We start from the raw sequence: 71,800 nt of genomic DNA, 5'->3' as shown, positions 1-71,800 counted from the left end.
TAGGGTGTTAATTACCTTCGTTTCAGCATAAAAAATAATTATTTGTGATAAATTCTTGGTAGAGATGGTAGGAACTGAGTTAAAAGCTCAAGGGGAAGGTGTTTTGGGGGCTAGAAACATGACTGAAAATTCCTTTTAGATTACCACAATGAAATTTGATGGATCAAATTACTTGAAGTGGGCCCAATTAGCTATGATGGTTATTGGAGGTAGAGGGAAATTAGGCTATTTGCTGGGAAGTGTAAAGAAATTGCCAAGGAAGACCCATTATATGCCAAATGGGTTCAAAAGAACTATTTGGTCATGACTTGGCTGTGCAATCCCATGTAGCCTCATATTAGTCAAAATTACTTGTGGGCTAAAAATTTCAAGGAAATTTGGGACATCATGAGAGAGACCTATTCTCACCAACTTAATATTGCTAAGGCCTATGAACTGAAATGTGAAGTCAATAATCTCAAGTAGGGAGAGAAATCGGTTTCAGTTTACTTTTCTATTTTGAAGTCTTTGTGGCATGAAATTGATCACCTAGAAGCAATTGAGTGGGAAAGTCAAAAGGATGAATAGACATATAGAAAACATGTTGAAACCATAGAGTTTTTGAATTCATAGCTGGTCTAAATCCAAAATATGAAATTGTAAGGCAGCAACTTCTCACCAGGGAAAGTGTGACCTTGCCTCATGCATATTTCTTAGTGCATAGTGAAGTAAGTAGGAGAAAGGTTATGCTATAGTATCAACCTATGGAATCAGTCCTAGGAACAACAAAACTAGAGTTTGGGAGTGACAAGGAAAGGGATATGAAGAAAGAGGACAAGCGGAAGTGAGTTTGTGATCATTGCAAGAAATCAAAGCATACCAAGGACACATGTTGGAAGTTTTATCCACATTTAATTCCAACAAAGCTTAGAAACAAAAAGGGGAATGCCAATGTGACAATTATTATTGATGGTGTTTCATCCTCTAGCATAAGAAACACATCCTTAGACACCTTAGGTGTTGTCCAAGCTACCCTAACTTAGTTGGAAAGCAAAGTTGGCACTTCAACACCCTCATCTTAGCCATTGGCTACATCGGTTACTCTCACTTCTGCATTTTCTCATTCAGGTACAAAGGCTTCAACATATCATGCTTCATCCTCAGTTTGACCAATTTATCTCCATTGTTTAATACTTATTGCTTATCTTATGGTAGAGGCAAAGTGTCCATTGTTGATGGCTTCCTTGTTCTCATTTCTGGCAAATTAGAATGTCTGATGCCATCATCTCTTTGTCCTTAGTTTTGTATGTTCTTAAACTTAGTACTAACTTGCTTTTAGTTAATAGTACCACTAAAAATAAAAAATGTTTAGTGACTTTCTATACTGATCGATGTGTTTTTTAGGGTTTGGAGACAAAGAAGGTGATTGGGATTGGTTGTGAGACAAATGGAACTTACCAACTTAGAGAACATTCACATGGAGAACATAGAGAAGTGGAGAGGTCATTAGTTTCTCAGTCTATAAGCCAGGTTATGCTTTGGAATAATCAGTTAGGTCATTTGTATTTTAGGTATTTGAAGAGTTTATTTCCCAGTTTGTTTGAGTTACTTGAAATGCTTGGTTTAAAATGTGAAAGTTATGAACTAGCAAAGCACTGTAGAGCAACTTATTCTTCGAGCTATAAAAGAAGTAGTATTCCTTTTGAAATTGTGCATACTGATGTTTAGGGGCCATATCACATCACTGTTATGGGGGGATACAAATATTTTTTGTTGTTTGTTGATGATTACACTCATTGCTCATGGGTTTATCTTATGCGCTCTCGAGATGAGGTCCCTACCCTAACTCAGATTTTTCATTAGATGGTTTTTTCCCAATTTAGGGTCAAAATCAAAGCTTTTAAGGTTTGAAAATGCTAAATAGTACTTTGTGAAACCATTATCTTCATATCTCCATGACCATGGGGTTATCTATCAAAGCACTTGTCCCCATACACCTCAACAAAATGGGGTTGCTGAGAGGAAAAATAGGCATATAGTGGAGGTGGCTAGAAGTATTATGCTGACTTCCAATGTTCCCATACATTTTTGGGAAGATGCTATCCACATTGTTGTGTACCTCATCAATTGAGTTCCTTCACGGGTCCTTGATATGAGAACTCCATTTTACCTATTATATCCCAATAAGGACTTGTTTACCATTCCTCTTAAGACCTTTGGATGCATTTGTTTTGTTCAGATTCTTAAACCTCATCGCTCTAAATTTGATTCTAAAGCTTTAAAATGTATATTTCTTGGTTATGTACAAAATAAAAAAAGATATTACTACGATGAGCCTGTTTTTAGGAAATAGTTTGTTTCTATGAATGCCACATTTTTTTGAGGATGTACCCTATTATCATAGAGTTCCTTCTCAATGAGAAAATAGTGAGATGAGATCTCATTCATTAGAAATTCCATTACCTATTCCAACCACTAAAGGGGAGTGTAATGAGGAGGATTATCAAAGATGTCAAGAGTTGATGGTGTATCACATGCCAACTCCAATTCCCTATGTGGCTCTAGATTCAGGTACCATAGTTCATTTATCCCTCACTACAAATGAAATACCTTTCATGCCTCCCATTGTTGAGTCTTTTCCTCATTTGGATGATCTTCATCTTCCAATTGCAGTTTGTAAAGGGAAGCACCATTGTACCTCATCTACAACCCATTGTATTTCTTAGTTTTTGTCTTATATGATCATTTATCTCAATCATCTAAGTCTTTTTTTGGCATCTATTGCTGTTATTACCATTCCTAGTATAGTGTAGGAAACCTTGTCAGTACTTGAGTGGATGCAATTGATTGGATGTAAATGGGTGTTTGTAGTGAAACATAATGTTGATGGATCTATTGAAAAATATAAGGCCACATTAGTTGCAAAGGGGTTTACACTAGCATATGGAATAGACTATTAAAGAGACTTTTTGCACCAATATCCAAGATGAACATTATCACAGTTTTACTATCATTGCAGCAAATTTCTTATAGCAATTGTTTTAGATGGATTCCAAAAATGCCTTCCTCAATGGCGATTTGCAAGAGGAGGTGTATAGAGAGTTACCTCCTGGATTCTATAACATAAAAGCATGGAAGAAGGTATGTCAGATGAATAAAGCCTTATATGGATTGAAATAATCTCTTAAAGCATGGTTTGATAAATTTGGTATCATCCTTGAAAAATTCGGCTATGTATAGTCCTAGTTAGATCATACCCTTTTCATTAAGAAGATGGATTCCTCTTTGACCCTACTTGCTGTTTATGTGAATGATATTGTTGTGATAGGGAATGATACCCATGAGATTGGCTCTCTTAAGCAATCGTTTCACCAAGAGTTTGAAGTCAAAGATTTGAGAGCACTACAATATTTCTTGGGAATTGAAGTAGCACGGCCCAAACATAGGATTTTTGTCTCCCAAAGGAAGTATGTTCTCAATCTCTTAGAAGAAACTGAGAAGCTAGGTGTTAAACCTGTTGACACACCTATTGAACAAAATCATAGGATAAGTGCAGAAGGTGGAGAGCCCTTTGAAGACAAAGTTATGTTTCATTGATTGGTTGGGAAATTCTTTTATGTTTGCCTCACACAAATGAACATTTCTTATGCGGTTAGTGTTGTTAGTCAGTACATGCATTCCCCCAGAACCAATCACTTTCTTGTAGCTGAGAAGATTCTTGTTTATTTGAAGAAATGTCCAAGTAGATGCATACTCTTCAAAGATAATGGTCACATGAAAATAGAAATCTACACAGATGTTGATTGTGCTAGGTGTGTTATTGACAAGAGATCCACCTCTGAGTATTGTGCCTTATACGAGGAAATCTCGTTTCTTGGAGAAGTAAAAAATAGAATATTGTTGCTCATTCTAGTACTGAAGCTGAATTCAGATCTATGACTAGTGGTGTGGCTGAAGTCTTATGGTTAAGATCTCTATTTGAAGAACTAGGCATTGCTTATGAGAAGCCCCTAGTGCTGTACTGTGATACTCAGGCCGCTATTAATATTTCTCATAACCCCAGTTCAATATGACATAACTAAGCATATCGAAGTGGATCAACATTTTATTAGAGAGAAGGAGTTGCTTTTCAAGAAGACAGCTTGTTGATCTCTTCATTAAGGTAGTTTCAAAGACCAAGTTGGAGATAGATTTACACAAGTTGTGAATGATTGATATCTACTCCCAACTTGAGAGGGAGTGTAGAGTTATAGGGCAATAATATCTTTATTTATGCCAATATTAGCATACCATTTATGTAGCTGTTATCATGTTAGTAGTGTCAGTAAGTTGGTTATTTCTATTATTCTTTAGTTGCTGATAAGTTATGTTAGTAGGGGCAATATTGTAAGTTTTCTATGTTTTAAATCTTTAATATAACTAGCTTAGTGGGGCAGCAATGTGAAAGTCAACCCACACTCTTTGGTTCCAATTCCCATCTGTCATGGACTCTTGCTTAGTTTGAAAGGAGTATAGGATGCAAATAAGTAGAGAGCAAGCAAAAACCTTGTATTATGTATTATTTTAATATATTTATATTTGGATTCTTTCCAAACGGAGCCCTAATATTTTTCTTTTGTTTTTTTTAACAGATAGGTTGTGCCAAACGTTGTTTGATAAGCGACTTAATAAATAAATAAAATTTCAGGCTCGAACAGGGAAATGCTAATTCATTATTCGGAAATATTCTAATGTATCCATATCGAAGCTACATTTCTTAAAAATCGCCACTTCAGTAGTTGCTAATTTCCACGTGGGACTATACTTTGGAGGATTTGACAATATTGTTTAGACAAGTGGAGCATCACTGATCTCCCACGTCAACTGTCAGGGTCGTCAAACTCCAAACTTGCTTTGCCACGTCAACTGAGCTGGTGCTCGTTTATTTACGAGGAAGAGAGCAAAAATGTGAAACACAGACAAATGTTCTACTCTCTCGCCTTTCAAAGGTTCTCTCTCATGGCGCCCAAACCCCGTCGCCTCCATCCCCGTAACCTCTCTCTCTCTCTCTCTCTCTCTCTGCATCCATTTTGAGTATTCATGCCGAATAATGCACGCGTACTTGTTCATTCTCTTCAAATTTCGCCCATAATAGGTAGATCTAAGTCTCTCTTTCTCTGTGATTAGTTGCAGAGGCATCGTTACTAAACTCCGCCAAGAAGCCCAGGAAAATGTCGACGAGCTCTGCCATGAAGGAAGGTTTCGTGAAGTATGCGCAATATCTCAATGAATTTGTATGCTTCTTCATCTACTGTTATTACTACTCTTTTTTCTTTTAATTATGCTTTGCTTAGTATTTTGTTGGAAAACAAATATATTTTTACTTCTTTGGCTTAAATTTACAATTGATTAAATTAAGATATAATTTTATAAGAATTAGGGTTTATAAGCTGCTTTTTAGTCCTGCTGATAAAAATAAAAATGCTTCTTTTTGGTCCTGTCACCTTTAATCTCTTCGAAATTGGGATTCTATCATGCATTATTACATTCTTCAATTAAAGGGTAGCGTATAAAGACAAAGCAAAAACATCCACCAGTACTCAAAATATTAGCACCGCTCTCTGTGAAATTGAAAAAGACATGCAATGAGCAAACCATGTTCTTCTCCAACTGATTTCGCCCTATTTATGCAAGTGATATGCATTTTTGTACTCTACCAGAATTAGGATATAACTTCCAATAAGCGGAGCATATATTATTATGTGTCAAAGTATTGGCACAAGTAGAATTCCGTTTCTGAGTTTCTTCGTAGCTGTGGCCGTTAAGATTGCATTTGGTTTGATAGAAAATGAGAGAGAAACAGAAAGTTGAAGGAAAGTTATTTAAGTCTCAGTTTGGGAAGAGGGCGAATACGAATATGTTCAGTGCAAAACCTTGTATACTATATTTCTAAACCTTTGTATTCTCATCGTATAAATTTGTATTTGCACTCTTCCTAAACTAAGCCCAAGTATTTTTAGCTTCAGGGAAAACTGTAACACTAATCCCATTGCTGAACATGTATTGGTCTTAAGTCTTAAGCCCCTTGTGAATGCAAATGGGTCTTGTATCAAATATCATCCAGTTGAAGGAGATCATTCCCCTTGTGTCACTTAATTACTGATTGTCGCATATAATGATCCCTTTCCCCCAAGTAGAGGGGTTCTTAGTTAACTTTGTCTTTCCTTAGACCAGAAACATGGACAAATGCAATTTTAAGTCTCCTTGCATGTGAACTAACCAATTTCTAACACTTTGGATGGTTAAAGAACATATGCCACACACCTACTCATTGATATGCTGGCTATGGAGCCTTACTTTTTCTAGTCAGAATTATATGATCAATGGTTGTAAATCAATCAATTAGGTGACATTTACAGTTATCCAAATGATGTAGTTTTCTTTAAAAGTTAACAGCCCTAATGCCTTAACGTCTAGATATGTAAATCAGAGGAATTAAGCATAAATTCCTGATTAGTACTTTGTGAACCATCCAAAACTTCTTTGGAGAACTAAAATTGCTCTTGATGATGTGAAGTTTGTGTTTTACGGATATGACTGAATTTTTGACGGCTCAACATGCTGCCATGTTGTTTTGTTGGTGCCTTGAATTCCAATTGCAATCTCGGAGAAACCTGAAGGTAAATTTTTATAGTGGTCTGTGGTGGAAGCGGAGACAAGTGGAGAATATAGAGATTGTTAGTATCCAGACTCACAACATATTTGGATCTTGCAAGTATATTAGATCTCACAGCATAGCCAATGTTATGACTCATCTTGATCTCGCAGGACTTTGGACTCACTAGTCCTTCGGACTCGCAGAAGCCTGGTCTTGCAGGCTGATCTCACGGTAGCCTGATCTTGACAGTTTGTGGAGATCATTTTGATTTGTTTTTTTTTTTTTTCCATATAAATAGCCTTGTAACTTGCACAGAAAGTTACCTTGTATCTTGGGGTCCAAGAAAGAGAACAAGAGAGTGTGTGAGAAACAGGGGGGAGTGAACTTTGGTGTATTGGGAACTAGGGCTTTAGTGAGAGGTTATAAACACTGTAACTATAAATCTCCATTGCTGATTGGATTTCGTCTCCTTTGATGCATGTGGACATAGGCTATAAGCCGAACCACATAAATCTGTGTGTGCCTTGTGTGCTCTGTTTTGCGTTTTCTTTTTGTATTCTTTACTTGCCAAATGTTATCTTATTCTTGTGTTTGTTAGAACCCCAACACATGTCTAGCACATGGGTTGACTGAATTTGGTAGGACATGTTAAGGATAAAATTCCTTTGGCTTGATTTATGTTAATTTCTTATTTAGTGATATTGATGCCTATAGAACAAGGTTCAAAATTTCATCACGTATTGGCCTGTATCAGCCGATATGTATTGTTACACAAAATAGAGGTGTTTTGGGATTTTGAATTAGGGCAGACAGGCCTAAGACCTACCCTTACATGTTTTTTTTTTTTTTTAAATATAAAAGAGATGAAACTAAAATAGAGGTGGCACAAGGTTCAAAGTACTGATACACCCCTTGCACCATCTTGGGATGCATCGATATTGATACTTTGAAACTTGCTCTAGAGATTGCTAAGATAATGCAAAATGTACAAACTATTAATGGTTTTTGTTGGAGTTGGATGATAACTCTTCTAAAATATATGTCATTCAGGCTTTATCTGGATTGAACTCAGAAGTTGCATATATATATATATATATATATCTTTTGATTTTGTTGTTTATGTTTTAAGATACTGTTTTTGATCATATATGTTGCAGAATGACAAGAGGGAGAGAGTGGTGAAAGCAAGTCGTGACATCACCATTAACAGTAAAAAAGTTATTTTTCAGGTGCACAGGTAACTGAATGTTCTTCATTGCCTACAATATACTATGCTGTTAGTTAGATGTCACCATGATCCTTTGTATATCACTTTATTTATTTATTTGTCTGTCAGATGTCACCATGCCCAGATTACCATTAACTTGGTTATTTTTTATTTTCTTATTTGTATATCACTTTATTTATTTTTTTTCTATCATGCCCAGGCTACCATTAAATTGGTTGTTTTTTATTTTCTTATTTTTTCACTGTTATTCCATGCATCTTGCTACCACCTTGTTTATCTGGCACCCATTCTGTACTTCAAAATCCCTTTCTGTTGCCTCTCCTAGTTCCAGAAATCCAAAACTGTGTTTCTTCTCACAACTACTGCTTTGTTGTTTCCATTGAATCCATCTTGCTCCTCAAATACCTCTGCTTATTTGCACTATTTATGTTTTTTTTTGGATTGTCCTATAACAGGATCAGTAAAGATAATAAAGAAGAAGTTCTGGAAAAGGCAGAAAAGGATCTAGCTGCTGTTACTGATCAATATATGTCCCGGCTAGTAAAAGAATTGCAAGGAACTGATTTTTGGAAGCTCAGACGAGCATACTCTCCTGGGGTTGTATTTATGGATCCCTCTTAACTGTTAATCTAGAAGGGATACTTTCAAAGTCTCATATGCATTCTCTTGTATGATCATTGCAGGTACAGGAATATGTTGAAGCTGCAACTCTTTGTAAATTCTGCAAGACTGGGAAACTCTTGAATCTTGCTGAGATAAATGCTAATTTGCTACCACTGAGTGATCCATCTCAAGAGCCCTTGCAGATTAATGTCCTTGACTATCTGTTGGGGGTAATCTCCTGTCTTATTTGTTTACTTGTTTATCTTGCAAAATTTATTTACTTATTCAGTTTCCTTCTTTTTTTGGCTTATCACATGAGGAAACTCAAGATGCCAACTTGGTGGCCTGGATATGACTAGAAAAACTACACTAGGGATGTAAATGTTGTGTATGCAATTCAATGTTTTTTGATGCTTTCCATAGTGGAATTTTTTGTTGAGTAATAATGCTTTCCATAAAGATATACTACATTGTAGAAAACTACCATCTTATATTCCATTCTTATGCTCCAAAACCAATGAAACATTAACTTTTATTAATTTTTTATGATTGGAATTGAATTGATTTTTGTCCAAGACAACTCCTTTCTGGGGTTCATTGAATTTTTAGCACCATCTCTGCATCTGCAACCTCTGTTGTTGGTATACTATCTTCTTGCTCCACCAAATGGGGCTAGATTTGTTCTTCATGAATGAAATCCTCTTTTTGTAACTAAGAGTTGGACTGTTTCCATGTAAAAGATTCTCAAATCTTGTGGTTTAGCTTGCTGATTTGACAGGAGAGCTGATGAGACTAGCCATTGGTCGAATATCAGACGGTGAACTTGATTATGCAGAGAAGATATGCTCATTTGTTCGTGAGATCTACAGGGAGCTAACTCTGCTTGTCCCGAATATGGATGACAATGCTGAGATGAAGAAGAAAATGGAGACTATGCTTCAAAGTGTAGTGAAGATAGAAAATGGTATGGTACTGCTGTTTTCCTGTTCCAAAGTCGCTAAGACAAATGTATGTGATGTTTTCCTGTTTTCCTGGTCCAATGCAATTGATTACTTGTAAATATGGATAGAATTTATGTGCTTTTTTACTCAATGATGGATAGAAGACAAATATATATGCTTTTTTTACTCGGCGATATATGAATTGAGTTTACCTCAATTCTTGAGAAGTGGTAATCCACAACTTAGATTGCAAGTGTAGTATTTTGGAAGAAAGGAGCACAACTGAAATGCAAGGGATTAATGAAGTGTGATGTGCAAGAAGGCAAGGCACATGCTTGAATGAAATGTGGTGTCAATCTTGGGAAAAACTAACCACTTATTATTAAGAATATTTTATCCAAATTTGAAAAATGTTTTTAAAAGCTTATTAGCTGGTAGATTTATTACCATGGATGTTGTAATGTTGTAACACAAGTTAAACTGTTTAAACTCTATAAATTAGAGATAGAACCTAAAATATAGTAAATTAGCTAATGTCAACTTCAAGGTTAACTTATCAAAACATAATAGTGCTAGGTAAGGTGCACCCAAGAAAATGAGTCTTAGGCTCTTAGCTTGTGAACCCAGATGCACCTTTTAAAACATCAAGCAAGCACAGAGAGGAGAGTTTTCTATTATAGATCCCAATGGGTTGTCTAATTTTTTTCTTTTCACCATATGGCTCAGGTCTTAGCCTCTGAACCCTGTCTAATGTTTTTTTTTTTTTTTCACCCAAAAAAAGGTTGTCTAATGAGGTGGGACCAGGGGCATTCCCAGAACCAATTTGGTGCTTAGGGTGGGAGTTAGATTATGGGTGTGGCTTGGTGAATGTTCCAAGGATGCTTTGCCACTGTTGGGGAGTGAAACTCTTGGCAATCTAGGTTGGGGCTTTACATACTCTATGGTTGGCGTTACTGGTGGTCAGGTTTAAGAGGTATAGATGTCTCCAAGGTTGGCCATGGGTTTTAGTTTGGTTGGATGGCTCATTTTGCTTATGGTAGTGCATTAAGCCATATCTTTCAAGGGATGGGTAGACTTTACTCATCCATTTCAAGGGATGTCTCTGCTGGTGGTCAACGGATAGGGAGATTCTGAGCCATATAAGTTATTGGGGGTGATGCTATGAGGGAAGAGGAAGCTACAGGTTGAGAAGACACACATGGTTTGGTCCTAAGGTGGCATTTGTTACAAGTGAACTCTATCTCTGGGAAAGCAAGAAATTCTGGCTCTAGACTCCAAATATCCAAATTTGCTTTTTTTTTTTTTTGCTTTTGTACCCTCTAAATGCAGTTTGTTGAATATTTGAATCTTATAATATCTGAAAAGTGATTGTTTTACATATTTAACCCTATGAATTTATGAGTTATTTTTCTTGGCTGAAGAGAAAAAGAAGGAAAAATTGGGTAGAAAATTGTTTACTAGTAGCATTGGCTCCACTAAAAAATGAGAACCACAAGATAAATGGTGGTGTAAGAGAGAGGTAGGGTTTGGAGATAGATGGCGCAAATGGATTATGGGTTGTGTTAGGAATTGTCACAACTCTGTGCTGGTAAATGGAACAATGGTGGATATTTTTTCAAATTTAACAGGGACAAGACAAGGAGACCCACTCTCCTCCTTGTTTACCTTGATTGCTGATGTTTTAGGGAGATTGATTCATAGAGCAGATTCAAGGAACCTAGTAAGAGGTTGGAGACTAGGAGGGACGAGATACCACTTACCCACCTACAATTTGTGGATGACACAATCTTATTCTGTGAAGGGGGAATTTGGATTAGATAAGGAACTTGAAGATGGTGATACAACTCTTTGAGAAGATGCCCAAACTTAAGGTGAACTCTGAGAAGAGCTGTATAGTGAGTGAACTTTGAAGGGAGGGACCAAGGGAGTTGGGGGAGTGTGTAGATATTTTAGGATGTGCAGCGTCAAGCTGGCCTTTGACCTACTTAGGGCTACTCCTATGAGATGACCCCAAGAAAGGGAGTTTCTAGAATTTTGTGGTGGAAAGATTTGAGAAAAGACATGCCTCATGGAAGAAGAACTATCTTTCTCTTGGGGGGAGGATCACACTGATTAGGGCAACCCTAACCAACTTACCCATCTATTTTTTGTCAGTGTTCAAGGTTCTTGCAAAAGTTTCTAGTAGATTAGAAAAATTGATGAGGGACTTTCTGTGGGAGCTAAGAGAGGAGAAGAGGGACCATAGAATGGGTTGGGAGATAGTGACTAGAAGAAGCTAGGAGGGCTTGGAATTGGAAAAATTAGGAAAAGGAACATGGCTTTGTTGGGGAAGTGGTTGTGGAGGTTCTCTCGAGAGAAGGATATGCTGTGGGCCAAAGTAGTGGCTAAGCATTCATGGACTAGAAGACATTGGATGGGATCCTAGAATTTTGGCAAGGAATAGAAGTGCATCTCTGTGGAAAGCCATTCATGATTTGTTACCAAATTTCTCCCTTTGGATCAGGTATGATTTGAATTCAAGCAATCTTATAAAATTTTGGGAACAAACTTGGGTGGGGAATTCCCCCTTAAAGACCCAGTTTCCTTCTTTGTGTGTTCTCTCTGATTTGAAAAATGAGTCAATTTCATCCTTCCTAGTTCCTTCAAACTCGACTTCTGGTTTTGTGTGAAATCTAGGTCTAGGGCTATAAAGGATACAGAGCTAGATTTTTTTCTTTTTTTTGGAAATGGCAAGGTATTTTATTAAATCAAGAACCAGTACAAAGGAGCCTAGGCCATTAGAGGCTGCCTAGAGCCACCACAAATTACAGATACATCCAGTTCTGAGATCTAAACAACATACTCAAATTCTGATTTTTAAACACCTCCGTTGCCGACACCCAGGACAGAAGTTTACCCACAACTTTCTGCACCATTTCCTCGAGAGATTTAGCTTTGCCCTGAAAAATTCTGTTATTTCTTTCAATCCAGATAGTCCAAAGCACAGCAGCTGGGATAGTCTTCCAAACCAAGATACCTTTCTTGCCGAGACCCTCAATCTGCCAACACAACAGCAGATCCTTCACAGAATTTGGCATTGCCCAGCTGATTTCCAAAGCTTAAAGAAAATGCCTCCAAATATAATTCGAGACTGGGCAATGTAAGGACAGATGTTCAGTAGTTTATACTGCCCCACCACACAAGCTACATGACATGTCCGAAATCTGTATGCCACATTTCACTAGATTAACTTTGGATAGACATTTATTTAAAGCCATTGTCCAGAGCAAAAGCTTCACTTTAGAAGGACTGATTGAGTTCCAAATCTGCCTAGCTGGAAAGTTTCCCTGACCTGAACTTATCAACTTACTGAACATAGACTTTACAGAGAACGTGCCATCAGCTTCCCATTTCCATCTCCAAGCATCCTCCATGTTTGGGTCAATCCTCTGGTTATGGAGCAGGCCCAACAGATTTGCATACTCCTCAATTTCCCAGTCAAAGAGACGCCTCCTACAAGCTAGGTTCCAACTGAAAGAGTTACCATCCACATTGAAATTCTCAGCCACCAAAGAATCCTGATTTATAGAAATTTGATACAAGAGACGAAAGGCATCTTTCAGACACACTTTAGAACACCAAGAGTCTTTCCAAAATTTAATTCTTCCCCATTTCCCAAGTTGTAACCGATTCCCTTCCTCAAATAAATTAGAGTTCTTCATTATACCTGTCCAAATGGAGCTTATCCCTCTTGAAATAGGAGAACTGGATCTCCAATCACCCCAATCCACTCCATATTTGTCCACAATCAGCTCCACCAAGCATTTCTTTCATTTGCAAATCTCCAAAGCCATTTACACAGAAGGGCAGAATTGAATTTCTTCAATTTTCTTATTCCCAACCCTCTAACTTCCTTAGGAAGGCACACTTGATCCCAGTTTACAACATGAGCCTTCTTCTCCTCCTCCCAACTTCTCCAGAGAAAATTTTTCTGTAGTTGCTCCAATCTGTTAGCCACTTTGGAAGAAATAAAAGAGGGAGAGGAAGTAAGTAGGTAGATTAGAAAGAGTACTCTTAATCAAAATCACTCTCCCTCCGAAAGAAAGGTATTTAGCTTTCCAGGAAGCCTATTTTTCTCCATTCTTTCAACCACTGGATTCCAAATTTGAGAGGAAGGATATTTAGCTCCAAGAGGGAGCCCCAAGTACTTGACCGGAAGATGGGCAGTCTGACAAGCCATTAACTTCTGCACAAACTTCTAGATTTGTAACAAGACCTACAGGGATAATCTGAGATTTACTCAAATTAACCTTGAGGCCAGACACCACCTGAAACCAACTCAAAATTCCAAGCACCACCTCTAGTTGATTTGGAGAAGCATCAACAAAGCATAAGGTGTCATCAGAAAATTGAAGAATATTAACTTTTTCTTTTCCCAGAGCAATTGCAAAGCCCTCCCAAAGCCCATTCTCAGCAGCCTTCTTGCTAAAGAGAGATAAAATTTCCATGACGCAAATGAAGAGTAGGGGAGAGAGAGGGCACCTTGCCCATTAACTAAGATGGAGAACTTACGAGTCTTAACACAAACTCTGATCCAGTTTCTCCAAAGCTGCCCAAAATTCACTTTCTCCAAAACCAGATCCAAGCAGTGCCAGTTAACATGATCATAAGTATTTTCAATATCCAGTTTGCACAGAACACCTGGGGTCCCCTCTCTTCTTCTGGACTCCAGCAGTTCATTGGTTCTGCAATAAGAATTCAATGCTCTATCGGTTCTGCTCCCTCCTACCTTCTCTCCTACCCCTCACAATCCAGCTAGAACCTCATCCTCCTCCCCCTCTCCCTGTCTTCCACCAACCCCAAGTTCACTCAATTCCATCCAGTCCCTCCTCTTCTCCCCCTTCCTGATCCCACCCCTTAATTTTTTCTAGATATTCTTCCTTTTTCTTTTTTTTATTCATATTTATCAAATGCTATTTTTGTGAATTCTTCTCCTCCCCAAAAAACTAAACTGAGAGACTTTCCTATCTCGACCTCCCTCTCCACCAGTTTATTAATATTCACCTTCCCATTTTGAACTATTTCCTTGACTTCTTGGTCCTTTTGTATCTGTTCCACTCTCTCTCTCTCTCTCTCTATTCCTGTCCCCACCCTCTCTTTCCACTGATTTCTGGAGAGGTACACAGCTTATGACACCCTCCTTATCTGTACCGGATTGTGAACACAAAATCTTTTCAGCAACGGAACCGTCAACACTCACCTTGTAGGTGGAATTCCCCATTGAATTTGCAAAGCTTGTTCTCTTCCTCTTAATTCAGATGGCCTATGAAAAGAGGAAGAATTATGTGGAGATGCATAAGGGCTGCTGTTTGTTGGGCTTTGTGGGAAAAAAGAAACTCAAGAATATTCTTAAAAAAGGAGATAAGTGCTGAAATTTTAATAGAGCTAATCCATGTAAGGGTGGCTCAATGGCTGAAATCCTCAGATCTTTTCTCTAGTGTTACTTTGGATGATTTACTGAGCAATTGGAAAGAAGTAGCTAGTTCTGCCCAAGTTAAAAGGACTATAAATCCTTCATGGATACCTTTTTTTTTTGAAGGATAAAAGAAAATTCATTAAAACTGAAAAAAAGCAGTACAGCTCAGAGAAATGGTTGTCTAGTTGACAAACCAATATTGAACAAATTACACTGAGAAAGACTCAAAATTACAAGGATTTAACTCTAGAGTACTCCAGAAATTCTCTATCAGATCAGACTTGTTCACTTGGACAAACTCTGGAAGGCTGAGAACCCAGGCTGCAATTGAGTTGCTCATCCCTGCAACTCTGTATACCTTCCCCTACTGTCTTTATAAAACTGAACTTGGATGGTAGTAGTAGAGGGAATCCAGGACAATCAGGTATTGGGGGAGTCTTTAGGAATGAGGATGGGAATGTTTCAGCAATTTTCTCATGCCCAATTGGTGAAGGCAACTCTCTTAGGGCTGAGGTTTATGCTGCATTGGAAGGAATCCAAAGGGCAAAAGAAATGAACAAAAGGAGGCTTGTAATTGAGGGTGATTTGGAGGTGGCAGTAGGTTGGTTAAAAGAGGACAAGGCTGGTATGTGGAGTTACAGCAATGAAAGGAAAAAATTCAAATGGCTGGCCAAGGACATCGAGATAAAGTACAGCTAGGTGAAGACATCTGCTAACTCATTTGTAGATAGGTTAGCCAATCAAGCGGTGCTTAGGGATTCTTTGTTTTGGGCTGAATTTTAGTTCTGTTTTTCTGTTTTTCTTTTGGGGCCCCAGCCTCTTTGGGAGGAGTTAAGATGGTTTATCTCCCCTGTTGTTTTGAAATTAATGAAAGCTTCTTTATACTGGGACTTTACTCAGGGAGACTCTTTTAAGGCTGGACTTTTTGCAGTTTTACAAGGTGTTCATATTGCCAAAGACATGAATTTGGAGAACCTGGTGATTGAAGGGGACTCCAAGGTGGTGGTAGGTTGGCTACAAAATCCTTTCCAGACTCAGTGATTTGGTGTTATAGAAATGAAATGTAGAAGTTCCAGTGGTTAACTTAGCAGATGAATCTAAGTATACAATACGTGGGAAGGGAGGCAAATACATTGGCTGATGCTTTAGCAAAGCAAGGGGTAATTAGGGATCAGTTGTATTGGGCACAATTGTAATTACAGTGCTAGCTCTAAATTAATAGTGAGGTAGGGTTTAGGTAGGAATAAAAGACGTGGGCATTTTTGTCATAGAGTGAGGTCATTTTTGGAGCAAAAAGTTACAAAACATCTCTTAGCTCACTAATGAAAAATTATTATTTTTTGATACACTACTAACAAAAAATTATTAAAATATCAAAGGGGAGAATTACTTATGAAGGATAGGCATAAAAATTAATGCTGAATCTGCAAGGGTAAAAAAAAGAGAGAAAAGAAGAAAAAGATAAAGACGAACCAAAAGATCCACAGATAAGGAGATCTTCTGGGGATCATTCTCCAGCCTATCCCTTTCTTGCAAGTGCCTAAAATATTCTGTAGTTTTATCATGTCCATTAAGGGGAAGAAAAAATTCCTGCTTTTTTCTGAATTGAATCTTCTCAACCCAAGAGTTAACTCGCTTTTTAAGAAATTCCCCTTGCCATCATTGGCTGTTTCTCTTGCCTCAGCAGTTCCAACCAATTGTAATAAAATTTTAAGCTTCAATTCAATCATGTGAGCTATGGCTGAGAAGTTGAAGACATCAGCTGCTGTGCTTGGATCAATTGTTAATATCCTTTTTATCTCAAAAAAAATGTTAATATCCTTTCCTCCTCATGCCTAACAGTGAAACAGTGATAGACTACCAACATTTGAAGAATTTAGTATTATTATTTTTATTTTCAACGAGGTAATTTTTGAAAACTGTGCCATGCCTTTATTTGAAAATCTTGTTTTTCTAATCAAGTTCGATATTCTCTATAATTTTAGAGATTTTGTGGATCACAATTCCTCCTGAGAAATTTGATGTTTGTAAAGAAACTTAGCCTTGTATTTTGTTGCAACGTATACTAAAGCTTCACTTGTTTTTTTTTGGTAGAAGCTTCATTAACAAACTTTTTAGATGTCGTTTAAGTTTTATGTTTTCTGAGTTCCAGATAAATTCAATATAAACAAATAACTTCATCCGAGAATTTAGAATGATGTTCCAGTAATGGTGTTTGTGACTGCCTTTCGTTTTTGTAATTTTATCCACAAATTGAGCCCTTCGTTTTTTGTGTTGTTGCTGCAGCCTGCTTTAGTGTTCATGTGAGAGGATCAGAATATGTTCCTTTACTAGGATCCAGTGATCCAGGTTACTCTTTCTTGGGTGTGCCAGACGTTGAACTTTGAAGTAACTCCATCTGCCTCTCAAGAACTATATTAAGTTTCCTTTCTGAATTTTTTATTTGTTAGATGTCTCCTAGTATTACTCTTTCTTGCTCACACTTGCAGCTTTGACTCATGCGGAAACATCATGATAGAAGGGTTATTTGTTAAGCAATAGGTGATATTCTTGTTCTTTGCCAGAAAAAAATGGAGATTTAATCTAATAGCAAACAGAAGGAAAGATGGTAGTAGGTTTCAAGCATATGACAATATCCACAGAGGTTGGCTTTGGGTGGCGGGATGCAGCAGGAATGGAAGATGCATTTCTCTATTAACGTATTATTCATTCATTTACTAGTTAGCATCGTCTGGACATTTTCCAACTTTGGCGGAAAAAGGTTTGCATTTGGATCTTCCTGTTTGTAGTGTAAATTTCAGATGCACTTGCACAAATGCATGGGAGTGCAAATTTTGGTTCCCATTTGGTTGACTTAGCTTTATTTATTTGAGAGTTGTTAAGCCGGAAGTAAATGATGTGGCCCCCATCGTATATGTGAGAGAATGAAGAATGAAAGATGGGAAGGGATCACTTTTTAGGATATAAAATTTGCACCTCTGCAAATACTTGCGAAAGAGCAAAATTTACCTCACTACTGTGTAAATTGGTTTTAGCAAAAAAAAAAAAAATGTAAATTAGCACCACAACAAAAAAGTACTAATCCAAGCCAGTTTGTTCTCCTTTTGAGTTCATCTAAATTCTGATAAAGCTATCAGAAATCATATTATTGCACCCAGTCTTTTGGATATGCACTAGTATTTTAGAAATTCTGACGTGTGTTCCGACGACAGTTGCTAATTTCGTACTGCTTTGTATTCTATTAGGTTATGTTTGGTTTGACAAAAATAGAACATAAAGTTGAGGGAAGGTTCTTAACAGATTTTCTGAAAATTTTGCAGAAAATCTTGTCCTCAGCTTTCTGTTTCTCTCCTATTTTTTGAATAAAACCAAAGCAGTATGAACTACGAAATGTGAAGGCCGTAGCGATCTTGTTACGTTCCCATGTGGCTGTGGTGTGCTTGCCAGGAAATTAATTGCTCCCCAGCATTGCAAAGCAGTCCCTACATGGAAGCTAGCAAGCTGTGTTTGGTGAAGAGCTGACAAATGCTGTTGTTGAGCTGAGAGTTCTTTTTTTTGTTTTTTTTTTTTTTTGGCGGGGGGGGAGTGGGGGGTGAAATTTTGATGGCTTCTCCAAAGCCGCTCAGTCAACGCAGCTCCCCTCCAAACAAGCTCTAAGATGTCGGCATACATTGTTCGAACTCGCGTTTCACCTAAAATGTAGGCCGCCCTCAGAAATGTAGGCTGTTTATGGTATTTGGATTTGCTCTGATATTTTTTGGGCTTTCTGATAGAGTTAGGTGTTAAGTATTTACACCTCCCTTACCAACTGTCGGGTGGCTCAGTTGGTATGTTGGTTTGCTCCGGTATAGACACGGATATTGCCAAATAACTCTCTTGAATCAAATATTAAGAGTTTAAGGTTGCATTTGACATTCTTTATTTTAAGGACTTGTATCCTTTTTGGTGTTAAAAAGTCAGTGTTCATAGGGGCAATTTATCAGTAAAAAAAGAGATAAGTTCTTAAAATAAGGAATGCCAAATGTAGTTTAAGATCTCTTCGGCCAACTTATTAACTAATTCATCCATTCTAAATTGTGGTTAAGTTACTTTTTTTTTTTTAATGCCTGAAAGGAGTGGTTAAACTATTTATTCCACTCTCTCTTCCATTTAGTTAATAAGTTTATTATGTATGATTCTAGAGAGGTATGATACTGGAAGACCTCTGACCAATGAAACCTCCCCATGAATTTTAAACCATGAGTGGTTATAGGTTAATTACATATCATGGAAAAATCTATGATGCCGAAATGACATCCTGACTTTTAGAAAATTTGGTTCAGTTTCGAATCAGTTGTAAAGATGGGGAGGATTTTATTGGACAAAGGATTGGCTGAATTTGATGGCTTATTTACAGGCTGTGGGACCAATAATAACGTCCCATGCCAGCCAGAAATGTGAAGTGAAAGATTAAGTTTTCTATAATAATTTTTGTTTTTATTTGTTTTAAAAAATATTATTTAATTATGAAATCGTGGATTGATCTTTTTGACCCAAATAGTAAAATGGTTGAAGAAAAGTTTTATTTATTATACTTATTTTTGTTTAATATGATGAATGCATAAAATTAGAGATGTGTGATGTGTCTAAAGTTTTCTACAAAATTTCTTTTGTTTTATGTACTGTTAAATTTTTATTATTTAATTATAGTATCATGAGTTGATTCATTTGATCCAAATGGTCCGTTGAACTGCTTACCCACATAGAAAAAAAAAACAGTTTTGTTTCTAGGTTGATTTTAAAAATATAGTTTTTATACTATTATAATTATTGTCTATAAATTTAATTAGTGGAACTTCATAATGAAAAACAAAAATATTTTAAATATGAGATTTAATGAAAAGAAATTAAATAAATTGAAAAGTAGAATTCAAATTATGTTTTCTATCCTCATAATAGAGATGGAACAAATTTAAAAACAGGGGTATTTTAATCATAAAGAAGTATAAAAATCTAAGACCGTAAGACCTCATTATTTTCCACTTTTATGGGAGCATATTTAGAGTAGATGGATATAACATCAATGTCATAGAATGGCCAACATCTTTAATGTTTTTTTTTTTTTTCTTGAAGTAGTCCTTAGGCTAAACTCATTGCACCAAATCTTCTTCTAGTACAAGAATAAGAAAGTCAGGAGGTAAGGACCAAGTAATGATCCTACACATATGACAAGCAAATTTTGCAATTACATGGGCAGCCTTATTGCTTGTACGAGGGATAAAGGAGATTAAAACATAATGAAAGTCTTGCAAAAGATTCCTGCAATCAACAATAATTGTGTGAAGTCGCCAAGGGACATCTTGAGAGGCGTTCAATAGGATATCTGTTATATTTTGCGCATCTCCTTCAATGTGAATATGAGAGAGATAGAGTTCCTTTGTCATTTAGTGTCAAGTTCTGAAACCTCATGCCTCAGTAATGTTAGTGTAGAGAACAGTGATGTGGGCCCCATAGCTGTGGTCCCACTCTGTCCGTAGGGTAGAATGTATCTAGTCACAGTTGTGGTTATTTTGCTGTTCTGTTATTTCTAGTTTCAGTTTTATATTGTTTGTTATTTGTTAGCAGTTATGATGTAAACACCAAGGGCAGATATGTCCTTTCATGTAACTAGCATAACCTATATATATTAACTTAAAGTGGTGGCGACAGAATATTGACATTCTGTTCTCCTCAAAATCTGTGTGCTATTACTCTTCCATCACTCTTTCTTCTACATCTTCTTCACATTCTCTTCTCATCGAACCTGAAATCTCTTAGTGATCAAGACTGAATAGCAGTCTTGAAAATCTACATGGTATCAGAGCCAAGTTAGGGTTTTTCATGTGAGTCTAATACCAGCCGACCACATGAGAATCTCCTAGGACTGAAAGCTGAAAAGGAGGAGTTCGCAGACTAATTCTTGGAGATCGCGAGAGGTACTAGCAGCTGTTGGAAACTTGCTAGGGTTGCAGTGTTGGTGGTCAGGAAGGATCAGAGAAGACTAGGGTTCAGGTAACCCTAGAAGGCAACGAACTATTTTTTCCTTGTAAGTTGTTACTTTTTTAATAGAAGTTCTTTCAGAGAAGATATGTTGGACCTATCTGGAGGGGAAGGCCGAACCATTCTAGCTCTTTCTCTCTTCGATTTCCTAGGGTTTTACAGCAAACCCTAGACCGAACTATATTTCTCTCTACTCTAGGGTTTGAAAGTGATCTACGGCAAGCCCTAGTGGTTGGCTGAACCTTGTGATCTACCTAGAGCTACTCTTAAGTTGATTGGTAGGTCCGATCAAATTCTAGGGTTTCTTATTAACCCTATTGCAAGATCATCTATATAGTTTGGACTGTGTGACTGAATTGTTTCCTTTCAGGACTGATTAAAACCCTAACTTTCCCTGGCATATCAGTTTTGTTTTAAAGTTGTTCTCAGAGTTCTAAGGGGGTTAGAGATCTACGGGCAGCTACTGCTGTATTGGCTAGTTGGTTTCAGATCAGAATTACTTCGGTTTTGTGCACATACACTAAGAATACAGATTAGGCCTATACTGTTTTGATTGTGATTGGTGATTCAAGTACTGTTTTGAGACTTGACAGAAATGGAGTCTAAAATTCAGGCAGAAGGCAGTCTTGGGAACATCAGTTATGGCGGTATTTCTGAGATGGGTGGTAAGATTACGACCGTAAAGTTTGATGGATCAAACTATTTGGAATGGGCCCAATCAGCCATGATGGCTATTGGTGGAAGAGGTAAATTAGGGTACCTCCTAGGAGATATGAAAGAACCTTCCAAGAGAGACCCGACATATACCAAGTGGATGCAAGAAAACTACTTGGTTATGACATGGCTATGCAATTCTATGCAGCCTCATATTAGCCGGAACTATTTGTGGGCAAAGACAGCTGAGGAGATATGGGATGTTATGAAAGAAACTTACTCCCAACCCCTTAATGTTGCCAGAGCATATGAATTGAAATGTGAAGTGAACACCCTTAAACAAGGAGAGAAACCGGTATCAGTTTACTTCTCTACCTTGAAGTCCCTGTGGCATGAGATTGATCACTTAGAGACTCTTGAGTGGGAGAGTCCCAAAGATGCTTAGACCAATAGAAAGCACATCGAGACAAACAGAGTGTTTGAGTTCTTGGCGGGACTGAACCCAGAATATGATATTGTGAGGCGACAGATTTTGACTAGAGACAGTGTGACTCTCTCTCAGGCTTACTCATTTGTACACAGTGAAGAAACCAGAAGGAAGGTTATGATGCAACCCGTATCAGCCTTTATAGCGGCTACACCCAAATCAGGGGGTGATTCAGAGAAGGACAGGAGGAAGGAAGACAAGAAGGATGTAGTATGTGAACATTGTAAGAAACCCAAACATACAAAAGAGACATGTTGGAAACTGCATCCCCACTTGGTTCCTGCGAAGTTAAGAAACAAGAAGGGCACTGCTCATGTAGCCATGAACACTGATTCAACATCCTCCTCTGGCACAAAAGGAACATCTTTGGAGACCTTAGCTGCAGTTCTGGCTACCCTAATACAGCTAGAAAAGGAGGTTGGAAATTCAGCTCAGCCACCGCAGCCTCCATCAGCCCCTATCACATCTGCCTTCGCCCATTCAGGTACTCGAGCTTCAGCCTATCATGCCTCAGCTCCAGGTACTACTGAGCCTTGTTGGGTAATAGACTCAGGTGCATCTGATCACATGACTAGTTTGCCTTCACTGTTTACTACTTACCATTTGTCTTCTGGTAGAGATAAGGTATCTATTGCTGATGGCTCCCTGGTTCCTATTTCTGGGAAGGGTGACATCAAGTTTTCAGATACTATGTCCCTATCATCTGTCTTGCATGTGCCTAAGCTTGATACTAACCTTCTTTCAGTCAGTAGTATTACCAAGCATATGAACTGCTTAGTAACCTTCTTCCCTGACCGATGTGTTTTTCAGGACTTAGAGATGCAGAAGGTGATTGGAACTAGCCGTGAGACGAATGGGATCTATCTGCTCGGGGAGCGGTTCCGTCAGGGAGAGTCAGTAGAGAAGTTGTCTTTTGTTTCTGAGAGTGTGAGTCCGGTTATGCTTTGGCATAACCGATTAGGTCATTTGTCTTTTCGATCTTTACAGAGTCTGTTTCCTACTTTATTTGAGTCTATTGAGTTGTCTCAGCTACAATGTGAAAGTTGTGAGTTTGCTAAGCATTGTAGAAAGCCTTATTTATTGAGTAATAAAAAGTGTGATAATTCTTTTGATATTGTACATACTGACGTTTGGGGGCCTTATCATATCCCTTCCATGGGTGGGTACAGATATTTTTTGTTATTTGTTGATGATCATACCCGCTTTTCTTGGGTTTATCTCATGTGTTCACGAGATGAGGTACCTTCCCTGACCCAAAATTTTCACCAAATGATCCTAACCCAGTTTGATGCCAAGATCAAAGTTCTTCGATCTGATAACGCAAAGGAATACTTTGCCAAATCATTGACATCTTATCTTCATCATGGGGTTATCCACCAGAGCTCTTGCCCTCATACACTTCAGCAGAATAGAGTTGTCGAGAGGAAGAATAGGCACATTTTGGAAGTGGCTAGAAGCCTCATGTTTACTTCCAATGTCCCTATTCGCATCTGGGGGGGATGCTATCCTCACGGCGGTATACCTTATTAATCGGGTCCCTTCCAGGGTCCTTGATATGCGATCTCCTTTTTTGCTTCTACACCCACGTGAGGACTTGTTTTCTATTCCCCTTAAGACATTCGGTTGCACTTGCTTTGTTCAACTTCTCGGACCCCATCCCTCCAAGTTCGAACTCAAAGCCTCCAAATGCATCTTCCTTGGTTATGCACAAACTCAAAAGGGTTATTGCTGTTATGATCCTGTCTCCGGGAGGAAGTTTGTCTCCATGGATGTCACTTTCTTTGAGGGGACACCCTATTATCCTCGGGTTGCCCCTCAGGGGGAGAGTAGTGAGAGTGGGGGTTTGAGTTCTTGTCTTCAGGGGGAGAGTAGTGAGAGTGGGGCAATTCCTTTACTTATTCCATTGGGTGATGAGAACTACAATGGTGAGGGTGGTCAGAGGGATCAGGAGTTGAGGGAAAGCTGCAATGGTGAGGGTGGTCAGAGGGATCAGGAGTTGAGGGTTTATCACAGGCGGTGCAGGCAGGTTGATCCTGATCATCAGCAGTCCAGACCAGCTCCAATCTCATCTGCAGCTCCAGGTCCAGATACTTCAGTCCCAGAGCCCACAGAGACTTCCCCTACAGATGATCTTGACCTTCCAATTGTAGTCCGTAAAGGGAAACGACATTGTACCACATCCACAATCCACTGTATTTCCCATTTTTTATCCTATGATCGCCTATCTCCACCTACAGGTCCTACCTTAGCTCCATTTTCAATGTCTCTATTCCAAGAACAGTGCAAGAAGCCCTATCCGTCCCTGAATGGAAAGATGCAATGCAAGTTGAGATGGATGCTCTGTTGAAGAACAACACCTGGGAGGTAGTTGATTTGCCAAAAGGAAAGAAACCAGTTGGATGCAGATGGGTATTTACGGTGAAGCATAATGTAGATGGATCTATTGAGAGGTATAAAGCTCGGTTAGTTGCAGGAGGGTTTATACAGACTTATGGCATAGATTACTTGGAGACATTTGCACCGGTAGCCAAGATGACTACTATTCGAGTTCTCTTGTCCCTTGCAGCAAGTCACACCTGGCCTTTATACCAAATGGACGTGAAAAATGCCTTTCTGAATGGAGATCTGCAGGAAGAAGTTTACATGCGTTTGCCTCCTGGATTCTATGATGCAGAAGTAGGTAAGAAGGTCTGCCGGCTCAACAAGGCTTTGTATGGTTTGAAACAATCACCTATGGCTTGGTTCAATAGATTTAGACTAGCACTTGTGAAGTTTGGATATGTACAGGCTCAGTCAGATCATACCCTATTCATCAAGAGGGTGGAGTCCTCTTTGACACTATTGGCAGTATATGTTGATGATATTGTGGTCACAGGGAATGATAGCCATGAGATTGAGTCTCTTAAACAGATTCTTCACCAAGAAGTTAAGGTGAAGGACCTTGGTGTACTCCGGTATTTTTTGGGTATTGAGGTTGCTAGATCCAAACAGGGGATCTTTATATCTCAGAGGAAATATGTCCTAGACCTGTTGGCAGAAACTGGAAAGTTAGGTGTCAAACCTGCAGATACACCAATTGAACAGAATCACAGGATTAGTGCCGAGAGTGGGGAGCTTATTGAAAACAAAGTTATGTTCTAGCAACTGGTAGGAAAGCTCCTATATCTCTACCTCGCTCGGCCAGATATTACTTATGCTATTAGTATTGTCAGCCAGTACATGCATTGTCCTAGAACCACACATCTTCTTGCGGCAGAAAGAATCTTAGCTTACTTGAAGAGATGCCTAGGTAGGGGTATACTTTTCAAGAACAACAATCACATGAAGGTGGAGGTTTATACTGGTGCAGATTGGGCTGAGAGTGTTGATGACAGAAGGTCTACCTCGGGATATTGTGCCCTTGTGGGAGGAAACCTTGTCTCCTGGAGAAGTAAGAAACCAAGTGTTGTCTCCTGGTCAAGTGCTGAAGCAAAATACAGGTCCATGGCCAATGGAGTGACTGAAGTCCTATGGCTAAGATCTCTACTTGAGGAGTTGGGTATTGTGTATGAGAAGCCCCTGATGCTGTACTGTGATAATCAAGCCGCAATTAATATAGCACATAATTCAGTACAACATGACAGAACCAAACACATTGAAGTTGACCGCCATTTTGTGCGAGAGAGGGTCTCATCTCAAGAAGTATGCCTTCCTTACATCACATCCAGTATGCAACTAGCAGACATTCTTATTAAAGCCGTATCAACAAAGAAGCTAGAGGCGGATCTATCCAAGTTGGGAATGATGAACATATACTCCCAACTTGAGGGGGAGTGTAGAGAACAGTGATATGGGCCCCACAACTGTGGTCCCACTCTGTCCGTAGGGTAGAATGTATCTAGTCACAGCTGTGGTTATTTTGTTGTTCTGTTATTTCTAGTTTCAGTTTTATATTGTTTGTTATTTGTTAGCAGTTATGATGTAAACACCAAGGGCAGATATGTCCTTTTATGTAATTAGCATAACCTATATATATTAACTTAAAGTGGCGGCGGCAGAATATTGACATTCTGTTCTTCTCCTCAAAATATGTGTGCTATTACTCTTCCATCACTCTTTCTTCTACATCTTCTTCACATTCTCTTCTCATCGAACCTGAAATCTCTTAGTGATCAAGACTGAATAGCAGTCTTGAAAACCTACAGTTAGGATTCGTCCTTTCCATGCAAATGACTTTGCTAAATACAAAACTTTCAGTGTGATCTCTCAAGATAATGCCAATCCCAAAAAAAAGAATCTGCACTTGCACCAACGACATCTACAATGGTTGTTGATCATTTGGTTGTTTTGAGAGGCAAGAATGCTCCCTCTCCTTTTTAGTGAAGCTAGTTCCTCAATATGTGCATGGGCCGATAAAATAGTTTCAACTGGGTTAAAGTCTTTATTTTCTATTGCCTTCTTGCATCTACTTAACTCTGTTAATGGTACCTAGAATTCTCTGTTCATCCATTCAAATTTGGAGCCCATTACCGCTTGTCAGATTCTTAGTATTGAGCTTCCTGCTAATGCACAATTACTACAAGATCGAGTGATATGGAAATTTACGCCACATGGCCGTTTTACTTGTGCATTTACTTATAAGATTCTTAGGGATGAAATAGCTGAAACTTCTTCAAGTCATATAGCTTGCAGTGGCATCTCTTGTAAAGACTTTTGGAACCTTAAAGAAATAACTCCTCGAATTCAAGTTTTCATATGGCGTTGTCTTAAAGGAATTTTACTTAGCCAAAATCTCTAATAAAACTGACAGATATTGTCCTTTGTGTCTGTGGGAGAGGATGTAGATCATGTATTCATCCATTACCAAGCTGTAAGACCAGTTTGGTTTGGATCTTGCTTAGTGCGCACGGAGGAAAAACCAGATTGGATGTCTTTTTGGTGGGAACAAAGTAGAGATAATCCAACGGATGGTCTTGGTGTTTTCAGTAAATTTACTATAATCCTCTGGTGAAATAGGTAGTTTAAAATTAATATGCATGCTTCCTTGGTGAAATCTACCTTCATTGGTAATTGGTAATGAATAAAACTATAAACTCTCACGGAAATTGCGCTTATGAGCTATTTGAGCTTCTGAAGGGTTAGATACTTGCCCGTGGATTTTCTATTATTGTAATGTATAAAACTATAAATATAGGACTACGGAGTAGCTAGTAGCCATAAATCCTATAGTATGAATAGAAACTTTTCCTTAGGTTTTGTTATTATTATTTTTGTTTTACAAAAGAATAATTGTGGATGTGAATTGTTTCGCCTCTGTTCAAGGAAAATGTCATACACCAATTGATTTGCAGTAAATATGAAAAAAAAATGGTTATTTCTGTCCAAGAAACAATTATAGAAATCTTGTCAAAGCATTTCTATAGATATATAGGGGCGTTTGAGGTCCGGTTTCTAATATCGTTTGGGCCATTTTATTGGGTTTAACCCAATTAGAAAGCCCAAATAATTAGATACTTGTATAAATAACAAATATAATTCAAATATCAAATTACAAACCAAATCAGACCTAACTGCCAATTTCAGTTAAGTTGGTCCAGTTTGGTGGTTTGAGACATATAATGATCACCTTACATATTGTGTGACTTTTAATCTAATCATATTTATATCTTTCCACCATATCCATGCGTATTCAAAGCGTATTGTAATACATATTTATTTTCATGATTTTTTTAGTAGGGATTCGTTTATATGATTACGGATACAATACATGACACAAATATTTTGCAACTTACTGTGAATCCACAAATATTTTGAACACTGGGTACCATAATGTTTTCATAGTCTCTTTACAATTGATTTCTGAATTGATTCATATTTCTCTCAACTTTTAAGTACCCTTTTAGATCCATGCCATATATATTAATTGCGTATTAGACTTTTAAGGCTGTGTTTGGTTTGAAGGTAAAAGTAGGAAAAGGAAGCGAAATATAGGAAAACCTTTACAAACCTTGTATAGGTTTCCCTATGTTTCTCTTTCTTTCCCTACCTTTTCCTTCAAAGTTCAAACCAAACATAGCCTAAGAGACATGCAATGCTATATGTAATCCATGAACTACATTATATATATTAGGAGCCGAGAGACTTATTCTATTAATCGAGAAGAACATTCAGGGAAAAATACAGGAGAGGAAAAGAGAGGGGGAGTCTATATCTTTACTGTCCCCTCTTGATGCCTGAAGGAATTAGATTTTTTTTCCTTATAATCTCTATCTCTTTCGCTATTTCATGAGGAAGTCCATCTGCAAATACCACAACAGAGAACATAATTTACATCTAAATGTAGGTACGAGATTACAAATGATATGATATACACCTAACAAAGTATTGAAGCTATAATAATGGTGGAGGTTTCCTTATATATCATTGATAGAAAGTACTGAATTTATGGTTAGATGGATGAAATCAAACCATGGACGGTGAGTTTTAAGGGAATCTGGGGAAAAAGAGGAGAAAATTATGATAGAAGGCTCATTCGCCCATGGTAGGAATCAAATAGTGTCATCAAAAAATATGATAAGAGAGAGATGACAGAGAGAAGGAGAAAATTTAAAGTTAGAGTGAAATTAAATAAAGAAAGCATGGTTAAGAATGATTATAATTACCTCGCTTTGGAATTACACCCTTGGACAAAAGTTTTAGCGCTCGTTTCGTTTTATTAGATTGAGATGGTCCTACAAAACAAACATCAGAAAATTAAGATCAAAACATACACAAAATAAAGAAAGCATATAATAATTTTGTTGAAGTCCAGGATTTGAATTCTATCTGGTATGATCGTTTATATACTTAAATTTTGTCTTTTATCTTAGGCTTTACTTCGATTTATATATTTGTTCGTGATGTGTAATATTAGAGCTAATTTTAGTTCATTTTATTTCTAATACATAATATGTTGATGAATTTTACTTAATTTATTAATGCTATTCAATATCTGATTGCAATTCAAATTAGATTTCAAACTGATATAAATTTGAAGGATATATAAGATTTGTACTATTTTGTATGTATTTATATTTGTACGTACTACTCTTTCCAAACTGAGCCTTGGGCTATATATATATATATATATTTTTTTTTTTTTTGAGAAAGGTAAGGTATGATACTATGATTTATTGAAAAAGGAGAAAAAAAGGGCCACATCCGTACCCATGAGACACTACTGTTGGGTATTGAGAAATGAAAACACCTTTTGAAAGAGAGTCCGTGGATAAGAGATCTGAGCGAGTCCGGATCTCCTATTCACGAGAATTCTGCCCACATTTATCACAGCCAGACATGGAGAACATCTCATCCTCTACATAGTATTATGCAGGGGGAGATGTTTCCAATTCATGGTGGGTAGTGTATTGTGGGTAGGCATGGGCAGGAGATCCGGAGTCGATCTGAACTCATATGAATTTGCAAAAAAAAAAAAACGTATGACAATTTTTTCGGTCTACCACTATTCCTAGTTTTATATATATATAATTGAAGGGGCTAGAAGCAAAGTTCAAAATATCGATATGCTCAATATGCCGGTAGAGGGGCGTATCGGGCCATATCAACACTTTCTTTTTTTATTTTTTGAACCCTGATACACCCCTTATAGGGACACATCGGAGAACTCCCAAAACAATACATATCAACCGATACGGGCCGATACATATCGATACTTTGAACCTTGACTAGAAAAACTAGGGACAGACCAAAAAGGGCATATACATATTGAAGCACTGAGAACTGATTTATGATCTCAGTTTTTAAAAAATAGTTATTACTTTGTGCAAAATAAAACCTCAGGCTGATAAGCATTAAAACTTAATTTGGTTTAGGTATGAGAATGTATCAGTTCTACGTATCCATCCCACGACTCCAGATAACCGAAACCAACAATTAATCGTTAATGGCCTTTTATATATATTATTTCACTGTATTGAACAAGGGGAATACAGTGAAATATTAATTAATCCATATAGTTGCAACGATGATATATATAATATATACATAGTATATGATTCATAAGCTTAGATAATATATGGCAAAATGATACAAAGTGAAAGTTATTAATTCACCTTCATGATCATCATTCAAAATGTCGACGCGGTGGCCAACACAACCTACGACACATTGTTCAGCGCAATTGCTCCATTTAGATCTGCTCCATTCGTAAAACTCATAAGCTACCTTGCAATCTTTATAGCAGTTCGACAGGCAATTTTTTGCTTCACAACTTTCTATCATTGCTACAATTAACATGCACACCATTGTCGACACTATCACTCTCCTTGTTAGTTCCATTTCTCTCTCCCTTTCTCTCTTTTTCCTTCCTTCTCTTTTCCTTTCTCTCTCTATCTCTCGAAGAGGGAGAGTCAGAGATAGATATTTATGTATATGAGATAGGATACTATTTTGGATATATTTACTAAATACGACACAATTTAACAGGATGATTTGGTCAACTTAACCTCATAATTTTTAGGAGTACTTTGCTGTTTTATTTAGTTCTCTCTATTTTATTCGGTATATCTACTACAAATAAGATAGGGTGCAATTTGGGTTGGTTCAATTAACATTTTTTGGATGGTCTCCGGGTCAGGTCCATCCAAATTTTGACAAAATCTCAACCCCAATCTAGGTCTGTCAATGAACTGGATATTGATCCAATCCAATCCAATATCTATTAATTAGGTCCAATCCAATCTAATAAATAATTTGATCTATTAATAAGTCTGGACTGATCCAATTCAATATATCTTATTGGACTGTCCAACACATTCAAATTGATTTTGGTTCTGATGGAGTTTAATCCAAACCATTGGCACCCTACCCCTAACCTGTCAAAGTTTCACCACTAGCTACAAATCAACGTGTATAATGGGCTACAAAACCTAGTGTAGACTAAACACGTACGCCAACTTCTGGTAATTTAATAACCAAATGGATTGATGACATTGAATCTGGGTAAAGCAATGGGATCTGGGTAAGGTTCAAGTGATTTTGTATTTAATGCTAATTATCCGAACCTGATCTGAATTCCATCTGAATACAATGATAAGGTTTTGATTCCAATCTTCATCAAATTTGGATCTCGGTATTTCCAATTTCATCCATTTGCAGCCCTGGATTTAGGGAAAGGAATTTGAGTTCCGGAATTGCAGTTTAAATTCACGCCAGATTATACAAAGTGAAAAAGAATTATTAAGAGGAGTTATAAGGGCCCATTCCATTTTTGATAAATTGTTCACATGCTGGCGAAATCAAATGACAAAGAAAACTGTCTAGTTATTTTAAAATTGTGCAGAAATCTATATTTAACAAGTAAGGTCCCGTTTGATTTTCAGGAATAAGGGTCTGGAATCAGAATTGGAATGGATCACTCCGATTTCAACTGTTTGGGTGGAATCAGAACTCTATTCCCATTTCCCATTTGAGGGAATGAACATCCCCCATCCCTTGGGAATGAAATCCCATTCCAGCTCCCATTTTCGATTCATGGCTGAACCAAACAGATTATGGGAATATAGATCATTCTGATTCCAATTCTAAAGGATTTGAATTCCCACTGTGAATCAAATGGACCCTAATGAAATCATTAGAAGGGATGGTACAGAAATCTGATAATAGAATATCAAAATCAGCTTTCATGTAATTTCATTATTGTGAAATCAATCAGAAGTACATGTAACAAGTAAGAACTACATTGATGTTATAACTGCTAATTCTCAACTCTATCTCTAGTCATGGTTGGCTTAGCTTGCACTTCTTTGCTTCAGTTTTCAACCTCTGCTTTCTCTCTCCCTTTTGGATGCGAAGAAGCATCCCTCAAATGTGAAGAAGCATCCAGTTATTGGACCGTTTGACCCAGTAACTGGACCCCTGACTGGTTCAATCTCCAGGTCGGTTTTAAAAACCATGCTTTAAACAGCTTTTTTGTCTTTAGGGTTTATTTCTCCATTTCAAAATACCTTTATTCATGCAAGTCACTAATAACACCATTATTGTTAATTAGATCATTTGATTCAAATTCAAATATAAATTAAATCTAATTTGGATATACCTATATCTGGTTCTGTTGAATTCGTTTACAGTCCTAACATCTATTACTCAATCAAAACGACACTTAGATTAACAAAAGAAAAAAAACAGAAATTACACTTACATTTTTTAAGGAGTTGCAACTTGTGGTACAGGAGTACACGTACGTTAAAAATATCAATACACCCTGATACATATCAGTGGACGGGGTGTAATGGTGCTTTAAACATTTTACCTTTAATTTTCATTTTTTTTTTCCAAAATTCCATACGACCATATTATCTTACTAGTAATTAAGCACATAGGTTGCACATGAGAGAATTTTCTTCATATTAATTACTTGAATTTTAGATATATCATAGTCAATATAGAAATGGAAAATCAACAAAAGTAACAACAAGATTAAAAATAAACTTAAATATTTGTTAATCAATTATTACATCATGGGTTTTTTTCGTAAAGTTGGATCATTGATCCACCATTTAGATAAGAAAATAGCGTTGCTTTTGGATTAGTTTTAAATTAGGGAAAATTATAGTCAAAGCCGGCTATACATTTAAAATTAGGCTACAAGTTGGTCCATAAACCAACATAATTCTAACAACTGACTCTTCATTTTAAATTATAAAAACTTTCGCCATATCACCAGAGGCTTATGTGGTTGTTGCCAACATGAGACTCTTAATCCATGTTAAACACAACAAAAGCTTATACTGAAATTACCCTATAATGTTGGGTGATTGGAAAATAAAAAAAAAAGGTTTTTAGTATCTCTCTCTCTCTCTCTCTCAATCTCCCTCACACCATCTCACTCACAGTCGTCTTTTTTCGCTCAACCACTATGTGATTTGAAAATAAATAAAAATAGTTTTTGGTTTCTGTATTTACGTTCTCTATATGAATTTCTCTCATTATCTCTCTCTTTCTACCTATCGTTCTCCCTCAATGTCTCTCATTCTTCCTTAATTTTTATTGTTCTCCTTCAGTTTCTCTCCCGCTTCCTCTCTTTCATTTATTTTATTTTCTTACAAACTTATATGATATTAATCAAATCATATAAAAGAACATGTGACTAACTTGGTATGGTTAAAAAATTATTACACTAATTTGATAAAAATTCACAAGAAACACTTGGCTATGAAATTTACACAAATTGAAGAATGATAGAATTGAGGGAGAAGGAGATATTGACTAAGTGGGAGAGTGAGAGAGAAGAATGAAAAAGATTGAGGGAGAACAAGAGAGTGAGAGGGGTTTTGATTTGTCTATAGACTGAAGCTGAGAGAGTGGGAGAGAAAGGGAGTGGAAGATTGAGAGATGACTATGAGAGTGAGAGAGAAGGGAGGGAGATTGAGAGACAAAGGGAGTGGGAGAGAAATTGAAAACCTATTTTTGGTGTATGTTTTTTGCTATGTCCAACATGGACTAAAAGTCTCATGTTGGCAACAACAACACAAACCTCCAATGACATGGCGAGGTTTTTATAATTTGAAATGTAGAGCCGGTTGTTAGAGTTTTGTTGGTTTCTAGTCGAACCTGCAATCTAAGTTTGAACGTACAATTGACTTTGATTATAATTTTCCTTCAAATTATATATTTCATTTACATTATATAAAATATTTTTTACTTTTCACACTTAATTTTTGTGTTTATGGTATCATTTGACTCAAACCACTAACCCACAATCAAAAAATATTTTTTTTTTAATTTCTAGGTTGACATTAAATTTTGTATTATATTTCCATCATTGATAAAATTATTTCTTATGTATAAAACTTATTTTGTTTAGTATAATGAATGCACAACATTAGAGATGTACCCAATATTTTATTTTTAATAAATATATAACATTAGATATGTGCCCAAAATTTTCTCTATCTTTTTTTTAAAATTTTTGTGATTCTTTGTATTTTCTATTACTAAAAATTTTATTATTTGACTATGACATCGTTTAATTTCTAGGTAGATTTTGAATTTGATATTCCATTTTTATCATTAATAAAAATACTTCTTACATTTCATAGTTATTTATTTTAAATTTTTATTATTTAATTATGACATTATTTATTAATCCATTTGACCCCAAATGGTCGAATTGCTTGTCCACCACTGGGAGGGAAGAAAATGGTTTTGTTTTCAAATTAGTTTTCAAAATATTGATTTTTATACTATTAAAATTAATATTGTGAATTTAATTATTTTAAAAATTTAATGATGGGAAAATATATCTTAAATATATGATTTAATGAGAGAGAATAGGAAAATATTTTTGTTTCCAATTGGTTTTAAATTTTACATCCCATTTCCATAATTAATAATAACATTTCTTATTTATCATACTTATTATTGTTTAATATGTATGTTAAAAATGTTCTCAATTTTTTTTTTTAAATTTCTATTTTTTTTTCATTTTATTTATTTATAATTTTATTATTTAGTTGTGGCAACATGGACTCTTACACTTTACCCAAAATGATTTAATTTCTTACCACAACCTAGATGAAAACACTATTTTTGCTAGATAGATTTTAAAAGTATAAGCTTTTATGTTATTGAATTTATTAATTTATTAAATATGGATTTAATTAATAGAACTTAATGACCAGAAGAAACAAAAATAATTTAAATATAAGATTCAATGAAGATGAATGTAAGGTAATAACTTAAATGTTGGATTTAATGAGATAGAATTGAATGGATTGAACATCTTTTAAGGGTTTATTGCACACAACGAACAACTTTTTGTCTTGAATATCAATAAAAGATAATATTTTTATAAAATAACTAAAACATGATAAATTATTTTGAAAAATATCAACGAAAGACAATGGCACTATTCATTGTCTTCCTCTGCCCTTCCTCTTGTGATGGAGGTTGGAATTCCCTTACTGTACCGGTGAAGGATTATCGAAACACAAACACGGTTGTCCCCACTGTGCCACGAACACCTTAAATCTAACGGCCGATATTTATGATTCGCATTTGTTTTCTGATGCGTGCTACATGAAATCGCTACTGTTTTACAATGCATTACCTGTTTGACTGTCTCTGACCATTGCAGCGCCACGACTGTTCATTTCTCGTGGGAGAATTTTCCACCAAAACTCTTTTGAAACGCCTGAAATTCTCTCTCTCTCTCTCTCGTTTAATAAAGAAAGGTCTGAGACAAAAGCATCCGGTCCGTGAAACCAGTACCAGGACGGCAGGACGTTGTACTCTTCTTCTTTCCCCCTCTCCGTTTGGTTTGGCTACGAGCAATTGTGGAAACTCTGCGAATGATCTTGAGTATTCAGGCACTGTAGGTGGGTGTTCGGGCTTGGGTTTCTTTTGAAGTTTTTTCATGTGGGTGTTCGGGCTCTGAAGACCTAAATTTCTCTAGAAGCAAGAGATGGGGAAGTTCTTATATGCTTGAATCCTTGGAAACTTGACAGGAGGTTTGGATGAATACAGACGTGGTTCCGCTCCCAGAGTGTATAGTTGATTCCAGGGTTCCAGCTGCGGTTGGCTCCGATGATGTGGTCGGTTCCGCTGACAAGGTTCAGGATGAATACAGACGCAGAAGTTTTCCTCCGTTAACGAAACCTCGAGCCGAGCACAGCCCCGGCCCTCTTTACATCACGTTTTTCTACCAACGGCTCTCGACGATTCTTGTTAACATTGCGAGCAAAAGTTTGAAGCTCAAACGGGTCAGATCGTTTAACTGGTCGAGGGTGCTGTACATCAATGAGGAACACATGTGATTACATTGTTTTGGACGGCTCCGCGGTTGGCTCCGATTTAGTTGTAAGGTTCAGGTTCAAATGAATACAGACGCAGAGAAAGCGATGAAAAGTGACATTGCCCTTTCTTCATATTTTTCAAAACAAAAAAAGCTATCTTATTTTTGTTATTTTATAAAAATATTATCTTTTATTTATATTCAATCAAAAAGTTGCCCTTATCCGCTAGAGCCCCTGTTTTTAAATTATTTCTTTTTAATTCATTTAATATTAAGAACCAATTATTCTATTTATTTTCATTTTTTTAATAATTTAAATATAAAGAGATAAATTTTATTCCTATAAAATTTTATAAATATTCTTGAAACCATTAAAATAGTATAAATATACTTTATTCATTAAATAATAATATTTCTCAAAACTCTCTTTAAACAGTAGGTGTATGTGAGTCTCCCCATATTGAGTATATCATGCCAATTGACGGGTACCCAGTTGATGTTCTGGGTGAATTGTCCCAGTTGTGGTGTGGTTTCAAATCTCGCTAGTAAGAAAATTGATTTTTACTCTTTACTAAAGAGAGTGACAACCCTATGGGTGTGTGAGACAGTGATTAATACAAAAAAAAAAAAAAAATTGAGCATATTATATCAAAATTTTAAACCTTGAGTGAAACACAAGTAACGTATACACAGTTTGAATAAATGAGTAGTGTTTTAAGAAAAACGCATTGAAAGGGACATATAGTATGGGAGCCCATATTGAGCGTATCATGGGTATGATGATGCTCTAAATGGTACCATTATTGCATGGAAATTTCATATGGATATATTAACAGAGTATGCTTCCTTTTTCAACATGTCTTGATACTCTTATTTATACATGATTTATTAATTATTGATTTGTAGACAAGGATCTCATTCCTCTATGTTTAATAAAGACATGTATGCTTGCCAAATGATCCATGAATTACTCTTTAAAATGAATTATGAAAGTTTTAAATAGGCTAAAATTATTGAACAAATTATATATTAATTGAGAGAGACTTTATTATATTTCATTACAGTAATTGATGAGAAGAGGATAAAGGGAAAGATACAAGAGAGAAAAAGAGAGAGGAGTAACAAAGAAATCGAGGAGCTGTCTTAGTGTGTCTTGGTGATGTTTGGAGGAATTAGATTTTCATTCTTTATTATCTCTATCTCTTGCGCTATTTCTTGAGGAAGTCCATCTGCAAATAACACAGCAAAAGAGAGAATTAAAGTTTGTTTATATAGAAATTTAGGTATGGGATTGCAATTGATAATATCCATCTAACAAAGAATTAAAATTATAATGGTGGAGATTTACTTATCTTAATTTGATACAAAGTACTGATCGAATTTATGGTTAGATGGATGGAGCCAAAGGAAAATTAAGCTAAAAAGTAGTGAATTCTAAGGGAATCTGGGGAGAAGTGAAGGGTAAAGAATGTGGAGAAAAAAAACTCCTTTTAACTTCTCTTATGGGTATGGGCCTATGGGGGACACTAGATAATAATCTAGTGACTGTGATCGGAGCACTCCATGATGGCTTCTGTGTTGGAGAGAAGTGGGTAGGGGTGTCAATTGGATTGGATTTGGTTCAATCCAATCCAGTCTAATGTGAATCCATTATAAATGGATCAGGTCCAATCCAATCCAATAAATGTTTTGAACTAATTTGGATCGGTCCAATTCAATGTTTGGACCGTCCAATTAATTCAAATTCATTTTGATTTAGATTGGTTTCAACCTAAATATAGTCCATCGATACATATATTCTTATCTTATATTAAGGGATCAGATATTGGCTTAATCCAACCCAAGCCAATATAAATTTGTTACGGATGGACCAGGTCCAATCCAACCTAATAAATATTTTAGATTAGATTGGTCCAATCTAATATGTCCTTTTGATCTGTCCAATTCGTCCAAATTATTTTTAAACTGAACGGGGTCCAATCCAGAACTGGTCCATTAACACCCTTAGAAGTGGGTATGATGCACCCTTTAATTTAGTGGTATGTACCTTCAAATAGATGCTAGAGGGATTGAATTTTCACAATTCACACAACTAAAGGAATGTAATTGTGTGACATACCATAGCAACATGAGGGCAGATTTTCAAGTTTATCAAATCTTCTTTTTGAATTATTATCTTCCTTGAGATAGAGATGACATAATTCGGGGAGTAAGAGTAATATCTCATCCATTTTTTAATTTCTTTTTTTTTCTTCCCCACTCCAAATTAAAGGATCTGGTGTAACTTGGGTCGGGTGGAAAGCTAGCTTGCTTGACATAATTCGGGGTTCACAGGTAAGACCGAAAAGTTAGATACGGATACGGAAGAGTGGTCAAGTTAGATAAAGAACAAAAATTGGATCGGATACGAAACCGTTTTGGGGACTGATTCCTGGGTCAAACGGTTCGATCATCTGGTTTGAACAAATGACCTGTTCTAACTTAAAAAATTAAAAAAATAAATAAAATAAAAGATGGACAAAAACCATTGTCCAGATCGTGGATCGACAATTTGATCACGCAGGTCAGCAGGTTACTGACTAAATCAACGACTTTTGGCCAAAAGTGGTTTTAGGTCCATTACCTGATCTGTTCCCAGGTAAACCGGTCTGACTGTCCTGTCCGGTCCAGTTTTCAAAACCATGATTCTAAAAATTTTATACTACACCAGACGTGCTTCGTGGCTGAGCCCATTCAAATTTTGTTGAATTAGATCCCCAACTTAAAGCATAGGTGAAGGCAATATTAGACTTGAACATCGATGGTTTTTTGCGTTACATGGGTACTAGTAGTGTAAGAACACAGACGTATGCATTTGTACGAGTACTTACACATATGTGATATATGATATTTGGGTTTAAATGTTATGATGTAGATAGAGTTCAAGACAAGTATGTGCTTTATATAATATAAGTATTTTTTTAGTCGATCTAAGGCTGCATAGAACATTCTTTATTTAATTTTAAAGACTTATCTCCTTTTTATAGTTAAAATACCTTTATGAACTCTGAGTTATGAACTGTAAAAAGAAAATAAATCCTTAAAATAAGGAATACCAAATGAAACCTAAATGAACGTGGTCTGCATTTTCCCATTTTCTCTAAGAGACTCATTCACACACGAGTCAAAGTATGGGTAAAGTGTCTTCCCCCTCTACGAGGTTAAAAAATATGATGACAAAGAGAAAAATAAAAAGGTACTTAGAGATTCAAACTAGTGTATATGGTCAAGAATGATTACCTTCATTTGGAATGTAACCCTTCGACAAACTGTATAACGCTTCTTTTGTTTTTTCGGATGAAGATGGGACTGCAATTCAAACATTAGAACATTAAGATCAACACGTAAACAAATTAAATGAAGCATATAGCAATTTTGCTTGATAACTCATAAGGCTCAGTTCGGAAGGAGTATAAATACAAATTTGTGGAATACAAAACATTATATTTTATATTATTTTGTATGTATTTACACTATACATATTTTTATTTGTACATCTTCCAAACTGTGCCTAACTTACAGGCCAAGAGTCTGCAATAAATATTCTATTCATAACACCCAAATTACAAAATCCTCTTTAATTTTTTCATATATACACCATAACAAGTTTTTCCGCAGTCCATGTCAATGTCGATGTAGGCAAACAATGTTGGGCTATTAATAACATATAGTATATATGTTAATCAATTTTATTAGTTTAATTAAGTTGTTAATGCTATTCAAAATGTTTTTTGCAATAGATCTGAATTGAGATTGGAATATGATATATATATAAATAAAAAAGGATAAGATTTGATTTGGATCCAATTAGTAAAATATAAAAATTGGACCTAAGTTCTAGACGTAAACAATGTTGCATTAGTGTATAATGGTGATAAGTTTGTGTATTATGAAAGGACAAGTATTTCATGCTTTATGAATTTGCAGAACTTTTTGAAAATAAACACTTAGGGCTTATGAAAAAGAAATTTTCTTTTCGGGTTCTGGAGATCGATGAAAAAAAAGTATGAATAGGGCTGATAATTTGACCATGGATATGTTACTGAAGACACTAGAATGGTGAAAAGGAATTCTTGTAGCCAGTTAGGGGTGTCAACGGACTGGTTTTGGGTTAGGTTTTAAATCAATTTGAACGGATCAATTCAGTCCAAATTTAATGGTACAAAGTATTTGTTAGATTGGTCCAACATTGGATTGGGTCAGATTATATCAATAATTTTCAATCCTTTGATAGAAAGTAAGATTGGTCAAGTTGGGAGAAGGCTTGGATTAAGGTTTTAAATACCGATACAGGCCAATATGCCGGTAGGGCGTATCGGCCTGTTGGTGCTTTTTTGTTTATGTTTTATTTATTTATTTTAAAACCGGTTCAGAGGGGTCAGTTTAAGTCCCAACTACCCTCTGAACCATGGTCTGACTCGATACAATCTCTATAGGGGCATATTGAGAAGATCCCGGCATGACCGTATCGATACTTTAAACCTTGACTTGGATGATGTAATACATACATGAATATGTATATACATGTATAGATAAATATTTTATGGCAAAATGAAGTGAGCTCACCTTTAGAAAGATCAAAATTGTTACGAATGCAACTAATGGTGCATTGTAGAGCGCATTTGCTCCACAAAATGTAGCTCCAGTCGTACAACTCATATGCTATGTTGCAAGCTCTGTAGCAGTTCGACAGGCAGTGTTCTGCCTCCGAATTGTCTAGCATTGATACCACAATTACCATGCACAACACTGTCGACACCAAAACTCTCCTTGACATTTCCATCTCTCTCTCCCTTTATCACTCTCTCTGTCTCTCACAAAGTAAAGTTGTGAGATACAGATAGTTATATATGAGATAGAATTCTATTTTGGATCTGTTTTCAAAATAAAGCTGAATTTGTCAGTCATTTTTTAAGGAATTATCAGTATTATTTCTCTATTTTTAGTTTCTCCTTTTGGACAGTACACATGGTTTGTTGTCATTTTATCAAGCTCCACAACCCATGAATAAGAATTGTGTAGAAATAGCAAATGTTCTGGGGCATTTATATTTGGATCCGTTACGTTACAAACAAAGCCAAAACAATGTGCTACAAAATCCAATCAAGTGTAGACACCTCAGCTTCTGGTTAATAATGGCATGTTTGCTTGTGATTGGATTTTACACATCTGATTTGTAGTTGATCTAAAGTCCATATATTCTCACATATTTAGATGACAAGCATGTGTCGAATCCCATACTCTATTTTAAGTGTCTTGAGCTTTATCTAATAACACACATTATTTCTTTTTGAAAACTTACTTTATTGATTTTTTTTCTTGAGTGTTAGAAACAACTAATATGTATATATATATATATATATATGTTTTCTTGGCAACTAATGCACAATTAAGTAAGAGCAATAGAGATTCTAAATCCAAATAGGAACGAAGCCATTTGGAATGTCAATCCATCCCATGTCATCAACAAGGTTTTTAGCTTCCTTGAAAAATTCTAGGGGTGTTGACCTAGATGTAGCTTTTTGTTCATCTCAGAAAACTCCATCATCAACTACCCATTTGATAGTCCATGCATTAACATAAAAGAAAACTAATTAACAAAACAATTTTCAAAAATGGAGTCCAATAATGTTCTAAAATCGTCATCTATGACTTCAGGACAACTTAATAAACTCAGCTTGTAAACCCTAGAGTTTCACCCTCGGCCTTTTGAATCCCTAGAACTTCTTCCTTTGTTATTTGTTGTCAAGATAACAATTCCTACTCTAACATGGACACACATACATATATATGCACACAGGGAAGGTCTGCAATAATTGTCTTCCATCATTCAAGCAGTAATACTATAAGAGTCGATATATGTTTCATCATAGCTTCCATTATTAGGTTGGGGTGAGCAAATGGGTAGGTTTTACCCGAAATCAAATGGAACCAACTTCAAATTGGCCTCGAACCAAACTTATCCAATCTGTTACAGGGAAGGTCTGATTCCAAATTCATAGAACTAATCCCCACTCAGGATGGTTTTAGGGTCTAGGGTTTATCCTAACCGAACCATCTGATGAGTCGGCCTTGGTTGGCCTTGGTGGAACTAATTTTGTTGGAATCTGCCTTAGAACCAAATTTGCCTTAAAATAAACCCCAAAATATTTTTGGGGATGTGAAGATTTGAACCCAAGCATTCATGATTACAAAGGCTGTGGTCTCATTTGATAATTTGTTTTCATTTTAATATTTGGATGTGTACAATAAGTGGTGTAAAAGGTAATATTTACAATATTTAAATTTAACTTATAAGTTTTTAACCATATAATGATAATCTACGTATTAAGTTAACCAATTTAATCAATATAGGTAATATAAGTTTTAAACTATATATTACATTTATTAAAAATCACGTTTTTAAAAAACATGCTTTTTTTTTTGTGAAGGGGGAGTGTAAAGAAAATACTGGTTCCATTGGTAGGCCCTTGAACCGGCCTTCACAGAATAGGTTTTCCAGATCCAAAAACCTGGAACCAACCCCTACAGGATAGATTCCAGGTTCTTCCATGAAATCAAATCAAACTGGCCCATGCTCACCCCTAACCTCCATCACAATTAAATTTTATGCACCAGACAACTGCCCAAAGTAGGTGCATTTAACATTATGGCAAACTCCACGGACTAATTTCATTCAACATAAATTCAAGTTTGACTAATCACCCATGATCGAGTTCAAATATATAGGGGTGTCAATTGGATCAGATTTTATCCAATCCAATCCGGTCATCTAATATAAGTTTATTATAAATAGAACAGGTTCAATCCAATTCAGTAAATATTTTGGACCATTTTTGGACTGGTCCAATTCAATGTCTGGACCATCCAATCTATTCAAATTGGTTTTAATTTAGATTTGTTTCAATCCATTTATGGACAGATCAGGTCCAATCCAATCCAATAAATACTTGGACCATTTTACTCTGTATGGGTCCAATTCAATATATCTTATTGGTCTGTCCGATCCCTTCAAATTGATTTTGATTTGAGGGGTCCAACCTAAAACCAGTCTAGTCGATGTATTGACACCCTATTCAAATAAAAATGAAAAATTTGACGATACCAAAACATAAGACCTAGGGTATGATATGCCGTATTGAGCCAATGTATGGGCAACTGAATTACAAATTCTAGGGGAGTATGAAATTGAGCACCGAGGAATTTTCTTGATGAATTTCCTGCATGTCGCAACTCGCAATCATATCTTCCAACGAGCTAGTTTGTGTCTGGCCTTCTCAATTATAAACTTCATATGATCCTTTTTGGAGCAGTCGAACAAGAGAGAATTGCCAACGTACTTGTCAACGCTAGAGAGGGGACAAACCTGAAAGCAAGATTGAAGAAATTTGCAGATAGCTGATTTAATTTATGTTTGGGAGTGTTTAAGTTAAAAATAAGTGCTTATTCAAATAATAACTTATTTGTATTTGGCATCTAACCTTTTTAAGTGCTTATAAATACTTCTTTATATTGGGCGTTTGGTAGTCTTTTTCTCTAATAAGCAGTTAAATAGGCATTTGTGATTATTTTGTTCTTCATTTTCTTTCAAATTTTCAAAATATACCCTTTGAAAGCACTCTTAAGAAAGTATTTTTATGAAAGCATTTTTACAAAAGCACTTTTATAAAAGTACTTTTATGAAAGAACTTTTACGAAAGCACTTTTAATAAAGTACTTTTATGAAAGTTTTTTTACAAAAGCACTTTTGTAAAAGTACTTTTAGAAAAATGCTTTCATAAAAGTATTTTTACAAAAGAGCTTTCATAAAAGTGCTTTTGTAAAAGTGTTTTTGTAAAAATACTTTTATAAAATTCAAGTACAGATAATTTTATAAGTGGTATTTTAAAATTCAGCTAGGGATAATTTTGGAAGAAAAAATTGAATTAAAAAAGCTAGAAATTTGGACTTAAAAATAAACCCTTATTTTAAAAATAAACACTTATTTTGGACTTATTTCCTAAATACCAATAAGTGATTAATGACTCAAATAAGCACTTGTTTTTAAACACTCCCAAATATGGCCTTATTATAATTAATTACCTACCCTAACCATCTATAATAAGTACTAAGAGCTTCATTCAAAATTTTAGCTTCCACCAGAGATGCCTTCCAAACTAGAATCAAGTCATCAACAAGCATTATAGACGGTTAATCCTAAGAACATAACTATTGAAGCGAAAGGCTAGAAAGAGATTCAAAATAAATGATAATTAAACAACCAGTAAATGGTTTGCTAGGATAGCCATTAATAAGAACAATTATAGTTGACGAGGATAATGAGTGCTTAGGACTTCATATAACTCATGATTTTGAAAATAAAATCCCATTCTAGCTACGTGGACATAAGCTTTTGCTATATTACTTTTAAGCAAAATGTAGCCATTTTTGCCTCGTTTAGCTTTCATGGGATTTAATTTGTTTTCTCATGAGTAATTACAATGTGGTTTACCATTTGTCTCCTTAGTGTAAATGCATTCTACAAAGGAGAATGTCCCCTAATAACCCAAGTGCAATTAGGGGTGTCAATGGACCAGTTTTGAGTTGGACCCTATCTAAATCAAAATCAATTTGCATGGATTGGATAGATCAATAAGACATGAATTTGACCAGTCTAGACTTAACGGTCCAAAGTGTTTATTGGATTGGATTGGACCTGGTTCATCCGTAATGGATTTATATTGGATTAGGCTAGATTGAACCAATATCCGGTTCATTGATAGAATATAAGAATACAGGTGTCCATGAACCAGGTTTAGGTCGGAACCAATCTAAATTGAAACCAATTTAAACAGATCAGAGGGTGTAGGCATTGAAATCTCAGTGTTCATGCGGCATTTTAACGGCAAGAAGGAGGTAGGTCCTTAAAATAAGGAATGCCAAATGCAGCCTTAGTTTCCTAATTTAATCTTCATTTTTCATGTGTATTGGTGGAACATTTTCCCATGACAAGTATGGAATGTATTCCCAATACACATTGAGAAGTGCATGTGGGGCGCTGATCTGTTCTTACAAAAAGGAGATAAGTCCTTAAAATTAATTAGAATGTCAAATGCAACCTTAACAATAAGACTCAGTTTGGAAAGAGGACAAATGCAAATATGTACAATACAAATACATGCAAAATAATACAAAATATAAGATTTTACACTCTACAAATTTACATTTGTACTCCTTCCAAACTGAGCCTAAGCGTTACTGTAACTGCAACTGCAACTGCTTATGGCTGGAGATGCAAAAACATTGGCATGAGGGTACAAGGGAAGCCAATCAGTGGTACATAATTGACCTATCATCCAATCTTTCACGTACCAGAAAACTCTATATCACTTCATTAGGCCACATTGATCCACCATTATTGGACATAATGGCGAAGCTGAGAAAGAAGTGATGCCATCCTTTTCATTACTGGAAGAGATTGTGTTGATATATCCAATCAAATACACTGGATGGGATGTTAAAATTAAGAATTACTAAATTCAATAATTTCATCACAGATGGTTTTGCAGAGGTGTCTGACAGATGTCCCCAGATACCCTTATAGTTTGCTAGAGAATTGTAGAACTTTTGAGACTTTCCAGTGTCGCATCTAGCCTTGGAGAGTAGAAGAGGAGCTTCTTAATAGTTCCAAACTAAGATTTTCATGGCTGAGAGGGTGATTAGGGTGTGCTTCCACCACCTTTACATCAGTTTGGATAATTTTAATTAGGATTACAACTTCACAGAGTGTTTTGGAATTTAGATTAATTCTTGTTAAATACTTCAATTGATCTGACGTGATAATATACTCATTATTTGGTTCAGCATGCCTTTTCCTCCCAAGGATTTAATTATTCGGGGGCAGTATTGGCCTATAACGATCCATCAGTAGCAATACAGATGTGTATTGGCTTGTATCGCATTATATTATCTGATATATACTGATATACATCGATATGTTATGTTTTTTTATAAAAATGTATGTATGATAATTTGAGTTTAGGTCACTAGAGCACGTTCAATGCCTTAAACCTTAAATGTGATTTTAAAACACTGAGCTGTGTGCGCTTTTTCTTAAATTTTATTAACTTTTTGTCTCTACATGGAATTTAAACAAAAACGCATTTATATTTTACAGTTCTAACTAAAAAAATCAAAAGAATAATATTCAAAAACAGTATTTTATAAACTAATAGAATAAATAATCTATCAAATCCATGTTTATATAAAAAGATGATTTTTTATATTAAGAAATTTATACAAATAAAACATTAATAATAGAATAATTATTTTAATACTTAAAGTTTATAAATTTGCACAAGATATGTCTTAAAATTTTATATATTTTTTCAAATTATTAATTAATATTTTAATTTATATTAATAAGTAATAACAACATATTTAGTATTTACAAAACACAAACAATATTGTTTATAAAATATTCAAGAATATAACATTAAATTTAATCTACCAAATCCATTAATCTACATTTAGTTCAAGAAATGATTTTTTTTTATTTTAAAAAATTAAATAAATAATAATATTAATAATGAAATAGTTATTTTAGTAAATAAAAAGTATGAATTTGTATATGATATGCATATTATAAATTTTAACAAATTTGATATACTTTAAGTTAAGGTTATATTTTTATAAATTATTAATTAATATTTTAATTTTCATTTGAAAATTTAATACTTAGTTGACTTTTTGTTAATTTTAAAACATTAAAATAGTAAAATAAAAATAATTGATATAGTAATTAAAATACAATAGGTGCATATATTCTTTCATATGTACCATTAAAATATACATTGGATATATCTATCTTTGTATATTCTGGTATATTAATTATAATATATTCTTTCATATTTTTCATTTATATCCATCCCTTTCCAAAATGTATCTGTATCCGTATCTGAATTGTCCAATACAATATTCAATATCGATACTTTATTCATTTTTTACTCGTACGAATTGATTTATCTGTCCACGTGATACGAGTCATGGTGTATGTATTCTATTGAAAATGTACGGTAATATCAACAACATTTGATCAGTTTTTAGGAATTAAATTGAATTGCCAACATCATCTACTAGAGCGCTCAAATTGACTGGATCATTATTAATTGTTTGTTTGCATGCAACAACCGTAGTAGTTATATAGATTATAGTAGATTGCAAAGGGGCCAAACACATCCAAGTGTATGACTATAATCATTTGACATTGCACTATTGAGTAGGGGTGTTCACGGGTCGGGTTGGGTCGGTTTCTTGGGATTTTCCCAACCGACCCAACCTGGTCGGGTTAGCTAAGGTGGGAACCGAAACCGACCCACTGACAGGCCAAACCGATCTGGTCGGTTTGAGTCGGGTTGGGTCGGTTTGGGCCGGTTTCGGTTTTGCTCCTGTACAAAGTCAAATAAAATCTGAATTAGTTGATAATTTGATATTCAAGAGTCCAAGATAAATCTAAATTTAATTCAGGTAAAGAATAAAATCAATAAAGTCTTCATGTAAAAACAAGTGTCAATAATGGGCCTTCTAGAGTAAAAAACTAGGTAAATCTAAGTAGGTAAATCAATAAAATAAAAATTTAGAAACCTTTTAAATTCTAATTTAGGTAAAAAACTAAAAAAGGACACCTAATTGAATTCTAATTGTAATTGCTTAATGGGCCTTCTAGAGTTTTAGTTCTATTAGAATTCTAAAAGTAGAAAACTATTAGGAATTAGAAAACTACTCAAACTAGAAAGTAGGAACTACCAAACTAGTAGAATACTAGTTCGGTTCGGGTCGGGTTGGTTTCGGTTTTCACGCAAGAAAACCGAAACCGACCCGAGATTTTGGTTTATGTATGTGCCCAACCCGAAACCGACCGGTACGGATGAAAACCCGGCCGACTCGGGTTGGATTGGTCCGGGTTGGTCGGTTTGATCAGGTTGGGCATTCTTATGAACAGCCCTACTATTGAGTTGAAATCAGCCCCCCACAATATAACTTCCCACAACGTCCCACAAACATCCCTGCCATGTATTGGAAATATCTTCTGATGATAGTATAAAAAATGAAGAGACATCATCAAAAGATATTTTCAATACACGGTGGGGATGTGCTGTGGGATATTGTGCGGGGTTGATTTGTGGGAGGCTGATTTGTATTCTTGCATTATTATCAATTTCCATATATACACGTCCCTACAGTTTCACTATATTTCTCCAAGTAGTGAATAGAATTAGTTTCCAACACAGACACTTATAATTAATGCACAACTGTTTGTTAAATGTAGGACAGGATAGAAACTTGCCTAGTTTGGTACCCACAATGACAACCTCCTGCCAGTTGGGTTTATTCTTCTATGCCAATTTCCCCCATTGACGAAGTTTACCTTTGTGCCCCACAGCATTCTGATCATGTATTGGGAACATCTTCCACAGAAGATATATGAAAAGTTAAGTACACTGCAATTCAATATAAAAATCTGAATTACAGCCCCCCCCATAAACCACATCCTGCTTATAAATTTAGCATCAATCCATGATCAGGATTTATCTCTCCGTAGGATAAGACTATAAATTAAATTCTAAACTGGACTGATCAGTCATTCTCCCTATATGAAATGCATACTGAGATATGCACGTGGGATGTTAACTGATGTAATCTTCCATTGACATGCCAGGATTTATCTAAAAAAGCTAAAATCTGATGTCTGGAGTTGTGCATTCATCAATGGTGACTCGCAAATAATCATCCTTGACATTGCATGAAACATTAAATTAATGGTGACTGGCGAATAATCATTCTTTAATTACTTAGCTCCTCAATGGTGACACGCAAATAATCATCCTTTATTTAGCTCCTCATAGAAAGGAGGTTTTCATCCTAAAAATTATTTATTATTGGTCCACCTCATTTATCCTGCCACATCAAATTAATGAATCACCATATGACTTACTCATAAACGGTGTTATGGTAATTTACCCCCCCAAAAGGCCAAAACCCCTTTAGGGACAGGGACCTTGTTATTCTTCTCCTTCAACATTCTCTTTTCCTCTTTCATTGGTGTTGGGATGCATATATGAGTAGTGTATGGAACGAGGAGTGAAAGAGATATCCACATGGAAAGACACAAAAAGTGCGAGGAACTTATATATAAGAGTGACCCATAATAAGTGGTGCTCATCTTTTGTGTACAAATCTTACACATGAGTATGTGTACGAGCCCCTGGTTTTGGCGATTTCTCATGGTCCATGACCTCCCTCAAGGCACAACAAATGGTATCAGAGCTGAAGGTTTAGCTGGGTGCAAGCATTGATAGATGAACATGATGACTCCCATGGCTTTGGACCCGAATCACTACTACATCACTCCCACATAGTCTATCCTGTGCTAGGTATATTGCAATGCTGTGAGCAAAACGGCATGGACTGTGATGTCTAATTTGCTTTTACTTAACTTGCATGATTGTTCTTTAGGGCTTAAAGAGAATCATGGAGGAAGTATTATATGGATTATTCTCAGGATTGGAAACTCAGATCCACTCCTTCCAACTCAAACTTTCTGTTTGTATTATAGTATATGTGCTGTGTGTTAAATTGATTTGAACAATGACTTGATATTGATTTGAGCTTTCTGGTGGGAGGAGCCGATGATGGTCACACCAGAGAAGGGGGAGAAGGAAAGAGAAAAAGGATTTTTAGGGTTTTGGCGACGAATTAACCTAACCCCGTTTGTAAAGTAAATATTAATTCATTTGGACTTGTGTTAGATTCCCCCTTTGAATGATTAATCGGGTCATTATCAAAAAGCCATGCAGCAGGGGCTTTTACCAAAAACTTGATCACGTTAACTTCTGTTGGGGAGAGTTTCACAAGATAGGAGTCTAGAAATTTCTACCTTTCAATCTTCCATGTGAGCCCTGTGAGCAGGAAATCTGGACCCTATCAAGTGATCCATGAACTACACTTTAAAATGAATTATCAAAGTTCAAGTACACTCAAATTATTGAACAGATTATATATTGAGAGAGACTTATAAAGAGCAAAATACAAGACGGAAAGAGAGGGGAGACTTTGTTTAACATAGAATTGAAGGAACTGTCCTAGTGTCCCTTAGTGATGTTTGGAGGAATTGGATTTTCATTCTTTATTATCTCTATCTCTTCGACTATTTCTTCAGGAAGCCCATCTGCAAACAACACCATAAAATAGGTAATTAAAGTTTGTTTATATCTAAATTTAGGTAGGAGGTTAGAACTGATATATATCCACCTAACAAAGTATTAAGTTTATAACTGTTGGAGAATAAAAATTTATTCAGAAACCTCACCCAACAGCTTAAGCTTTTTAGCTGAACAGTTCTTAAGATGGTATCCGAGTCTTATTAGAATCCATTTGATCAAATGGTTTAGTGTTTGATCTTCATCGTCCCATTATAATTAATTAAATTTCAGCATAAGGTATAGGTTGCTTGTCCCTGCTTTATGCCCAATGAGCTTTCGCATGAGAGAGAGTGTTAGAGAATAAAAACCCAATCAATAACCTTGCCTAACAAGTAAAGCTTTTAAGCTGAATGGTTTCTTGAAAAAACAAAAAAACAGATCAAATTGCTTCATGATGACTTTAGTAAAGGAGTGAAGTGGATCTCATGCACCCTTTAGGACTTCATTAATAGGTTTTTTTCAGAAAATACTTTGCATTCTAAAGACCAAGTCACTATATGCTATCTACTGTAACTAATTCCAAGATTATGGAATCTTCTTCAGTGAAGATCTTTCTTGAGATCAAGAAAATGAAATAAGGATGGATTAGAGCAACTTATTGAGCATTAGCTTAGCCAATTTTCTATTTAATTTATTTTTTAGGTAAATTACAGATATCTTTGGGGGTAGTGATACTTTTTATCCTCCAAAAGATATGAGATCAAATTTGTACCCTATGGAGAGCGCCCCACATGCACATTTCAGCGTGCATTGAGAACATCTCCCAAAATTGTCAGTGGAAATGCTGTGAAAGGTTTATGGGGCACACTGTATGAGGCGCAGATGTGAGTTCAAAAGATGTAGTATAGCTCGGGTTGTGTCGAGAACTTGCTTACTTCACAGAATTAGGGGGTTTACTAGTAAGATGTTAAGATACATGTTTGTATGGATATTTCCTCATGTGACCGATGAAATTATCTCACATCAAACAGTTGTCAGGACATATTAAGATTAAAACCTAACCCTGAACAAAAAAAAGGTAGCATTCTCCATCAATTTATTATCAGTTTAGACAATACAACAAGGTGAGATTGAACTTGGATTAATATTGATGGATTTAGGTAAGGCCCAATTGCCCATTCAAATTTTTAGTAAATGCTCAACCCTGACCCGCCCAAATTGCAATCTTAGGTTTAGGCTTATGTTTTCTTCTTAATCTAAGAAAATTAACGTGCACCACCATTTGTGTATAAATATAGGTTTCTCTTTTTTTCTCTTCCTTTCCTTACGTTTTCTTTCAAAGTGAACAAAGCTTTAGGGTATCTACCCCTATCCATAATAGGGGTCAAAAGGATATGATAAAGGAGAGGTGACTAAATAGAAGTGTAAAAGTGGAGAAAATTTAAACTTAGCATTCATGAATGAATACCTTGCTTTGGAATATAAGCCTTTGACAAAAGCTTTAATGCTTCTTTTGTTGCATTAAATGATGATGAAGATGGTGCTACAAAAAAACATTAGAAGATTAAGATCAATATTTTGCTTAAAGAAAGAAAAAAAGATTAAGATCAATATATGCATACACGAAATAAATGGAGCATATATATATAAATTTTGTTGTTGATTTATAGTGTTCGGGCTAATAATGCAATAAGCAAGGTTGTAAAAATGAACATGGAAATGAAACCACTTTGGCCATTAGTTTTTGGATCAGATAGTTTGACCACTTAATCGAAGAGTTCACATCTGTGCCCCACATAAGATGTCCCACAAATGTCCCACAGTGCATTCCAACCTTGTATTGGGAACATCTCCCGTTACATCCCAACTGTGTATTGGGAACATCTCCCGTTACATCCCAACTGTGTATTGGGAACATCTCCCAATGATAAGTACGGGGAATGTTTTCAGTATATACTGAGATGTGCATGTGGGACGCCCTCTGTGAGAAAATCCGATCACTGGCTGGATGGCTGGCTTGAAAGTTTTAATATTTCTACTGCCTGAATGGCTGAATCAATGGTTCATTTACTAATTCAACAAAACCGAATAGTTAGGTCATTAGAAACCAGGTCAATGATGTACAGTTTTAAAATTAAACCATGGCAACAAGTATCCATGACACCCATGTATATATCTGTATAAAATACCATGGTTTTCAAAACCGGATTGGACTGGACGGTCGGACTGGAAAAACCGGGAACCGGTCAGGTGAGTTCCATTTTTCCCCAAAATCGATTTTTTTTCAAAAATATTGATTTGATCAATAAACTGCTGACTTGGGTGGTTGAACCATTCAAACCGTTCAATAATTTAGACCATTTTTTAATTTTTTTTTACTTTTATCAGAATGGGCCGATCATTTGGTTCGAACAGTCAAACCGTTCAACCTGGGAACCAGACCCCTGACCGGTTCATTGTCCGGAGCGGTTTTAAAATCCTTGCAAAATACCCTCTTTTGGCACTTTAATTTGTTTTTATAGATCATAATAATCTGTACACAACTAATGTTGCACCATGGGTTGGCAAATAATGTTACGCTAGAAAAACAAAAGGAAAAGCTTCATACAAGTCAATTTCAATTCATGTTGTTATATGATAAAAATACCATAGTCAATTTTAATCCGTTTTATTAGTTCTAATCAATATATTATTGTAATCCAAATTCAATTCAAATCTGATATGAATCAGAAGGATAAGATTTGAATTGGATCTGAGTATAAAGAAATCAAATTTGGGATGTGACAGTCGTCATAGTTGAAGGGGTTAGAAGAACTAGGGCACATAAAAAAATGATATAGACTGTAAGGAATTATTCAAGGCACATAATTTAACAATGGATACGACACTCATCATCAAAATGGAATGGTGTAACAGGAATCATGAATCACATCCTAAATCGTTGTTGGGACAAATGCATATCGTATAATATGATTCATATACATAGATAGATATGACATGGCAAAAAAATGGTATACAAAGTAATGAAGTTAATTGATCACCTATATCAAGATCAAAGTCGATGTTGCTGCCAACACAACCCATGGTGCATTCAAGAGCGCAAGTGGTCCACCTGATGTAGTTCTGGTTGTACACCTTATAGTCTATGTTGCAACCTCCATAGCAGTCTGACAAGCAATGTTTTTCCTCCAAACTATCTAGCATTGCCACAATTACCATGCACAGCATCATGGACACCAAAACTCTTGTTGATACATCCATCTCTCTCCCCTCCTCTCTCTCTATCTCTCTCCCTTTCTTTTTGTCTCTCACAAAGAGAGAGCGAGAAGCATGTACTTATATTACCGTATAGAATGCTATTTTGGGTCTATTTCTAAAATAAGACCGATTTTGTCAATTAAGCCTCATTTTTTTAAGGAACTAGGGGGTTCTAGTGCAAAAAGATGTTAGGGTTTATTGAACTTAGAATTTATTGCCTTATAACCTTCTCTTGAAATTGGATATACATGCATGATTCGTTTCATATCTAAAGTTACTATTTCATCTCCCTAGTAATTTAGTAGGTATTTGGCATCGATGTTGCTGCTTCAGAGATGTTTTCTAAAAAAACAGTGTTGTATGCATGAGGATCTGTTGCACCATTTTCTCAGAAAACAGCTCCTTTTTTTTTTTGTTTGGCATCAATGTGCCACATAGGCTGTGATTTTGTTTGGTACCAGTGCTGTATAACCGCTTTTTCAGCATTGGTCTATATTATCCAATGTTCCAGATGAAGCCACATCATTGCACCGCTGGCAACAACAGGATGTTTTCTAAGAAAACATTGAATTTGGTGCTTCTTTAAACCACACTTTCCTGTTTTCTGAAATACCATTTTTTTTGATATAGCACCGATGTAGTGCAACTTTCTCAAAAAACATCATCGATGCCAAACACCACCTTAATAACCAATATTGACTAATGGCATGTAGATCTATTCATAGGCCAGGCTCGGGCTTGGTTTTTGTGCAGATTCTAATGGGCCCAGCCCAAAGCCCGAACCCGAAACAATATAAAATTGAGCCCAAAGTCTGACCCATGAACAGGTCTAATGGCATGTATACTTGTGATTGGATTGGCCCATCTTATTTGTGTATATCCAAAGTCTGTAATTAAACATATTTTCCAATGTCAATTGGCATCATCTTTTCTACTTTATGTTATTATCTCCTAAAAATTCAGTCAATGAAGAAGGTAGCTATATGCCCACATAGCTATATATTATCTCCTAAAAATTCAATCAATAGAGTTATATGCCCACATACCAATTAACTACTTTATTTTATGTGGTTTTAACAAGATAAGAAAATTTTCTCGGTCCACAGCCCATACTGTTCACCGAGATCTTCCTGCGTGACAAGTTACTGTATGACAGTAATCCTAGAGGATTAAGGGTGGCTTTACTTTCCGTTATGTTTATAATATTATTTTATTATTGAAATGAATCTTTTTTTTGGAAATATCTTAAAGGGCATTCTCAATAAAGTTAGAGAGGCTTCATTAGATGGTTTCCTATACTTTCAATTAATCATTAACAACCATGGTCCGATCCGGTCAGACCGTTTGGCCATGACCCAATCCTTTACAGTTATGAACAGACCGGTTTTCTGCTGCTTTAGAAATTAGAATCAAAGAACTCATGTGAACACCCAAACAACGGATTCTTCTTAAATTATGGAAGGTGGATCCTAATTCAGAGGAAACACTTAGATTTTGTGGTTTACGGGATCAAAGTTCAAAGGGCGTTTAACCAACAAAATAGCTACAAAGGAAACACTCTTCTTCTTTGCATGCTTCCAACTGCAACAGGTAATCAATCTCTTTCTACCCATCTTCCTTCTATTATATTGTTCTGTGAGCTCCTTATTCTTTTTCATTTATTCCAGAAAATCCTTGAACTCCACTGCTGAGTTTCTCAAGGAATCTGTCTGTACCACTTAGTCCTCAATATGTCTGGAGAAGAGGATGAGAATGCTGCCGAACTGAAAATTGGAGATGGTATGATAGTAACTTCTTCATTGTGCTTGTGTTTTTGACATTGTTTTCCAGTCGAAAACTTCTTAACTAATATATTCCTGCGGTTTTATGCAAATATTTTAAGTTTTGATGGCTCTGTATGAGTTCTCCATAGCATTCCAAGTTCAAGAACTCGCTTGAGCTCTGTCTTTGAAAAAAATAGTTCATATTCAAGCCTCTCTTTGCACCCTTTCGATGCGAAATAGACAACCTTAAGCTTATATTCCCGTTTCTTTTTTCCTCCTTTTTCTGGGGGTGGGTGGTGAGGAGGTGGGAGTGAGAGGAAATTAAACATAAAAGAAATTCCCAGTAACAGCATACCTGCATACGAGCTTGTTAATCAAAGGAAGAATTCATAAATCGGAAGTTTGATGTCTTGCACATGCTTAAAAACCTCCATTTTCTCTCTAGTCTAATCTGGGGTTAAACAAATCACCAAGGGATGTTTTGGAGCTTGGCACTAAAGATTACAGACTCATCAAGGTTGTTGTCAGCACATATCTGCTGCAGGGGAAATGTTGGAAGTGGAAGAGGAGGTTGAGGATAGGGATTTTAGAGTTCAATATTTAATAAAGTTACCGTTACTAAACCAACGGATGCCTATGACAATGATCCTGAATATAGAGAAATCGGGATGATGTTTAGAATGCTTTCAGGTTTGGGGAAAAGGAAAAGTAAATGGGTTTGAGCTCCCTTATGGAACATCTGCAGGACAAAAAAGATACAAACTAATCCAGCAAAGATGTACCTCAGAGAAACTAATTATTTGCAACTTTTCCTCCTCTGGCAAGACTGTCAACTATAGATGCTTGTGGTGGATGGGCAGATACAGATAGACCTTCAGAAATCCATTTTTCATAATGCTCATATATGGTTTACTTAACATACTGCTCAAAATGGTTTGGTTTAGAACATCAATTAATGACGCACCCTTTCTATCCAATCCCTGTTTTTCTTTCTTTGTTCAGTAATGGATCAAATCCCTGGGGTTATTAATCTTTGGAACTTTCTGTTACATCTCTTTCATTGGTGATAGCCCAAAAATGCTAATTTGGAAACATGCAATGTTACTGCAACTAATAGAACACGGTTCCTTCTTCAGACAATCGCATCCATACACAATACAAATCTCATAATGCAATGTTTACAATAAGTGCTACTCATTTAGTTACCATCATGAAACAAATTCTCTATAGTCATAGCATGGCCCTTTTCAAATATTTAATGTCCATGGACATAGAAAAATTTACATCTTCCTGAAAGGATACTTGGGTTAGTTAATTAAAAGACATTGCTGTGAGGTTTTCCAGAATTTTTAACATTGAGGAATGTGCTCCTTTCAGAATTTTTGAAGGCAAAGTGCTTAATGAATTGCGAAGTTTCTCTAATTCTTGATCGGAGATATGAGCAGCTTCAGCAGATGTCTGATGATCCTACCAATCAAGTTTCTCAGTGAGTATTAAACCATTTTCCCCTAAAATAATCTAGAAAGTTAGAAATGTTCTCCAATTTTCAGTCCATTTTCACCTTTTTACACTTTTGGAATGTCATAATACTGATCTTCTTATCCAGAGTTTTTGAAAAGTCACTGCAGTATGTGAAACGATTTAGCCGCTATAAAAATCCTGATGCAGTTCGGCAGGTCCGAGAGTATCCTTCAATACATTAGAGATAAGTAATAGAAATAACACATTAATAGATAGGAATTAAACAGAACTGACTTGCGAAACAGGATTCATGTAGCATATGGTTGGGATAAGGCTTGGATGATGACTGATAATAGAAAAATCAGTTTCCTCTCTGCAGAAAACTTGCCACAGTAGAATCACTTCTGGGAGTTATGGAACTGCTTTAAACTGAAATTTTAAGGAATTTCATGAGGTTTACACAACCTTGCCAGTCTTCCTGGTCTAACAAGAACTTTTGGATGGTCTAATATGGTTGTGAATATCCTACACAAATTTTGTATGACAATTGGAAAAGTATCCTGATAAGAATGCCACTACAAAGCTTACAGTTTACAGTGTTCAGACAAATATTGTGATTGTGATTGTGGTGTGACAGATAGAACTATGTTATTACTTATTACCATGATTTCATCATTTCCATCACGTCTTATGTTTTAAGTAGTATTTGAGAACAAGTATTGAAATTGATTCATTCCTAACATGACAGGATTCTGTTTGTTATCCTGTGAAGCTGAGATTGATTATGATTGCTTGGCTATTTTACCCTTTTCTTTTTATCTCCATTCAAGCAATTCTATTCTTTAATTGGCCCTCAGAATTCTTAGCAGACACAAGTTAGCTGAGTTTGAGGTAATGCAACAATTTATTTACTAAAAAAATCCAGAATCCTTGTTCTTTAATAAAATCCACTTAGTTTATTCATATTCCTTTTTTTTTCTTTTCTTGCAGCTTTGTGTACTTGGTAATCTTTGCCCTGAAACTGTAGAGGAAGCTTTAGCTATGGTTCCATCTATTAAGGTAACATGCTTCACTCATTCATCACTTTTCTCTATGCTAGATATTCTTGTGAGATTTACTAGTTTTTACTAGTGGTTTTACAGAAAAAGGATCATTAAATATATATATATATATATATATATATATATATGCATGCTTTTATATATATTTTTATATGAACTAGATAGATGCATATGTCAAAATGTAATCTTACAATATGAATATGCTGTCCATAGAATCCAAGGGTCATTGGAAGGTTCCATCACCCTAAGACAATGAGTGGTTTTTCTAAGATGATGGGCTTCAGCTTCTTGGTTAGACCAGTGAATATTTGAGAAAAATGGGTGTGGATTTGATATAAAATAAAGCCCTCTAACCTGAAATAATTTTCAATTGGATTGCTTCATATTAGCAACATCAAAGACATATGGCACAAATTTTACAACTTGCATCAACCTTATAAAATATATGTTTTGTATTTCTTTTACTCAGAAATATACAACACCATCAATCACCAAGGGGAAAAGATTAGGGTATCATCACATCTCGCTGAATCAAAAAAATCATAACATGAACTCTTAAGTGATTCATAAGTGAATTAGGTAAACTTACATATTTAAGTTTTAAATAAGGTAATTAATTTTGAGATGTCATTGCAGACCATTTACTGAACATTCTATCACTCCCCTTCATCTCAAAATGATGTTGTGACAGTACTTTTTGTATAGATCATTAGTGTGAAGAAATAACCTGCGTAGGTCAACTGAGTGTAGGACAAAAATGGTTATGTTGAACCCTTTTTTGGCATATTTTATCAATATAAACAAGACTAAAACGTAGCAAATAAAGAGGTCACAACAAATGCAATCATAAGATGATAACAGTTGCAACCTACCCCAATAGAAGACAACCTGTGGAACAAGAAACAAGATCCCCAGAAGAAGGCTGACTGAAATTGAATTTTGATAGTTGCATCCTAGGGAATTTTGGTGGCACTTTCAGAAGTCTTACAGGCACAATGATAATGCCACTGATCTGCAGTGGACCAGTGGGTGTACAAAATATGTTAAGGGCTGAACGTACTGAACTCTTGCAAGAGCTTAAAATTGCTGTAGTAAGGAGTTGGAAAGAGCTATATCAGTGGAGAGTGACAGTTGTGATAGGGTGGTTAACTTCAATAGGGAACAGGCCTTGGTCTTTCAGATTATCCTGAGGGAGACTTGCTCTAGCGAATAATCTGAACTGCCTGTTCAGATGGGTTCCTAGATCAGCAAATGAAATGGCAGATGTTCTGGCAGGTAGTGTAAATAGAGAAATTCTAGTTTTTGGAGAGAGTGATTTGACGAGAAATTGTAAAAAAAGTTATATCATCATTCTCTGTGTGCCAGCTTTAAGCTGCTTGTAATATACTTTCTTCAAATAATAAATTTGATGAACCAGGCCAGAAAATTATATATATATATATATATATATATATATATATATATATTGACTAAAGAACCAATGTTGCATAAAATCCTCCCACTCTGCATCAAATTCCACCTGGCTCACATTTTTAAACTCCTGTGCAAAGTCCAATAATATATAATCTATGAGCCGATATCCTTGTAAGTCCAATGAATTGGTTATGCCTTATTGTCAAATATCCTTCTGTTTTTTCGCCTTTCTCTATTCCCCATAAGGTGGCAAAAGGAGACATCCTCCATAAAAGAATAAGCCCTTAGTCTCAAAGGCTATAGATGCCAAGATCGTAGGATCATCAGCTCTTACAAGGGAAATTAAAAAACAATGCTGACACATTGAAGCTCTTTTCTGAGTGAGTCCCACCTCCAGATGAATTGAAGAAGAAATTCTCCAACCTGCACGATAGAATAGAAAAAAAAAAAGAAAAAAGAATCTCCACATCTAATTTGATTCCTTGCATTGCATAAATAAGTGGTGAACATCCTCCACTTATTTACAAAGGGCATTCTTCCCAAAAATCATCTTGGAGAAATTCTGGCTATGTACTCACGACCAAATGGGAATGGTGACTCAATTCAGGCTGAGACAATGGCACTCCTACAGGGACTGAAATTACCAGAACTACTAGGAGCTAGAGAATTGGAAGTAGAGGGGTATTCACTATTGGTCATTTCTTGGGATAAGCATGTAAATTCATCTCCATGGAAATACAGATTTGCTTTCAGAGAATTAAAAGGACAGCAAATGGATTGGAAGATAATCTGGCAAAGCAGGGGGTCGAAAGACCTACTCTTTTTTGGGCAAAATTGTAGCTGGCTGCATTACAACAGTGGAATGCTGTTCTATGTAATCTGGGTCTTTTGTATTCCTGTACTTGGAATGCAGAGTAGCTAAAAAATCTGTAACTTCTTTCTTTTATTAAATAAATAATCAATTTCTTGGCTGATCAGAAAAAAAAAAAAAACAAGGCATGCTTCCCAAGCTAATGTTTCTATGCTTCAACTAGTGTTGTATTAGAATCTTCCCAACTTCTAGTTTCCATTAGCCACATAAATATTTCCACCCTTGAAGATACCAAATTTCCCCAATTATTTGTCAATTCTAAGTGTATTATTCAACCTTTCTCCCAGTGATATTACTTTATAAGTAATTTACAGAACTTCATCCTGGAGGATCTTCAGTCCAGCCACTAGCTACAAATGTTTCTACCCTTGAAGGAACCAAAGTTACCCCCAATAATTGCCAATTCGAAGTGTATTGAGCCCCTCTCCCAAACTCATTGGTTAATTAACTCCAAATTAATGACACCTTATAATCTTTAGGATTGTTCTTTTTGCAAAATTATATTTTGCAGGAATACACTAGGAGATCTCTTAAATTTGGGAGCCTATACCCCACTCCATCCCTGAGTGGTTGCCCCTTGGCTCAGTAAAGGGGCAACCACTAAAATGGTTTCTGTCCAGTCCTGGTCTAATAACATTGATTTAGAGAATTTCTTGGTGAGTGTGTAATAGGTTCACCCTAGAATCTCTCTTTCTCTCTCTCTCTTTGAAAGACATTTGGAACATGAAAATATTAGAGCACTCCCTTGATGAACTTAAATGGGGGAAGGGGAAAAAGGGGAATTCTGGTGGCCACCAAAACTGAGAAGGTAAATATAGCTTCAAGGATATAAATTACCTCGATTATTTCATTAGTTCATAACTTCACATATTTTAAGTTACTTGAATTTTTTTCTTGGGATATTAATGCAAGCTGCAAGTATTGTATGAATTCTTTTCATAACAGAGGGCAGGAAGCAAAAACTATCATTAATTTGGTGACCATCAGGGTAGTGCATTGGGATTGGATTGTGATGAGGGAGGAGTTTGGATGAATCTCATTAAACTCTATTATTAGATGGCAGACAACTGTTGTCTTCTGAAGTAGTGAGATATTATTTGAGGGTCCACAATTTAATAATGGTTATGTCACTAAACTGAACAAAATGGCAGAACCAGATTTGTATATCCAACTTAATATGGTTTGGACAAGGCTTTGTTGAATTGAGTTCAGATTATTGCTATTTTACCCTTGATATACTACTTTTCAAGGAGGAGTGGTCCCTCCTCTTTAATGACTAATAAATCTCAACTTTTATGGTTGCTCATTGGGCAACCTAGGCCCGCCTGGAGAGTGGGAACCTAAAAGATCCAGTGATTGTAGTGTTTATCCAGTCCCATCAGTGAGAAGGGCTCCATCAAGAGAGAGATTATGTCTCTTCTAGTGGGACTGCAAATGGTATAGGAGGGATCTCATAAGTGGGCATAATAGTTTAAGCAGTCTTGTACTTAGTCAGATCATGGCATTTATACACTTCATCAGTGGAGGCAAGATTGCTAACATTCAGAATGAATGACTTGTTCAAATGGATAATTAGATTGGTAACTTTCCTTTCTAACAACCTTAGTAGTAATGGAATAAAGAGTTCATTGTATTGGGAAACCACCATCCAGGGTTAGATGCTCTATTGTGTATTTATTTTGTATCATCTAGATGAGAAAGTGACCCTTTATATCTGTTGTGCACCTTTATGGTTATTCTCTCTCATTTGCATCCTTTAGGAACTGGAAATTGTCCTTTCTTCTTATCTATAAAAATCTCATTTAATCTTGTCATTGATTAAAAATATCATTTATGTTGCTGATCAAAAACTATAAAAACATAACCATGATAAATGTAAATAAATACGTTTAATAAAATTTACTTTATTATTTAATTTTTATTTGACCATTTTATTAGTAAAGTTGTGATTGGTACATTGGATGCATGACAGTTAGAAAATAGAAACTGAGGAAATCATCATTATCTAAGCCTTCAAACTATATGGGGTTGGCTACATGAGTCTTGTTTCACCATTTCATTCTGTATAGTTACATATCCATTGTTAAATTATAGCACTTAAACCATTTCTTACTACTTAAACCCATGTCTTATTTGGTCTATCTGTAGCCCTTCTATCCCCTTCAACTTGCAACAAATTGCTTCTTACAAGTATTGTAGATTATCTTCTATTCATGTTATTAAACCATCTTAGTCTACTCTCTCACTTTATTACCTATTGGACCTATTCCTGGGTACCTTTGAATGACCTCAATTCCAACCCTATCCTTCTTAATTTTTCACGCATTCATATCCGCATGTGCATTTCTGCCATATTCATTTTTTGGACATATTTCTTGGGTGACAGACACTAAAGAAATGCTTCCTTGAATTAGCCTTGGCTCAATACAACTAGACCTTTTCCTCAACTATATGAGATCAACTACATGAATCTCGTTTTGTAATTCCACTCTGTTCAGTGCCAGGGCACTCAAATCATTTTGTACTACTTCAACCATGTCCTTTTTCTGTCTGACCCTAGCTCTTCTATACCCTTTAACTCACAAATCACTTCTCATTGCATCACTGAATAAATTTTGACTGTAAGTATGTCATCCGCACTTGCAAAATGTATTTTGTCATTGTATATGCATGGGTAATCCCATTAGGACTCTATAGTTAAATATTTTTGGTTAAAACTGTTAGCCTTCTAAGAAAAAAGGCCAAAAGCATGTAGAAAAAAGAGGTCTGCAAGTGAACTGCTAAGTTCTTTGGCATGGCATGCATCCATCTTTTTTACTATATTTTCGTGTTCTATGTTAATTGTTGCTGTTATATCCTGATATCAATTATTTCTCTCTATATTGATTTGGACTTAACACCTACTAAAGTCTTTGCACCATTTTAGATGCTTGCTAACCTTATTTTCTTCTATCCTTTGTGTCATTTACAAAGTCTTAGTTGTTTTGCAGACTAGAGGACGAACACATGAAGATGAAGAAATCGATAAAATGTTGAATGACCTCTCTTTGATTAAGAAATTTGAGTAGTAGCCAATATATTTTTGCCTCTTTACTAGTTCTATGATTTTATCTACTTTTCCAATCTTGATACATGTCTAAATATCCATACCTATTTAGGAGGCAGAGCTAATGCATTGCCATAGATGGAACTTTAATTTGTTCAATTGTGATTTAAAACTTAATGAAACCTCTAAACTAAAAGCAAGAAATTGATTAGAGGTCAATCCATAAATGCAAATTACATTTCGAGAGCCATGGAGAATTAGGCCCTATTTGGCAGTATTTTGTGCTTTGTACTTTAAACAACACCAAAGTACAAAGTGCATGGTATATTTTTGGTTTCATACTTTTATTTCAAAAATCGTTTGACTGAAAATTTTTCAAAAACATGTTTTTCAAAGTAAAAATAAATGATGGCATTTGGATATAACAAAATGTTTTAGAGGTGCGCATGCTATGTGATATCATATATAGATGCCACATGCCATTTGAATATAAGTCAATATATGGGGTGCCATGTGGGGAGAAGGAAGGTGTTAGGCATCCCTCTCCCATAATTGACATGTAGCACCATTTCCCCTAAAATCAAGTGAAAAAATAGCTAAAAAAAAGAAAAAGAAACAAACCAACAAGTGAGACCATGGTCTTTGTAACATGGTGTTTTGGTTAAAATCTTTACATCCTTAAAAGTATTTTGGGGTTTATTTCAAGGCAAGTTTAGTTCCAAGGCCGGTTCCACCAAGACCAGCTATGGATGGCTCATTGAGTTAGTTTGGGTAGGGTAAACTCCTAAACCCTAGAAACAACCTAGGTGGGAGTCGGTTCCATGAATTTGGAACTAGATCCTACCCTGTAATAGATTGGGTAGTGTCGGTTCAAGGCTAGTTTGAGATCAATTCAAGGCCAATTCGAGGTTAGTTCCAAGTAGAACTTACCCATTTACTCACCCCTAATGCATGGTGAACTCTAATTTTGTCTCTATCCTTTTGTATCCATCTTGAGCTGCAATGTGCTATATAGTTGGTGTGAGGGTAAGATCTCCTCTCTCTCTCTCTCTCTCTCTCTCGTATTTCAATATAATCTTTTATTTTCTTTTGCTCTATGGGGATGCTCAACGGGATAGCCTATCCCACCAAATCCAAAACCCCCTAACCCAAGTGCATGCGAGATTCAATCCTAAGTCTTTGTCAACACAAATATAGAGGCAAATTACAAAATAAATTTGCAATAAAGAAAAAAATACAATGGGATGAAACTCTCTTTGATTTCACCTAATGACATGAGCAACCTCTAGTTAACAGTCGAGTTTGGTGAAAACAAGGGTTGTTGGTGTGTTTTTGATGTTGATGTAGATTTTTTTAATTTGGTGCTTTTGAAGAATTGGTGTAGATTTCTTCACTCTGGGCTTTATGCTTGATTGGTTGTGAAAAATGCTTCTTTAAAAGGGTCTTTTTGCAGTAGCTTTATCTTTTTGGGAGAGCTTGGATTCAAGTATAAAATAGAGAACTAAGAAGCTTCTTTCATTCCTTCATTTTTTTTTTCTTTTGATGTTGTAGTAGAATTGAAGTTTGCAAGAGTATGTGATTACAAGTGGTGGTGTGAGATTGTGAGAACTCTCAATTGTGTTTGTGTGATTGTCAAAAGAGATCCCCTTTCTCCCTAGGTTGGGTTAATTATAGTCTAAGATTAGGGTTGCCACCTCAGCCCACTTTTTTAACAAATCCCGTGTAAGTGAGGTGTTGGATTAGGGTTAACTCCTATATATCTATACTACTATGAAAAGTATGAGTGGCTTAACATTGTTTTTGGAATTTTTGTTTAACATAAAATACCTTCCTCTTGTTGTTAACTACACACTAGAATAAGGATAAAAATGATTTTTCAAAATCTATTTAATACATTATGTTAAAAGACAAATACTGCCCTATGCATTAAATAAAGTTGCCAGAGTTGCCACCCATTAATGCAATTGAAATGAAATGCAACAAAAAATAACTTATATTAATTCCCTACTAAATGCATTAGAATACTATTCACATGCCTTTGTTATTAAAAACTTCAATGTTTTCCAAGAAAAAATATCATATTAATTTAATGAAGGATTCCTATGTGAAGTTAGTGGTGGTAAGGTTGTTTTTAGGAGCAATAACTATACCCCCACAAGAGATGGGTCAATGTAATAGATTCATGATGTCACAATGAAATAGTAATACTTTTAAAATAAATAGAGACTATAAATTTTTGGGCATATATCTAATATCATATAGTCATTGTAATAGATAAAACTTATAAATGAAGAAAATGGAATACAAAGTTTAACATCAACTAAAACCACTATTTTGTTGTAGAGGTGGGTAACTAGTTTGAGTATCCACTAGTCATTACATTATAACCTTTTATTTTACCATAAAATGAATACTAGCGGGGACCCGTGCGATGCATAAACTTTGTTAAGCGAAAGTTAAATAATAGAAAAACATAATAGTAGGCAATTGTTTTATAATTTAATTTTTAAATAATTAACTAAATATTTTATATTTTATATATTATTTTTAATAATTATTTTGCACTACAAAAATAACATTAATTAATTTCATCTAGGGATGTTCATAAAATTGATAAAAATAACCAAACTGATCACTCAACTTGCCTCAAGTTGGACACTTTCTAGTATTTATGGTTGGCTTTAGTTTGGCAATTTCTCAACCCGACCAAGTCAAGTTAGTCTCAATTTGGCCATTTGTAAACCAACCAAAATTAAACCAACCCGATTATAAATATAGATTAATATTTTATATTTCAAATATAATTTTTTAATACATGAAAGTGGAAAAATTCTCATATTTCTTAGTCTAAAATATTTTATATTGTAAACTTAAATTTTTAGATTTATTCTTTTAATAATATTATTGTATTTCTTAAATGTAATTTAATTTTTTATATTTAAATCTTTTGAACCAACCAACCAAACTAAAAACCTGCACAAACCAATATCATTGCCTGACCAGTTAAACCATTTAAACATTCACTTGAACTTGATCTTGGTCTAATTCTATTGAAACCCACCCTTCAATCAAAAACCATTGATTTGGTAAAAAGCCACCTGACTCAGAGGGTTCAACTATTGACCCATTCGACCCAATCACTGGGTTACAGGTTGTATACTTAATGCATGTGCAACTTTCAGAGGCCATAACTTTTGCATGCCGATGTTCAATTGAGGTGATTTGTTTTTTTTTTTTTTTTTGATTTTGGGTAAGTTTTCAATATCTATGCATCCTAAGGTGTCGTGGGTGTCTTACCCCTCTATATTTTGCAAAAGAACCTTTTTTGTCCTCAAATTGGAACTTTTAACAATTTATATAAAGGCTTAGTTTGGAAGGAGTACAAATACAAATATGTAGAGTACAAAACTTTGTATTTTGTATTATTTTGTATGCATTTGCACTGTACATATTTGCATTTGTACTCCTTCCAAACCGAGGCAAACAAAAAAATTGAATTAAAAATGTAAATAAAATATAAAATAATACATATATTATATGTTAAACATAATTATACACTATTTATTGTTAAAATATGTATTTGCACACATAAATACATATATGCACATTTATATATTTGTATATAAAAATATATTTATTTAAATATATAGAGTAATGACATTGAAAGGTCTAACTTGTTCGACCAGGATGGTTGAACCGGTTTTCACTAATGGTTGGTTAGTTTTGAGTGACCAACTCCCCAACTCGATCATATCAGTTTAACTGGCCAAACAATCTGCAACTGAATTAAACCACCTAGTGAACACTCCTAATTTCAGCTAAATAGATAATCTAATCTCTAACAAATAACAATATTTTAATCTCCAATAATTATTAAAATTTATAGTGAAAATACAATAAACAATTAATAAAGCTTCAATACCTCAAAATTATTTAATCTACTTTCAATATTTCATTAATATTTATTTTTTTTCAATTATTTATATTTTATATTCTTATTATGGAATATTATTAAATCTATTATAATTAATATTGTGTCTTTGATAAATGTTGAAAGTTATTACATAATTTCATTATTTAATCCAATTTTGTTTTAAAATAGTGTTTAAAATATGATTTAGTATTAAATTTTTTATTTTAAAACATTTAAAAATAGTATAAGATATATTATAATTATTTTTCTGTTTTTGATAAATTTTTTTATGTTATTACATAATTTCTTTATTAAATCAATTTTATTTGTTTTTAAATAATATTTAAGATATGATTTATTTATTAATTTTGTAAAATATAAAATTCTTATTAATTCAAATATTATGAAAGTTTTAAGTTTAGTACATAATTTTTTATTTTAACTATTTAAAATTTTGTTATGTTAAATATTTTGTTATTTAAATAAAATGTAAAATTTTTAAAATTTTTCATTATTTAAATTTTATTTATTTTTATGTTATTACATAATATTAAACATTTTGTTATATAATATTAACCTATTTTTAGTATTTTGTTATTTATAATGTTTGGTTATTAAAATTTTTAAATAATAATTTTTTTAATTTTAAATTCTTATTATTTGAACAATAATTAAATTGAGTAATTCATAAAATTATAATTTATATTGTTAATACATAATTTCGTTATGAATTTCGTAAAATTATAAAATTATTAATAATATTAATATTGTTAAATATATTTTTTTTTGTGATTTTAAAGTTATTAAATAATTTCATTATAATAATTAAAGAATTCTTAATTTTTTTAATTCAAACTTTCTTTCGATAGATGTAAATCAAAAGTGGAGATAGGATAAATAGGAATTAGAGATAATTTTGGAGAGAAAATCTCTACTAAATTAGAGATAATTTAGGAGATAATTAGAAATGAGAGAGATTTTAGGAATAGTTTTGGGATTGGATATCCAAAGGGATAAGCAAAGGGAAAGAGGGATGAGCTTGGCATATTGAAATGTCAAAATGTGAGAGGGAGAAGGGAATGAGAGTTCTCAGTTAGGGTAAGGGAGAAAACTTAGATCATAACGAAGTGGCTTCATGAATGAGATGGACCAATTAACATTCGCCTTCTCTGTTTTGGTGAATACGGGTTATCACAGGTAACTGGTTTTAAAAACAACCATTTAAAATGTATTTCAAAAAAAAAGAAATTCATTTCAGTATAAGAAAGATGTTAACGTCTTCACCGTTAAATGTCACCCAGAAGTCACTCTGGCAGATGGGGGTGCCCAATGACTGGGGAAGCTCACTTCCGACGGTGAAGAACTGCTGCTTTGGATGGATAGTATAGGAGGCCTCTGATAAACAAAGACGATCGGGAGCAAGAGAAGTCATCTATCAAACAACGAATGAAGGAGCATGGGGAAGAAGACAGTTGGGAGCAACGGAGAAGTCGTCATTTTTTAATAGAGTTCATTTCTCCTTTTTCTAAGCATGGGGAAGAAGATGGCAGAGAGCAATCTATCAGATGGCTAATGGAGGAGCACAGGGAAGAAGACTATCATCGTTTTCAAACGGATGAATAGAGAAGGCATTGATTTTCGAGCGGAGTTCTTCTTCTCCTGTTGTTGTGTTAAGGGGGTATAATGATAGTAATTTTATGACAGTGGGGAACAATCTACTGGGCGACGAATGGAGGAGGATAGGGAAGAAAACAGTTGTCGTCTACGAATAGAGGAATAGATCGTTGATTTTCAAATAGAGTTCTTCTCTTTTTTTGAGCATGGGGAAGAAAACAATGGGGAACAATCTACCGGACTGCGAATGGAGGAGCACGGGGAAGAAGACAGTCGTTGTTTTCGAACAGAAGAATTGAGAAGTCATCGATTTTCTAACAAAGTTCTTCTGTTTCGATATTTTTTATTTGAACTACCTAAAAGAGCCTTCATTTCATTATTATTTCATAGATGGTGAGTGATGGAGCGCAATCCGGCCGGTCCTAACTGTCAACGATCTTGCCTCGGGCTGGAGCGAAAGGTGTCTGAAACGGGGGAGAAAACGAGTAATCTCCGGGAAAGAACCCAATGAGAGTGCTCCGAAGCTCAAGTTAGTATTTCCTCGAAGGCAAGATAAAAAACTAGATGGCGCAAAGTTATCACATACCTCTCTTCTTGGGGGGAAGGGGGCCTTTTATAACCACTTCGCGCACTCACTCCCAAGCTCCTGTCAGGTCGGGTATCATTACCTCTGCACTTCTATCAGTTCGGGTGTCATCACCTCTGCTAGGGCAGAACCGCCACTACTCTCCTTGTTGGAGCTGTCTCTGTAACTAGAGGTGGCGGTGGCAGGTGGCCGTTGAAGTGTGGCTGTCAAGCGTCAAATCCTAAGTCAGTCAGGTGCGCCGCCTCAGGATACGGACTCCTTTGGTGTTAGGTACGGTACGGTTGTTTAGTTCGACGTCCTGGAGACGAGGTGCTGGAGTGGTGTGCAGGGTGAAGTCTTGAATTCGGATAAAGGTGTGGCCCGAACTACCCTGGGACGGGCCAGCTCGGGTTGTTGCCTTTTGCGCTCCTCGCAAAACTCGGGGTCAACGGGAGAGTTCGGACTCCTTTTGGGGAGCTTGGACCACTGGTTCCTCCTTTTGGAGCTCGCACCTTGGGCATACTGTCGTGCCGAGCTGTTGGCATTGCCACGTGTTGAGTGGTTACGAGGTCGGGCCAAATCTTCCTTCATCAATTGCCCCCCACTCCTTGCGCTAAGGGGCTTGCCTTGGCGCAGGGAGTTTGCGAGGTGGTGGGTGGATTTGACCCGTACTTCGAACTGGTTTGACTGATAGCACGAAGTGCGCGTTCGTCAGGAGTTTTCTGGGTTTCTCGAGCACCAAAAAGTCAGGAAACGCGCCAATCCGTCTATAAATGCTGAAAGACGTGACAGCGCGCGTACATTTCAAAATTTAAAAAATGTGTCGCTGGGAGACGTGACAGTGGGCGTTATTTCAAATTTGAAAAAACGCGCTGCTGCCGTCTCTAACGCGGGGAGACGTGCGCCGGCGCTCCTTCAGTTTCAAAAGACGTAAGGCCAGTCACGTCTCGGTCTTAGGAGACGTGCAGTCAGCGCGATTGTGGGCCGTTGGATTTGCCTTGATCAGAACCGTTGATTTTCGGTTATTGTGGGTATAATTAGTGGGGGACCCCAGTCACTTTTCATTGTCATTCTCCTGCGTTTTGCTTCTTGAGCTCGCGTCCAAGTTCCTGTAATCCGTTTGCTTTTTCCGGGTGAGTCTACTTTCTTCCTGGAATCCTTTTCCTCCCGATGTCTAGCTCGGATAGCTTAGACAGTTCTTCGAGGGGGTCAGATGTAGGTTCTACGAACCGAGCTGCATCCCCCGATAGCCCTAGTGAACCCGAGGTAGAGCTTAGGGAAGAGTTCGAACCCGTAGGCCGAGTTGCCTCGGGTAGTTTGGCGTCTTCCTTCCGTCGAGGTCGGACGTTAGACAAGTTTGGGCCCTCGACCATGACGCCTGAGGGGCTTTACTCCCTTATTACCCAGTTCAACTTGCCTAGGGAGTACACTTTATACCCTCGGGTGACTTACCTTGGGAACACGGTCCCGATGAGATCGTGATATTCCGGGAGTAGCTCGTCGCTGGGTTGCGCCTGCCTTTCCACCCCCTCATTGTCGAGGTTATGAACCACTTCGACGTTATTGTCGGCTAGCTTCACCCGAATTCTATTCGTAACTTGGTGGGGACTATCTCCTTATTTTGCGAACAGATCTTGCCTTTAGACCTGGAGATCTTTTCTTCCATTCTAATAATGCTTAAGAAGCAAGCGGGTCCCCTTCCCGGGCGTAGGCGGGCGTATTACCTGTCTCCTCGCCCGGGGTTTAAGCTTTTACATGATCTTCCCAACAAGGTCCCAGCGTGGAAACGGGACTACTTCGAGGTGCAAAGTGCAATGGGGTGGCCGTTCCAAACCGGGTGGGGGATGGCTGCCCCCGATGCCTGTGTTACGCTTGATAGGGAGATGGTGAAGGGCCTCTGGGAATGGGCACGGCTTGGGCTAAAATGCCACCATTATCTGACAGAGGCCAAGCTCATCGAGGCCGGTCTGAGTTTGGGTAGGTTCCTTACTCAGAGGCTTGCCTTTTGTTTTGCTTTCTGTCCTTTCGTTTTCCTGATGCCGAGCTCTTTTTGCAGGTACGATGGACGCAGAGAAGACTCGCGGTGGGAACTTGTTTCATGTCATGAAGAGGAGAATGCGAGTCGCCAAACAAACTCGTGCCCAGCTGCCCCGAGATGCGGAGCCCGAGGTATCGGACTACCCGTCATTGGATCCGCCCAGGGAGCCCGAGATGGCCCCTCTAGTACAAGAAGCGGTAGGGGCCCCTTACACCGAGGCTGCTTATACGGGGGCTCCTGCTTACATCGAGTTTGCTTATACACGAGCTGGTCCTTCAGGCTCGGGAGGCCAAGGCAAGTTCAGGAGCGTGTTGTCGCCGAACCACGCTCTTCGAAAAAGCAGGGAGGCCGTTTACCCTGAGGAGGTCGCGGCGTTAACCGAGCTTCATTTGAACCATGTAGCCTGTCGTGCTGCCACTCATGCCATGGTGGTAAGTCAGCGACTTCTTGTCGGGCTCTTTGTCATTACCTTTCTTGCTATTGCTCTTTGAACACTCGTTATTTTTCATTTTGGTTGGTGAACTCCTCCATCCATGCCTTGGCGGCCCAAGCGGAAAGGAACTCGAGGCGGGCACGAGCAGCCGAAGAGGCTTCCCGCGCTGCCGAGGCGGCTTCTCGGGCTGCTGAAGCGGCTTCTCGCGTTGCACAGGCCAGGTTGGCGAGGTCTCAGAGGGACACCGAGGCCGTGGGAGTGGTGGTGAAGCATATGGCGGACCTGAGGCTGGACTTGCAGCATCAGGTTGAATACCTTCGAGAGGATATTAGGGAGAGGACAGAGATCTTTTCTCAGGGCATCGAGGATGCC

The 71,800-nt window shown here is 36.1% G+C and overlaps 5 protein-coding genes across 6 annotated transcripts; 2 read left to right on the top strand and 3 right to left on the bottom strand.

Moving 5' to 3' along the window:
* Window positions 1-4,719: 4,719 nt before the first annotated feature.
* LOC104607764 (Translin family protein) lies at window positions 4,720-17,685 on the top strand. 2 transcript variants are annotated; one of them, XM_010273455.3, is made up of 8 exons: window positions 4,720-5,008; window positions 5,146-5,252; window positions 7,774-7,853; window positions 8,300-8,441; window positions 8,528-8,677; window positions 9,210-9,411; window positions 17,130-17,231; window positions 17,333-17,685. In XM_010273455.3, exons 1-7 carry the CDS (start codon window positions 4,942-4,944, stop codon window positions 17,228-17,230), a joined length of 849 nt encoding a protein of 282 aa, XP_010271757.1. In that variant the 5' UTR covers window positions 4,720-4,941; the 3' UTR covers window position 17,231; window positions 17,333-17,685. The 2 variants fall into 2 exon arrangements, with proteins under 2 accessions (XP_010271757.1, XP_088748282.1); XM_088892156.1 differs by having other exon boundaries at window positions 4,916-5,008; window positions 5,152-5,252.
* A 10,400-nt stretch (window positions 17,686-28,085) lies between these two features.
* On the bottom strand, window positions 28,086-30,376 carry LOC148790205 (uncharacterized). The gene is made up of 3 exons (XM_088892158.1): window positions 30,093-30,376; window positions 28,644-28,712; window positions 28,086-28,280 (listed from the first exon to the last, which is right to left on the bottom strand). The coding sequence occupies exons 1-3, from the start codon at window positions 30,316-30,318 to the stop codon at window positions 28,195-28,197; spliced, it is 381 nt and encodes a 126-aa protein (XP_088748284.1). The 5' UTR covers window positions 30,319-30,376; the 3' UTR covers window positions 28,086-28,194.
* A 6,407-nt stretch (window positions 30,377-36,783) lies between these two features.
* On the bottom strand, window positions 36,784-40,628 carry LOC148790204 (uncharacterized). The gene is made up of 3 exons (XM_088892202.1): window positions 40,379-40,628; window positions 39,053-39,121; window positions 36,784-37,002 (listed from the first exon to the last, which is right to left on the bottom strand). Exons 1-3 carry the CDS (start codon window positions 40,593-40,595, stop codon window positions 36,917-36,919), a joined length of 372 nt encoding a protein of 123 aa, XP_088748328.1. The 5' UTR covers window positions 40,596-40,628; the 3' UTR covers window positions 36,784-36,916.
* Window positions 40,629-49,712: 9,084 nt separating this feature from the next.
* LOC148790203 (uncharacterized) lies at window positions 49,713-53,300 on the bottom strand. The gene is made up of 3 exons (XM_088892141.1): window positions 53,034-53,300; window positions 51,461-51,535; window positions 49,713-50,018 (listed from the first exon to the last, which is right to left on the bottom strand). Exons 1-3 carry the CDS (start codon window positions 53,251-53,253, stop codon window positions 49,933-49,935), a joined length of 381 nt encoding a protein of 126 aa, XP_088748267.1. The 5' UTR covers window positions 53,254-53,300; the 3' UTR covers window positions 49,713-49,932.
* Window positions 53,301-54,718: 1,418 nt separating this feature from the next.
* Window positions 54,719-63,083, top strand: LOC104607763 (DNA-directed RNA polymerase II subunit 4-like). Its single transcript, XM_019199503.2, has 7 exons — window positions 54,719-54,840; window positions 54,918-55,029; window positions 56,391-56,499; window positions 56,620-56,697; window positions 57,332-57,365; window positions 57,465-57,533; window positions 62,810-63,083. The coding sequence occupies exons 2-7, from the start codon at window positions 54,981-54,983 to the stop codon at window positions 62,885-62,887; spliced, it is 417 nt and encodes a 138-aa protein (XP_019055048.1). The 5' UTR covers window positions 54,719-54,840; window positions 54,918-54,980; the 3' UTR covers window positions 62,888-63,083.
* The last annotated feature ends 8,717 nt before the right edge of the window (window positions 63,084-71,800 follow it).

This window comes from Nelumbo nucifera, chromosome 7, assembly GCF_055504915.1.
Source record: "Nelumbo nucifera cultivar China Antique chromosome 7, China Antique-T2T, whole genome shotgun sequence".
Classification (NCBI taxonomy): domain Eukaryota; kingdom Viridiplantae; phylum Streptophyta; class Magnoliopsida; order Proteales; family Nelumbonaceae; genus Nelumbo; species Nelumbo nucifera.
The sequence above is the reverse complement of the archived record's forward strand: the minus strand, read 5'-3'. Positions and strand labels throughout refer to the sequence as shown.

Coding starts and splice junctions, on each gene's coding strand:
- LOC148790204 (XM_088892202.1), bottom strand. CDS start 40,595: ATGGAAATGTCAAGGAGAGTTTTGGTGTCGACAGTGTTGTGCATGGTA. Junction 39,122..40,378: donor CAATTTTGATCTTTCTAAAG/GTGAGCTCACTT, acceptor TTTGAATTGCAG/TCCCATCTTCATCCGAAAAA. Junction 37,003..39,052: donor GGGTTACATTCCAAATGAAG/GTAATCATTCTT, acceptor TGTTATTTGCAG/ATGGACTTCCTCAAGAAATA.
- LOC104607764 (XM_010273455.3), top strand. CDS start 4,942: ATGTTCTACTCTCTCGCCTTTCAAAGGTTCTCTCTCATGGCGCCCAAA. Junction 5,009..5,145: donor ACCCCGTCGCCTCCATCCCC/GTAACCTCTCTC, acceptor CTCTGTGATTAG/TTGCAGAGGCATCGTTACTA. Junction 5,253..7,773: donor CGCAATATCTCAATGAATTT/GTATGCTTCTTC, acceptor TATATGTTGCAG/AATGACAAGAGGGAGAGAGT.
- LOC148790205 (XM_088892158.1), bottom strand. CDS start 30,318: ATGGAACTAACAAGGAGAGTGATAGTGTCGACAATGGTGTGCATGTTA. Junction 28,713..30,092: donor TTTGAATGATGATCATGAAG/GTGAATTAATAA, acceptor TTTGTTTTGTAG/GACCATCTCAATCTAATAAA. Junction 28,281..28,643: donor GGGTGTAATTCCAAAGCGAG/GTAATTATAATC, acceptor TGGTATTTGCAG/ATGGACTTCCTCATGAAATA.
- LOC148790203 (XM_088892141.1), bottom strand. CDS start 53,253: ATGGATGTATCAACAAGAGTTTTGGTGTCCATGATGCTGTGCATGGTA. Junction 51,536..53,033: donor CGACTTTGATCTTGATATAG/GTGATCAATTAA, acceptor GTTTTTTTGTAG/CACCATCTTCATCATCATTT. Junction 50,019..51,460: donor GGCTTATATTCCAAAGCAAG/GTATTCATTCAT, acceptor TGTTGTTTGCAG/ATGGGCTTCCTGAAGAAATA.
- LOC104607763 (XM_019199503.2), top strand. CDS start 54,981: ATGTCTGGAGAAGAGGATGAGAATGCTGCCGAACTGAAAATTGGAGAT. Junction 56,500..56,619: donor CCTACCAATCAAGTTTCTCA/GTGAGTATTAAA, acceptor CTTCTTATCCAG/AGTTTTTGAAAAGTCACTGC. Junction 56,698..57,331: donor GCAGTTCGGCAGGTCCGAGA/GTATCCTTCAAT, acceptor ATTGGCCCTCAG/AATTCTTAGCAGACACAAGT.